The sequence below is a fragment of the Danio rerio genome, chromosome 6 (genome assembly GCF_052040795.2).
Source record: "Danio rerio strain M-AB ecotype USA chromosome 6, GRCz13ab, whole genome shotgun sequence".
In the NCBI taxonomy this organism is placed as follows: Eukaryota; Metazoa; Chordata; class Actinopteri; order Cypriniformes; family Danionidae; genus Danio; species Danio rerio.
The window spans coordinates 26,033,816-26,105,904 of record NC_141026.1 but is presented as its reverse complement, the minus strand read 5'-3'; the positions used below and the strand labels follow the sequence as shown (position 1 = coordinate 26,105,904).

Below are 72,089 nucleotides of genomic sequence, written 5' to 3'. Positions count from 1 at the left end.
ATTTTGTTTTACTTTTAAACTGTTGTCTTTGGTGATTGATAAAATGCAAATCATCTACTGGTATTTTGACACATACAAGCAATACCCATGACTCCTTTTGGTACAAGTCTTATGTCTTTGTGAGAAATTGAACATTATTTAAACATTATTTTCTGTATTGGAATCTATAGCCTCTGCAAATGGTCCTGAGCATTTTCACGAGTTGGAGTGAACTGCAATGAACTATTTAGGCTGTGCAGGTAATAGTGTATTAAATCATGTTTATTTTCTTGGACAAACCAATTATTTAGCTTAAGAGGTCAATGTACTGTATCATCAAGAACCACAGGTAATTTTGTTATATAACAGTTTTGTCTGGTTCTTGAATCTAATTGGCTGATAGCTGTGCAATATTCTGCAAATAACAGCACTCGTCCAGCCTCTTCACCCTTGTGTATTACTCCGCCCACATACAACGAAAAATAGAGGACAATTCACAGTTTGACAAATGTTGCTGCTGTTGGACAATATAATGTACTTTTGAGGCTTTTTTTTAGTTTGTGATAACTCTATCTACCGATTGCAACACAGAAATACTGGGAAATCTCTGTATATATATACATGTTTAAAAAAAAGTCCAAAAACAGTCATTGGCTACGTCAAAAATTGTCTACTACTCAGCAGGTACTGCATTTGAATTCAAATGGGGTTTCAAATGAATCGACTCTTTAAATCCGAACAAATGAATCGTCCAGCGATCATTCTAACGGTCAGTTGACTAGGTGTAGACAGAAACTACACCTAACACAAACACACATTCATACGGGTTGTAGAAAAAGATTGAAGGTAAAAAAATAAGAGTTTAAAAGAGTGTACTGATGCAAAAAACCAAACCCAGCGAACTAAAAATAATCAATTTAACCCTTGTATTGGTTCTTTAGAGTTAAATTTAATTTACACCAGTTCAGTGGTAATCTGGAGGCGTTCCTTTTGCGATGTGAAGGACTCTCTCTGTTGAGCGGGGATTCCCACGTGGTTAGCTGGTGGTCGGCTTTTTGTCCTGTGAGGCTTGGAGTGGGATGGAGTCTATCGTTTCATGTTTTGAAATGGCAAAAGGACTACTCATGTTGACCTCTGGTTTTGCTGCGTACTAGACTCTCGTAAATATAAAATGGCGGGATTCCTTTTCTTTTTCATTAAAGGTGCTGTCTCCCCTACAAATGCAATCCTCAAAACAGTCATATAGCGGTGCATGACTGTCAGCTGACGTGCTCCATAGTGCTAAATAGCGGAGCAAAAGACTTTTTGGGTTTTTGGGTTTTAATATATACATAATATATATATATATATATATATATATATATATATATATATATATATATATATATATATATATATATATATATATATATATATATATATATATATATATATATATATATATATATATACATACATAATTAATAATAATAATATCTAAAGATGTCGATCTTGGTGTAGTTTTTTTCAAACACAATTATTTTTGTCCTAAATGAGCTTAAAAAATTAGAAAATCAATCAAATGATTTCAATATAACGTTAGACGTGTGCATTTCTAAAGTGACACCTGTTATTTAATGTGATCAAACGAAAAAAAAAAATCTAAATAAATAAAATGCATCTGTTACTCTAATCAGAATGTGTAAGTTATACAGTGAAAAAAAGCGGCTAATGAGATTTGATAGCTTGATTCTATTTCTTGATAATAGCTTTTAATTTTAATAAACCTGACTGTTTGCTAATTTATTGGCTGCTAATGTATACTTTTTTTTTTTTTGTAAATAATAATAAAACATATTACTGACCATTAAACTGTTTATTTACAATGAAACTGCTATAATTGAACATATTTAGTAATTTGGGAATTTTTAAAAGATTTTTTAATCCCTTATTATGGTGGGCACATCCCTTATTTTCACATCCCAATGTTGACAGGTATGGTTTGAACTTTGTGGTGGGCAATTTAGGTAAACAAACGGTGTATAATGCTTCCTAAAGCACTCTTTCACATTTGAGACCAATGAGTCCTGGCATTGTCATATTTTACAATACAAAACAATAAAATAATCTTTTAATACAATTGTTGTTTGTTATTAAAATCATCTTTAATGTTCTACTGAAAAAAAGAAACATCATAAACTTGAGAAAGAGCAAATTAGGAGTTTAAAGCTACCGAGTTGTGTTTGTTTTGCCCCTTTCCTAATACCCCTATTCTTTAAATGTCCTCTTTCAGTAGATCAGATTTTACATTCTCAAAATGTCTGATTTTGCAGAATGATAGTTTGTTTCATGTATTCCCCTTTTATGACAAATACAGAACTTACATAAATACTTTATCGTAGATCAATGTACTTTAAATAACCCTTTAATGATTACTTACGAGATGCTTTATGTTAATGTTCACATTTCGTTGGATGCTTTGTTTTGGAAATGGTCTCTTTTTATAACATTGTGCCATCTTATTCTCTGAACTAATATACGCAGGGTTGCATTTGATTTTGTCAGTAAATATACACTGAGCACATGCTGTTTTCTCTTATTGTAGGGATTTTTGTGACTGTTAAGATGTATTTTGGCTTCATTCCATGTTTACAACTTCTGCACTGTAAAAAAAAAAAGAAAATATGTAAAAGAAACAATGACAATAAATAGCTTTTTATGTTGCTTTAACTTATTTTTAAAAATTGATCAGGTTTTAACAACATTTTTTTAAGTTAAACAAAATTTTGCTTAATATTTTTTTGTCAATTTGATTAATGTGGAGACTTTACAGACCTGAAACTTGCCTATAGCACTTATTCATTGTTGCTCTTGGTTGTGTAAATTGCTTCCTTGTCCTCATTTGTAAGTCGCTTTGGATAAAAGCGTCTGCTAAATGACTAAATGTAAATGTAAATGTAATGTAAGACTCAATAATAAAAATTTAAGGCAGCCAGACAATGTGAATTTCCATGAGTTTAATGAAAATGAGTGACACAAAATAAGTACACAGACCAGCTGAACCAGCCTTAGGGTAGTATTGCTTTGTCTTGTCCACTTGAGTTCAACTACTGTGAACCAGACACATTCACTGTGTCTTCATCTTTGGACTTTTTTTTTTAATTTTTTTTATTGGCTGATCCAAGACTGTTTGCAACTGAACTTGTACATGCATCAAGATTTTCTAATACCGCATTATTTGAACACCAGTATGCTGTGAATGACATTTTCACCCTTGCTTTCTTGTTGAGTTTTGCATTTAAAGTGACAGATCTGTGATGTTTCCCAACAGTAATGTTGTCACAGTGTTTCTGTGGTCATTTCTGAAGGTGCAGTTGTGTTGTAAATATGTCAACACTAGCTCTTCAGTCTGCCTTCTTACCTCTTTATGCCTTTATAAATATTTTTTTTATATATAAAGATCATTCATTGTCATCATTTTTTAGTGAATTCCTGTCTGTGCAAAATTCCAGAGCTGGATCCCAAAACATTGGGTTGTATTTTTATTTATGTATTTTTTTCAATTAAACACAGTTTTATTCTCAATCGTTTTGTCTTGTATGTTCTTTCCTGAATCCAGATTTAAATTTGCATTATTTTACTATATACAAACACAAACAATAGCAATTCTATTTTGTATTATATTTATAATGATTGAGTTTATTCAGAAGCAGAGTAAAATACCAAAGTAATCCATTGATATTATTTTATTTTTTCATAACCATTCTAAAAAAAATTTATTTGTGGTTGAACAGAATTTTAGTAAATGGGCAGAAATATTTTAGAAATATAATGCCTTCTGCGAATGGTTTAGAGATTGTCATTTCAATTGTAATGTAACCTATATATATATATATATATATATATATATATATATATATATATATATATATATATATATATATATATATATATCTTTTTTTATTGTTAAGCTACAAAAAAGCTATTTGAAATTAAATGTAAATGATCTAAATTAACCAGATTTAGTTTAAAATGTACATACAACTGAGAGGACAATGCAGAGACTCTGATAAGCAAATCAAGGCAAAGGCAGATTCTGCTTGACTAGTGTATTAAGTATTGAACTCCACTGTGTTATAAATGCCATTTTTTATGTTTCTATCCAATTCAAGAGTTCAGACTTAGCTGATGATTATTATTATATTATTACATTTTTGGACTGTGGGAGGAAACTGGAGAACCCGGGGAAAACCCACGTGAGCACAGGGAGAATGAGCAAACTTTGCACAGAAATGCCATCTGGGTTAGTAAGGACTTTAACCAGAGAAATTCTTGCTGTGAGGCAACAGTACTAATCACTGGGCCACCTTGTCACCCATCTGGAAAGGAGGGGGGGTGGGGAAAGGGATTCTTCAAGATGAAGATATTGAGATAAGAAAACTATGGTCAATTATAGTGAGTTAGGTATCATCTGATTGAAGAATCAATCATGAGTTGATGCGGGAGCAGCTGAGAACATAACATCATAAGAGATCATAAGCACGTGACCCTCTCTAAATTAGTTTATAAATAAACTTCACTAAGTTCTAATTAAAAAAGTCATACAACGTTATAGTTATTACGATTCAAAGTAATGCTTTCTATTTACATTTTTATATTATAAAATGAATTAGGAAATTACCTATGGCAACTTTAATGTAATACAGTTTGGTATATTTATCTTTGGCCCACAGCTATCAATAACATTTGGTTTTTGGCCCTTTACACATAAAAGCTTGGGCACCCCTTTTTTAGAGTTAACTGTTCTTAACCCAAGAAGCAATCACTGAAGCACAACAGCCAATAAAAACTGCTGTGTTTGAGATAATATTTGTTTATGCGACACTGTAATATGGAGGGATGTATGTATATAAACATCAGACTTCACAGGTTTATTTATGAAGGGTATTGCCATGGTATACTGCCATGCATTGCACATATGCAAACATCAGGTGTTATATCAACCCCCAAAAAAATGCTGCCATGAAAGGTTCTGTGTATGTCTAACATACTAAAGTTCTTCACTTTCTGGATTTGCACGTTGATATGATCATAATGTGAATATGAACATGATTAGACACATTGAAATTTCACACATTTAATTTTAGGACGTTTGCCTTCCACACACACTTTTATAGCTTGTTGGTGTGCTCAAAATCACATACTGTGTAGATTTGAATTTAAATATTGTATTTGAATTAGTGTACATCAACGTCATGATCAATGTTTTAAAATTGTAAATATAAGCTATCAGTCTCATTTGTATCACTGCACTTTATTCATAGAGCAGTAAACTGTCTATTACTGATGGCCAATTTATACTTTTATCCGAAGTGCATACAGTGTACTCTCTGCTAAACCCTGACACCACGACAGTCATGAGGCAGAAATCAGGTTTAAAGACCCTGTGAAATCAAAAAGGTTTTTTTAGATGTTATTAACAGAATGTTAGTATATTTATAAGATATTTTACTCCAGTACAATGACAAAATTTGAATTTAAAAGATGTGCACATCCAAAGCTTGCAGTTTGTCCCTTCTGCCAAAATAGATCAACAACGTCATATTTCAGTTTCTCATCAAATCTTCTGACCAATCAAATATGATTGTCCCATCCCCATCAATATGCTTTTAGGTTGATGTGCTTGAGCCTGTCCAAATACCCAGCTGCTACACTTATTTGGCTAAAGAAGTGGCTCAATGGTTAGCACTGTTGCCTCCCAGCAAGAAAGTCCCTGGTTCGAGTCTTGGCTGGCTCCGTTGGCACTTTGTGTGGAGTTTACTGAACATGTTCTCCCCATATTCACGTGGGTTTCCTCTTGGTGCTCTGGTTTCCCCCAGTCAAAAGACCTGTGCTATGGGTTAATTGGACGAAATAAACTGGCTTTAGTGTATGAGTAAATGTGCGGGTATCAGTGTTTCCCAGTACTGGATTGCAGCTGGAAGGCCATCTGCTGCATAAATCTTGGTTAAAGTCAGAATTATTAGCCCTCCTGAATTATTAGCCCCCTATTTATTTTTTCCGTTTTCTGTTTAACAGAGAGCAGATTTTTTCAACACATTTCTAAACATAGTAGTTTTAATAACTCATTTCTGATCACTGATTTTTTTTCTTTGCTGAATTGATGACCACAGTAAATAATATTTTACAAGAAACTTCTATACAACTTAAAGCGACAAATTGAAGGCTTAACTAGGTTAATTAGGTTAACTCGGCAGGTTAGTGTAATTTGGCATATTATTGTATAATGATGGTTTGTTCTGCAGACTATCAGAAAAAAATAGCCTGAAGGGGCTAATAATTTGTCCTTAAAATGGTGTTTAAAAAATTAAAAACTGCTTTTATTCTAGCCAAAATAAAACAAATACAGTAGGACGGAAGAAAAAATATTATCAGACATACTGTGAAGTTTTTTTGCTCTGTTAAACATCATTTGGGAAATATTTAAAAAAGAAAAAAAATGCATAGGGGGGCTAATAATTCTGACTTTAACTGTATGTCGGAATAGTTGGCAGTTCAGACCCCTGTTAAATAAAGTACTAAGCTGTAGGAAAAGGTGCCTTTTCAAAAGAACACTTTTGTATTTTTTAGCTACTTATATATGCATTTAGGTATTCATTTGTATTCATTTCATTTTAAGATACCAATGTAGACCATTTCATTAAAAACGTGAACCTTTTACAAAAGGTACAGCCTCAGATGTTTTCCTAAGTTCAGCAAACTCATTGACATGGTCATGTTAGCATAATAAACGTTCATACAATTTCTTTCTTTAAAACCTTTTAACCCCCCACATGTAACAACACAATAGTAATTTACAGTAAACACTATAGTATTTTTGACCCATATTACAGTAAAGTCATTGAAATACTGTGCTGTGTTAAATCTATATTTGCTGTGGTAATACAACAGCAAAGCATTTTTTTCTACAACTATGGGTATATAATACTACAATTACAGTTTACTGTAGCTAAAAACCAAAGTATACTACAGTATGTATCTCAGTTGATCAGTTCACAATAGTTACTCTGCAAAAAAAAACAAAAGAAAAAACATCATTTTCTTGCTTTTTTGTGTTGTTTTTAGTGCAAATATGTAAAAAAATATATATAAAAATTCTTTAACCGAGAAGCATTTTCTTAGACAAGTAAAAAATGTAAGAAATTTCAAAACTAATTGGGTTTTTCCTTAAAACAAGCTAAATAATCTGCCTTATGGGCAAGTCAAATATCTGTTAATCATTTTAATGAATAAATATTATTTAATTTACACCAATGGCAGATTATTGTGCCTCTTTAAAGGAAAAAGCTCACCTAATTCTCTGAAAAAAAATATATATATTTTACTCGTATTAGCAATATTTGTCTAGAAAAAAAAACTCTTGATTTAAAGAGATAGTTCACTCCAAAACTAAAAATTACTCACACTCAAGTGGTTACAAACCTGTCTGAATTTTTTTTTTTTTTTTTGAACGCAACATAAGTTTGAAAAAAAAAAATGTTTAAATCCATTAACCATTGACCTTCACAGTAGGAAAAACAAATACTATGGAAGTCAATGGTTGTTTCCAACATTAAAATAACGTTAACCTTTGTGTTAAAAAAGAAGAAAGAAATTTAGACAGGTTTGGAATGAGTAAAGGGTGAGTAAATGATAATATAATTTTCAGTTTTGGGTGAACTATCCCCTTAAAAATGCATATGGACTAAAAACAAGACAAAAAAAATCTAAACACTACAACAATATACTGTAACTAAATACTGTGTGGTGAATACTATAATATCTACAGTATAATAAATTATGATTAAAAATCACTATAGTATTTACTATAAATGACCTTATTTTCATGTGAGTCCTAACACCTCCTCCACATGTCCAAGTATCAAGTTTATTTGAACTCATCAATCAGGAGAGGATAATGTGTATTTAATGGCAGTATCATGCTTTCTCCATCAGCCAGGTGTTTGTGGTTGTACAGTTCCGACTTGCTCTAATTTCTTTGCCATTGTTTAATTTGGATCTCCAGGTCAAAGCGCTGTTGTTATGCAATGATCCCAATAAAGCTTCTCTCAAAGCCGCCGCTACACTCAGAAACAGGTCAGACTTAATTTACTGCCCCAAATCGATGTAATCAGTGAGGCTACTTGCATATGATTGATGAACTGGCTTTGTGGTCGTGTCATTTTTGCTGATAAAGTTACCTGTCAGCTTGGCGGAAAAGCTCCAGGCTAAAGCCTGTAATCCTGTATGAGGAAAACAAGGAGCCATTCAGGTTATCATGCTGTTATTTATGTTCACGGTTAATGGGACACTAATACTCTGAATTTCAGGATTGATACTAGTATTGCTCTCTTGAGTTTAGCTTGCCTACTACAGAACCAATTTCTGATATTTATAACAACTTAATTATTCATGTGCTGAGAAACTAAACCAAGTTTTCAGTTATGATATTTTAGAAATCAATATAATATGCTATATTTATATAAAACATTTATTATTGGAAACAGTTGTTCTTATATATGTCATGTTAATAATTTGTCACCTTGGAATTATAAGGTTCTATCTTGGTTCTGAATAATTTTGAGATATTTGCATTCGATATAGCAAACAGTATGTGTGTAACTAGTTTTTTTTTTTTTTAAATAAAAAGTCTTAAAATGTAAAGAACTTATAAAAAAAAAAAAACTATAATGTACTGTAAATCAATTGTCATTTAATAAGAATATGTCAATAACTCATGAGTGTGTATGGATGTTTCCCAGTGATGGGTTGCAGCTGGAACGGCATCGCCGTGTTGTACAGTGTTGTTACAGTGTGTTACAGTGTTGTTACAGTGTTGTTGTGCTGCTTTTTTGATGATAAGTTCTAGGTGAATTAAAATTAAAGTCCCCAAGAAATCAAAACTAATCATGTGATTTTGTTAGCTTCTATTGCTAGTTTTGTGGTGAACAATTTATATGTCCATGTCATTGGGAATAATTGTTTGTCCTTCTAATCTTTAGTTGTAGTGTGAAAATGCACTTACTGTTTGTTTTTAGTAAAATTGTCAGATTACATATATCTTAGCCAATGGCCGTGGCTAACATATTTATTCACGCTGCTCCAGCTGTCAGTTTTGACAACAAACAGAAATGGTGAGCAGGAGGAGTCTGTTAGGTTGTTATAACTCTCTCCAAAAGCTTTTCTGGATCTTTCTGTATGAAATGCCTACTTTAACACATCCATTCAACTCACTGTAGAAAAAACAAGCCACACCCACTGTTGTGTCATTTAATAATCCATTTATCTGGGAACTGCATCAGAATACAAAAAAATAAATAAAATAAATAAATAGTCATAGCTTCCGGTTCATGGAGAATTTAAAAACATTACATTTTGTTAAGATGCTTTATTACTGTATATTTATCAATTACATAAAAGTAGTTTTAATAGCATAATGAATAAAAGTCTATATAAATACTATCACCTCACATTAGCTATATATTATAAAGTTTTATTACAGTAAGCTTTTACTCTGAGAAGTTGCTTACTTGTCCTTCATGCTCTGTGACCGTGCACTCCATCCATTTAGAAACATTAGCAGCATTCCTCACGTGTGGGAAAAGTCGTGGACTCACTTCCACTTAAATCACGACCTCAATCCCATAAAGCTGGAGTTTCCCAGCTGTAGGCACATCTGGAGAGAAAGAACTGCTGCGTCGCCCCATTTACCTGCATACCTGAGTTTAGCAGAATGCGGTTAATGGCAGAAACTCCAGAGGTCACTGAAATGCAGATGAAATGTCAGTCCCATTTACTTATTTACTTATAGGCAACCTAGAACAGAAATATCCCTGTCAAGCTGGTTCTCTCACATATATTTGCAGCACATTTTAGTGTGATAATAAAGATGTAAAAATTTGCTACAAATTTGTTTTTGAACAAAAATGTTCTAGTATTTTTCATCCACTTGCCCCTCCAACCTTGTATAAATGATCTGTAAGGATCTCGTCTTTCATCTACGTCAAGTTGTTACAGCTAATGGCTTGTAATATTCGTGATGTAAAACCTAAGTGAGAAAAAGACTTTGAGTGTTCATTCACTGTGGCGCTGTAGGTAGTGCTGTCACCTCATAGCAAGAAGGTCGCTGGGTCACTGGTTCGAACCTCGGCTCAGTTGGCATTTCTGTGTGGAGTTTGCATGTTTCTTCCCGGTGCTCCGGTTTCCCCCACAGTCCATAGTGTGTGTGTGTGTTTGTTTCCCAGAGATGGGTTGCGGATGGAAGGGCATCCGCTGTGTAAAAATATGCTGGATAAATTGGCGGTTCATTCTGCTGTGGCGACCCCGGATAAATAAAGGGACTAAGCCGACAAGAAAATGAATTAATGAAATCACAATCTTTAAACCATCCCCATCATTCTTCCTTGGGCCAAATCAAAGGTTACCATGGTTACACGTTTATCTGAAAATCTAAATATGCTCAAATGAGCAAAAAAAAAAAAAAGAAAAGAAAAGAAATGAAAAACAAAATTCTTTATTAGATATAAGCTATAAGTCAGTAAAATACAACAGTAAAAACTGGAAAATAGAAGGTTTAGGGTTAGGTATGTGTATATGTGTGTGTGTTCACTTTTATGAACTCAAGATAAATGTCCCATATGAAAGTGTGATCTGCCTAAAAAATCATTTATTAATATATGGATAACACAGTAGCACGGTGGTTAACACTGTCGCGGTGTCATCTTACAGCAAGAAAATTGCTGGTTCAAGTCCCTAGGGCAGTTGGCATTTCTGTGTGGAGTTTGCATGTTCTCCCCGTGTTCACGTGGGTTTCCTCCAAGTGCCTGGTTTCCCCGCAGTCCAAAGACATGCGCTATAGGTAAATTGAATAAACTAAGTTGGCTGTAGTCTATCAATATGAATGGGTGTGTATGGGTGTTTCCCAGTACTGGGTTGCAGCTGGAAGGGCATCCGCTGTGTAAAGAATGCTGGTTGAATGCAAGTTTGAGGTTCATTCCACTATGGCGACCCCAGATGAATAAAGGGACTAAGCCAAAGGAAAAAAAAATGAATGAATTTATACAATTAGAAGTTTTCAATGTCTAAATCAGTTTAAGTTGATTTAAGTGTCACAATGAGAAATTAATTGGTATTATTTTGATATCTGAAAATTGCTATTCTAGTTTAATTAAAATATTTAGCATTTTAAAATGACATTTGACCTCAAAGCATATTGTGTATTCCCGCTCCATCCAAAAAAAAAAAAAAACAGTCTTACTGTGTCCTGATCAGAATAACTGTACAGTTTGAAAGACTCTCTGCCATTCTACTAAAGGATCTCTGCTTTCCAGGATTCATCATTTGAATAATGCAGCACAGCTCTAACTGGAAATCATATGACCATTTTACACTGGTTATCAGTGACTCTTCATTCTGCCTCATTTTTGCCTAGACTCAGCAAAAGAGAACAGAAGGTTATTTTTAGCTGTCAGCTCTCCTGCTCTAGCCTTGACTCATTCCATGAGGGATTTATTTTTTAATATTTGTTGTCTTAGTTTGCATTTGAACTCATGCGTGTCCCCCAGCCGTCCCGTTGCGTGTGCTGATGCTGTCACCTATGACTCACTCTCTCAGCTCTGTTTCTATTTCTGGCTTGGTCAGTGCTCAGATTATATCTGCTGTTTTGTGTAAAGACACAAGGCCTTGATGACCCGACGTCATGCGTCTCCCAGCTGCCGTAGTGAACGTAATGGAATTCTCTGTCCCGCCTACTGGTGGAAGCAGCTTATTTTAGTCGTACGAGAGAAGAAAGCTGCTGGATGCTTTTCAAAATGCTGTTGACAAAACAAAGCCCAATTACACTTACAAACTGCCCTGTATGTTATCTAAAGGTAACTGGATAAAAGATGTCCAACAAAGGGGGCAGGGGGTAGAGAGTCAAGTGTCATTTTTCAGTGTTTTCAATGTTTTATTGTAATTTAGTGTAACTGCTTTATTTATGCAAAGACATACAAGTTATTGTGAGCTTATTTAAATTTACAAAATAAGCAACTAAGGATAAGAATAATGGCAAAGTATAAAAATGGTTTAATGTTTTTTTAAACATGCTAGTTGACTGTAGGAACACAATAAATGTAGAGTTCAGATGCAAAAACTTCGAAAAGTGTTTGAAATTTCTTTTAAAAATGAAAGTTTTTTTTTTATCAGGCTCCTTTCTGTAGGTTCAGTAATTTCAAGGTTATAGCAAAGAATACAATGGTTTAAAGGTCTTTGAAAGGAAATAACTCAACATAAACATAGAAGTCTGAGAAAAATGCTCATTTTCAATGGAAATTTCAGACAGCACTAAAAGGTTTTTGCATCTAAACTCTTATTTTTATTTCAGTATTTTATTTGTTTAGTTTATTCAATAGTGCTAAATACCTTTAAATACAATGTGTCCTTGCTGGATAAATGTATTACTTTAATCACACTTCCTTACTAACTTCTGTCCAAATGTAAAAAATAATAGTAATAATAATAATAAAGTTTACATTTAACAATGTTTTATAGTTGCAAGAGGAATTGTGACTTATGTTAAACCATTTCAAGTGGTGCTCGCTGCAGAGCCATTTGAGGAGAGCTGAGCTCCAGCGAGGGGGAGCTTAAGCTTGAGCTCCACCTATTTTGCACTTCTTCTACGAGTGATGTCACTGGGGGTAGGGTTAGGGGTGGGGTTGGTGTACGCATTAAAACAGCTTACAGGAGGAGGAGCGACAGCTCATGCTCCCCCTCGCTGGAGCTCAGCTCTCCTCAAATGGCTCTGCAGCGAGCACCCTCTCAACCATTTTGGATTTGACAAGCTAATATTATTGTTTTAATGATATGTCTGATTTAATAAAATAGTCTTAATGAATAAAGGTCAACATATTCAAATTTTAAACTTTTTTTTAAGCAAACTGCTGAAATTGTGAAGGGGTCACGGTGACTCAGTGGTTAGCACTATCACCTCATAGCAAGAAGGTCACTGGTTTGAGTTCTGGCTGGGACAGTTGGGATTGTTTACATGGATTTCCTGCGGTAAAGTAAATTGAACAACCTAAATTGTCCGTAGTGTATGAGTGTGTGTGTGAATGAGTGTGTATGGGCATTTCCCAGTACTGGGTTGATGCTGGAAGGGCATCCGCTACATAAAACAAATGCTGGAATAGTTGGCGGTTCATTCCACCGTGGTGACCTCTGAAATAGAAACTATAAGCTGACTGAATGATCAAATATTTAGAGTAAAATTGTATTTTTACAATTTGCAAAAGTTTAAAGTACTGTTGAAATAATGTCGCTATCACATTTGCTATCATCTAATAAATGTAACATGACTACACACTGTAAAAAGTGATTAGTTGCTTTGCTTTAAAAAAAGTGAGTAAACACTTGATTTTACTTAAAAAAAGAAAGTAAACCCATTGACTTAACTTTTATAATTATGCACAATTTGTTTACTAATTATAAGGCAGCAAGTTTACTCTCATTTTAAAATAAAGTCAACTAATCACTTTTTACAGTGTAAATGTAAACAATTACATGCTGATAAACCAAACTCTCAGACAACACACACACACCTCCAAAGACTGAAGTTTGTGGATCTGACATTTTATTTTGAACACTTTCTGAGGATGAACGCGACAATATAAATACAGTGAATAAATTAACATTTTAAAATACAAAGAGAACATTTTGTAAAACTGTTAAACAAGTAACTCATTTCTACTCAAATCAATAAAACATGTATATTCCCTTTTAAATAATTATAATACAGGACAGCATTGATATCATGAGTTATGCTCTTGCAGCGAGGCTGCAAAAAGCCCAACATTTCCCAGCCCATCTGATCTCAGACAGCCAGATCACATTTGCTCGAGTAGATTCCAGCTGCACGTGCTCCAGTCTTAAAACTCCAATCCAGCATGTGTGATTCAGTTTCCTGTCCAGTCTCTTTCCCGGTAAACTCAATCCCTGCAGCACTTTGAACACAGCGCCGAGTCATTCATTCATTTTTCCTGTTCTGAATCACCTGGAAACACAAAATCCACACTTGTTCTGATCATTGGGTTTGCTGGAATACATTTCATCCAGTGCGTTTGGTTAATCCCTCGTTATTATTAGGCTTCATCCAGAGCAGAACTCCAATCTTGTGCGGTAGCTTGTAAAAGCTGTGAAGTAGATTGTTTGCTTCTGTTCATCGTTCGGGGAGATTGATGACTGGCACCCACTGGTCCAAACCCCGACTGTCTCTACAGAATCGATTCAGTTTGCTGAGCGCTGGATCTTTCCATGTGGATGACTGAGGATTCTGGGAGATAGAGAAAAAAACAGAAATGTTGAGATGCGTAGTTGTATGCTGCATGTATTCTAGATTGGTTCAGAACTGCAGGGCACATCAAAATAAAATGGGTGTTACAAGGAAATGGATTTATATGCCATCAGAGTGAGGAGTGGAATTTGCAGGCAGAACGTCAAAATAAATTTACGTCAAAATATTTCAAACAAAAATCAAAAACTGGCGAGACACTGTTTGGAACTATACTCGGGCAAAATTAAGTTAACTTTTCACACTTTAAGTTCTGATTCTCGTGAACATCTTCAGTCAACCATAAAAATATGATTCAATTTCAAATTAACAAAAAAAATTAAATAAAAAATTCAGAATTGCCTGAGAAACCATCTCATGTGAGCATTAAATGTTTTTGCGATATATATTTGTATATACTCCCTGGGAGCAGTTGGTGGTATTTTAGGGCTGCACGATTACTCAAAATTAAATAAAGATCGCAATTCTGCAAAATCCTGCAATTCTCATGCACATCTTGTCAGGAAACATGGCTCTGTAATCAGTAGTAAAGCTCTTAAGAGGGCATCCTGTAACCACTTTTATCAATTCAGTGACTAATAATAATAATGTAGAAAACTCTGTTCCATCTGAAAGCAGGTGCTGGAGAGTTACTGCTCATTACAGAGCCAGCTTTACTGACAAGATGAGCATGACACTCGCCTGCGATTAATCATGCAGTCAGTGGCGGATTTAGGCATGGGCAGCATCTTGCATGGAGACCCCTACCCCCCATGCTATTCACTTTTGACTGCGACACACCAACCCCCCCCAGCCCCCGCCGCTCAATTTTCACAGTCGTCGGTAAAACTACAGCATAAACATGACGAGGGCAGCACGATTGTCATTTGCCAACAGCGCCAATTAGGCTTGTGACAGTACTGCATGCAGCCCTAGTACATTTTCAATTCAAAGTGTACCGCAAACAGCTCTGTTCAACTAACTAAGATGCTTTCTTTACTACTTTATTTTTCGTAGTGAGTTTATTTTGTTATTGCAAAGGAAAACAACCAGACTAATGTATTATAATTGCTGCACTCAGTGTGAGTGGAAGGCATACGCTAAAAATATACTGATGCTCAGGTATTTCAAAATTTCGACCCCAATATAGAACAGAAAGTAAATCAAATAACTTCCATACTTGATAATGAGAATCCCTAAACCCTAAAAAAGGTTTTGCCATTAATTCTTCAGACTAAATTAAATTATTTAATCATTAATTTCTTTTTAATGCAGATGATCTCCCAACAAAATCATCCATCCTCTTATATATTTTAACAATCCAAATGATGCTATTTAAGGAATTTGGAACATTTTTTAAAACAAATTATTGCCCCCTAAAAATCCTGCAGCCCTAATTCCTCAGTCCACAGAAGCGAGTGCTTTTAACAGCTGCTGGTTAAACGGACAAGCACTTGTTTTCAAAGGGCCTCTCTCTAATTTGTTAAAGATGGTCACTTCACAGAGCTTTTCTTCCAGGAAACTGTGTTTGCAGAAATGCCCCAGTGTTGCACAGGAAGTTCTGCGAATACTAAAGACCGCCACAGAAGTTCAGCACTGCTATTATATCACTCTGAAGACCTGCCAGTTAACTGCAGCCCCAGACCGGCAGGAATTCCACATCACAGACGCTCTAATGGATCATTGAACTTTCAACTACTTCAGTCGTGCCGCCCTCAAAGAGCTTAACTAAACCTTCCTGGCAGTTAATTATGAATATGCATGAACAACTCTGCAGCTGTGATCGATCTGTGCTTTTGAGCTCACAGCTCGCGTGCAAGGGGAAATGAAATGACACATACGGTGACTAATACACAGTGGAGGTCCATCGACTCTCCTCCCGGTTTCATGCCCTCCAGGATCTCTGCCAGACGTCTCATGTTGTTCACTCGCAAGATATTGATGTCGTTCTCACAACAGAAGGCTTGAATCAGGGTAAAATGGATCTGGAGGGCCACATCTTTTACATCCTCCTCATCTGTGGCCAGCAGACACAAGACCACGTTGTCTGGGTCCCTGCAAAAATGTCAATGAAAGTACATTTGAAAAAATGTGCAAACAAATTTAATAAAACAGATGACTGACAAATATGGTCACACTTTATATAAGGTTTCATTAGTTCTTAAATTGATTGACATTAACTAATAATGAACAATACTTTTACAGCATTTATTAATCATTGTTTAACATTTAATAATGCATTATTCAAATCCAAATGAACATTAGTTAATGCATTGTGAGCTAACAATGATGCACTTTTTTTCTCCATTACATAAAAAAAAAGATTACCAATACTGAAATAAATGAACTGTTCACTGTTTGTTCATGTTGCTAAATACATTGACACTGTCAAAAGAGCATCAAAAATCAGCAACTTATATAAAAGCAAGCCCAGTTTAACAGAGATGACTGGTTGTCACCTGCAACTTTCAGACCCTTCATGCTAGATGTTCAAAATTACACTCTGTTGCAGTTTGGCCATTTTGACTTCAGAAGATTGAATTCATTGCTAAAGCCTCTGGCAGTTAAGTATTTGAACACACACAAATGAAATAACGTTAACTTTGTCGTGCTGTCTTAGTAAAACACCTTACAGTGTGCTACTAGCGTACCAGCGATGGCCAATTTAAAATAAATGTATGATTTTAATCTAGATGAACAACATATCCTAACATATCTTACATTTTAAAGAGAGGAATGGCCCAGCTATGGTTAGTAAAGGATCTGTCATGACTACTTACACATTAAGCGACTTCGCTGCTTCATAAACTCCCACAGTGATGCAACCCTGAGGTAATGCAGCTGTCAGGACCTCTTCCAGTGCCTTTTCAACAGAGTCCATTCTGCAAAACCATTAAAACACAGTAGAGTTAGCGTTACAAGCGATAACTCGTACAAAACAAAAAGGCCACCTGTCCAAAAGCGTTCTGCATAAACGCGATTTGCAAAATATGAATCAAATTTAATCATCAATATCACAAGCATTGTCGGTTGATAAAACTTCCGCACAACATTTATGCAAGTAACAGGACACTCATGCAAGGACAGATTGAGCAGATCATCAACATGACGTCTGCATTAGCTTTTGGAAAACGATTTCTGATTTTCACGAGCTTTTAACGACACAAACGGACAACACGCGCGTGACTGTCGCTTCGAGCTTTTATGCAAAACCAGTGCATTTAATATAAAAACATACCTTTCCGTTGCGTTATCTCCACACGGTTCTTCAAAAGTCATATTGCACGTTAGAGACAGATATCCTTACAGTATGTGTCGCGCACGGTTCTCTGTAATCCTGTGTGATCCAGACACAAGAATATGCGGTAGAGTCTGAGTCAAGCGATAAAGTGTGAGGCTCGCATCATGAGACGGTAGAGTACTCGCTTGAGTCTCATTTACATACTCCTTTCTGATTGGTCAGATCACATGAACGCGCATGTATGAACACGGCAACAGTGACTGTATTTACATATCTAAATATGGTTACTTTTAAAACGTCTTAGTGTAAATAATTTTTCTATATATGTACATGCAACGCACAGTAATTCTCAGGCAGCCGCTCATTAATATACTTAAATGATTCTAAAAATAAATGAATATATAAATATGTTGTCTGGGCCACGATTTAGAATTTTCTTCATGATAAAAAACGTACAAGAGGTTAAAGTGACATCTGGTGGCGAAGTTAGTGAAGTCCACGGATTCTTGTAGTCAGTAATCACTGCACATTTTTATTAGTTATATGCAAAAACTAATATTATTATCTAAAAAAAAAGATACAGTTTTACATTGTTTTTAAAAATATATATTTTTAGTGTAAGTTAATAATTGTTTATATAATTGCATGATTTAGTCAACAATGATAAAGCTCTCGCTCTTCATGGCTCAGTCCTATGAAATAATAGTAAACTAACTAAAATATTTATTTTAATTGGATGTTGTGTATTAATGTTGAAATGAGCATAGGCCAACCTACAATTAATAATTTGTTATTTGTATTTTTCGTGTTAAAATTAACTATGGAACCTTATTAGGTATTACGCTAAGCACAACCTAAACCAAAAATATAAACTGTTAGCCTTGGATGTTTTTTATTTTGTTATCATAATAAAATAAGATAAATTACACGCAAGGTTAATAGTTTCAAGATAATTGCTTTTTTATTATGCAAAAAGTGAAAATATATAATGGGGTATGTACATCAAACATTATAGAAAAATACTATATAATTTACAAATTTCAGCTGTTTTTAAAGCCTTTTTTGTAGAAGAGTTAGAAATAGTTCAAAGTCATTCCGTAATTTTTAACATATATATATACACATACATATATATTGTCAAGGATGGGTTGCGGCTGGAAGGGCATCCGCTGTGTAAAAACGTGCGGGATAAGTTGGCGGTTCATTCTGCTGTGGCGACCCCGGATTAATAAAAGGACTAAGCCGAAAAGAAAATGAATGAAAATTAATTAGGTTTTTGGCTTGTAAATTTACATTTTGTTTAAAAAATTGTGTTAATAAGATAAACAGATAAAGGAAATATATTTCATTTTATGTAAAGGTTCAGTTTTGTAATCAACAAAACATTTTCCCAATGTAAGGAAAAGTCTTTATCAACGTTCTTAATTACAAAAAGGGAAAAATCTTTCCAAAGCAAATTTAATGAACTGTAGAGCCAAAATAAGAACTAGGGGCTCCAATAGTATCTGGATGCAGCCTTTATGATGCAAGCTGAGACTGCATATCTCAGTGATGCCATGTCAGACATTAAATGGAGTTAGTGACGGAAAAACTTTTATCGATATATTTTTTTGTATTTAACTAAGAGAGTATTGACTGGGTCCATATCAGGACACAATCTGAATAACGATGTAAGGCACAGGTATTACAAGATGGTGGTGATTTATGAGAACATTTCTGATAGACGTTTATTCATTCATTCATTCATTTTCTTGTCAGCTTAGTGACTTTATTAATCCGAGGTCGCCACAGCGGAATGAAACACCAACTTATCCAGCACATTTTTACGCAGCAGATGCCCTTTCAGCCCAACCCATCTCTGGTAAACTTCCACACGCACATTCACACACTCATACACTACGGACAATTTTTTACCCAATTAACCTGTACCGCATGTCTTTGGACTCCGGAGGAAACCCACGCGAAGGCAGGGGAACATGCAAACTCCACACAGAAACGCCAACTGAGCCGAGGATCGAACCAGCGACTCAGCGACCTTCTTGCTGTGAGGCAACAGCACTACCTACTGTGCCACTGTGTCGCCTGACAGAAGTTTGTGGATAATAGAAACAATGGGACCCTGTGTAATGTACAATTCACAAAAACAAAACTGTGTGTTTATATGGAAATATGCATTTAAAACACAGTTAGCCTATGTCAGCATTTTAACAGTTGGCAGTAAATATTGCCGTAAATTGAGTTAGCACATCTATATATTAATGAGCTGGTAAAAATATACAGCTGAGTTTAATTTAATTTAATAAATATCACTTTTATACAATGCATTGACATTTAAAAAGAACATTGTATGTGATAAATAATATTAACTGTGTTGAAATGTTACACAGTTCCCTTCCTAATTTTTTTTTTCCTTTTGTCACACTATTTTATTTCTTCTTTTTTAAAATTGATTAAACAGGAGAGTACATAATTATAGCTACATACAACATTAAACAAGGGAATTAACAGCAAAAATTACTCACGGACATTAAGTATTTGTTTAGCAGTTGGGATGTCTTAAGAGCTTTGGGATTACTCTGTGTAGAAGTCATGGAATCATAAAAAATAAAAGAACACTTTTTTCTGCAGTTAGGATTTTCCTAATGTTCATTCATTCATTTTCTTTTCAGCCTAGTCCCTTTATTGATCTGGGGTCGCCACAGTGGAATGAACTGCCAACTTATCGTATTATTACATTTTTATCCATGATAGCAAGGCAAGGCCCTTAATTGTAAGCTCTGGAAGAGAACCAGATATATGGTTATACTTCTTTGTGGTTTTAAAAAGGTGAAGTAATTTTAGGGAGATACAATTAACATTTTTTGTTTTGTTTTTTTGTATTCATTTTTAAACCTAAAGTGTTTTTTTTTATTAACCTTCATATAACAAACAGGCATTTTCAACTTCCATTGGTAAACATATATAACATCATATCCAAGCAGCATATAATAAACCAAATAGTACAAAATCATAATAACAATAACATAAATAAACCTTAAATATCATAAAAGAAAATACATTACATTCAGGGGGTCAGTCCATATAAGCTGACAAAAGTTTAGAGAGCTTTGAGTCACATTTTGTTTTACCTGTTTTATGGATTTATACAGTATAACATGTTGAAATCATTCTTAAATGCTGAGAAACAAGGAGAAACTTTAACAAATATACATTTATGAATATAAAATGTTGCTACAATCAACATATTATTACACAGAAAATCAATTTCTTTGTTTTTCATAAAAAAAAAAAAACATTTTTGTTATCAACCACTCATACAGTCTGTCCCAAAAGGATTTGACAACAGAACAACTATAAAAAAAGATGTTCCTGAGATTCAATATCTTTCAAGCAGAAAATACAAGCATTACTGTCTAAATAAATCTTATTCTAAGAAATTCATTACATGGATAATTGTCATTAATTGTTTTGACATGTACTTCTTTCATTTTAGGCAACAAGGGAAATGACAGGTATGTTTTTCTAACTTCAATAAGGTCCGCTTTAGAAAATATTTCAGATAAAACTTTTCTTTTAACAGGAAGAGGAAAACATTTGTTTGTCAGTAGTGATCTCAAGATCTTGTTGTTGCATTTAATATCCAGAAATAAATAATTATCAATAAACAAATCAACCAGTGTAGGTATTACAAAAAAGTATTGCACTATACCTTTAACTAAATTCCTCAAAGCAACAGGAATAGCTTTGACAACCAAAGAATCCTCTATTTGAACAATAAAATTTAATTTTAACTTAAAATGATCATAACTTGACATATTACTGTCATCATCCATTTAATGAATTACATTCCAAACTCCTTTGTCAAACCAGTCATTAAAAAAATTAAGATTTCCTTTTATGTAAAATACACCTGTTGTTCCAACTGATAATGTGGAGTGTTTCCCTTCCTAACATGGCATTCACCGACTTCCATGAGCAATACTGCGCTCCTCCAGTGCGTCTCCGAGCAGCTTCAGCGTCTGTGCACAATGGTTCCGCACGACGTGGCAACTTCAAAAGCTGCGTCCCAAATCGCATACTTATGCACTATTTTACGCCATTTTGTAGTATAAATAGTGTAAGTAGTGTGTTCACATTGAAAACTCTCAAAATAATAAGTGCACTTTAATTACCCGGATGATGCACTCATTCAGCCGCTAAAATGAAGTGTGGTATGATGGACACTTCACGCACTCAACGACCGCAGGTTTGCTTACGTAGCGGAAGGGGCGGAGCGATCGGACGCACATGTTGAATAACTTTATTTATTTTGGATAGTGAAAGCAAAATTCTCCTACGAGAGTGATTATAGCGCCTCCGCATGGTAAATGCGGCAATACTCACGGCAGGTATTACTTGATAATTCAGTCGTTTATTTCACTGATTTGGCAACAGTCAAACGTCATCAGGGAAACGGGTTGAATTTCCGCTTAGTAAAAAAACATTAGTGTGCCATTTGGGACAACACTACATACATATACTATCCTGTTGAGTGTGTAAGTGCATAAGTACATAGTGCATGAGTGCATAGTGTATAGTGTGCCATTTGGGACGCAGCTAAATACTCCGAATATGGGAGTGAGCACAGAAAGCCAGGGGCGCCTGTCAAACAGCTGTATGCAAACACACTGTAAGTCTTTGCCTTGATTTATTTTACTTCTACCGTTATTTTTTAATAAGAAAATACGTTTTTAAAACGTATAAACGCCTTAGTCATTTTACACAAAAAGTACGGCATCAGAGATGTGTTTAGAGTAAATATAATAAAAAACCGATTGCCAGCTGTTGACAACATCTGTTTAAAGTAGCCACACATATGTCCATCAAATATTGTGACTGACCTTTTAAATCAAGCCATTTAGGAGGCCACTGAAAAATTTGAGAGACTTTGAGACTGGAGTCAGTTTGTTTGTTGTGCTCTAAAATGATGTGGCATGTGCACTTTGAAACTATGACAGCAATCTCACCGAAGCGCGCGCACACACACTGAACGTGGCTGTGTTTATGGAAACGTCTCAAATTGAAGCTGTGAGTTAATTGAAATTATACTGTGAGGAAGTATTTCTTTGATTTAGTCAAATATATTTAATGTAAATAATAATAAATGCTTTATTTTGCTTTATAAGTTGCCAGTTATTAATTAAAAAAACATCATGTATGTACAAACCTTCTCTGTACAGTAATACATTGTAGTAAAGTTGGTTTTATATTCGCACATTTGTTCAGTGACAGCTTCCTATTTCTTTTACCATGGTACTTTGAATATTTGGACTAAATTGACATGATGTAAGTGTGACTCCAAAACAACATTAGCACTTTTTAAATGACTGTGAGCAATGTTGTATTTTTGATAGTCATTGGCTGCTGATATGATTTCACTATTTAGAGTTTGCATTGAATACTTTTCTGAAATGATATTATTAAGGAGAAAGTACGAATGTGTGAATAAAACACTTTACCTCAATGTAACTATATAATATAGCAATAACTGCAGTTTTTATGTTTCCAAGCCTTAGTTGTGTTAGTAGTGTAGGTAAATGGTCACTGTAAATGTTTTAATGCCATGTGCTAACATTTAAATGAATCATTTGATACAGTGCACTTATTGCATACATACACACTTTTTAATAGTCATATTTTATTTATTTATTTTATTCAATATATGTTTTGCAATGCAACGTAAGCTTATTAAGTAGCCCTACAAACAAACAGTAGGTACATTATATAAGTATAATCAAGCGAGATCAGTTTTTCATACACCCTTTAAAAACAAAAAATCTATAAGATTCACTTTGTTGCATTCATAGTTTTATAATCTTGCACTGATATCTGTAGTTACATCGTAAGCCATCATTAAAACAGTAACAGAACTGAAACCAAAGGTTGGTTTAGATTTACTGCTCCCTGATAAAGAGCTTCTGGATCTGTGCTGACTGATTGCAATTGATTTGTGTATACAGCTGAAAAGAATATGCCCTGTTATCTCTAACAACTGACTGTGTGTGTGTGCGTGTGCGTGTGTGTGCGTGTGTGTGTGTGTGTGTGTGTGTGTGTGTGTGTGTGTGTGTGTGTGTGTGTGTGCGCGTGCGTGTGTGTGCAGTTTTTTTTTAGGTTTATCCAGTTCTGTGTCTCATGATGGAGCCCAGAAGGGAAGGCTGGCGCATGCCAGGCTATCAGTACCAATCTAGTGACAGAGATGACCACTACAGATCCTCACATCAATCACAGTATTACTACCCACCAACAGAGTCGAGAGGGAGAGAAAGACAGTGGCAGCAGGTGGATCCTCGTTATGGAAGCTACATGACCAGTCCTCCTCCTAAACCAGAGTATATTCCTGGATATAGCAGCGCTTATGCATCCAACCAACCCTCACACTTCAGACCACACTCCAGGTAAATCAGCAAAAAAAAAAAAAAAAATATTAAAATGATTTAAATTCTATAATAATACTGTAATTATAACATTGTAAGTATCATCAATAATATAATAATATTTCAATATTATAGTCAGTGTTTATCTTATGTTTTTTATGGTCAATGTAAAAGTAAATAATTTTCTTCCTGTTTACAAAGAATACATTTTAATATGAAGACTAAAAGTGAATAAAGTCAGTTAATTCTTCGGAGAATGTTCAGTTTACAAACAGACAGCCTCTGTGAGCAAAATAATCCAAGGATGGGCTCACAGGTATTTTTAAAGACAATGTTATAATGTTTTAGATAAGAATTTCTCTACAAATGGCTGTCATAGCCCAATTATTATAATGCATTTGATCTTTACCTATAAGCAAATCCTTAATAAATTTATAATATCAATATATAATTGTAAATCTTCAATATCATCATCAACACAGTGTATAAAGTTTCCATCACATCAGCCAAATGCATGTATATGAGGAGTCAATTTGCATTAAAAAGTTATATTTGTTTTTAGAAAGTATTTCTGAATTATATTCATTACCCAGTTAATCGTTTTATTGGTGTATTTCTATTTCATAAAATAATAATTCAAGATAAGGTTTACAGAAACAAAATGAACACAGAAGTATTCATAATTTGCTGGTGGAGTAAGAAAAAAAAATAGAATAGTGATGGATTTTTGTTTTTATATATATGGTTTAATTTGGATATTTAGTAAACACAGCTATGTTGTGTTTGTAAAAAAAAGATGTATGATTGTAAAAGGCATGCATACAAACTATAAACAAAATAAAATAAAAACATTGTGGCAAAAGATTTGTGATAAAATAGTATAAAAAGTAATATTAATTAAGGAATAAGAACATTTTTTGTAGGTTTGCTTCCCAGTTGATTAATTATCTTTAGTACATTTATCTTGTTTTATGATATTTTTAACCCACATTTAAAAATTATCACATGATAAAGACAAATTTTTAGTATCTAATTAGTCTTAAAATATGCATCACGAGTTTAGGAAGGTTTTATTTATTTATTTATTTTTATTTATTCAGCAAGGAAAGGAAAGAAAGGTGTATTTTTTTTTGGAATATTTATCTAAATACAATATAAGCATATTTAACTGTTTGCTCATCAGAAAATCCTCAAATCTTTCACAAGATATAAGACAATAGAAAACAGTTATTTTAAACGGTATTCATATTTTACAATGTATCATTTGTCAATAAATCACAGTGCAAAAGACCTAACTGCTAACTGCTAATGCATTCAGGCAGGAATATGACTACTCCACTTCCAGCTACTGGCCCTACAGGGAAGACTATGGCTATTATGATTATCACGGTTATCACAGAACACAATACAGCTCTCCAGGTACATGATATTCAGTCTGAGCCTGCAGTTTTTAATTATCACAAAAACTCAATCTCAAGTCTCATTTTGGTTTTATAGATGGCGGCGGCTGGAGCCAGACAGATGGCTGGAGGACAGAGGGTCATCAGGGCCGAGGACTGACGCAGGAGTCTGCAAGAGCTTCATACTCTGATCAGCAGGGGTCTGTCAATGACTTGTTCTCATACGCTAATACTGTCAATCTAATGATTTAGTGTTTATTTTAAATTAAGGGTCCTTGCCTTTCTTTAACAGCTATAGCTTTAAAACAGACAGTCAGCATGACCGTGGTGTATCAGAGAGACACAGAGAAAGCATGGACAACGGAAATAGAACTGGAGAGGTATGTTTTCAGAAATTACTTTTCATACATTGTAATAAAGTTTACACTTTATTCTATGCATTGGTGTTCAATGGTGTAGGGGGATTGATTAAAATTGATTGATTGATTGATTGATTGATTGAAAAGACTCATATTTTAAAAGTCACCTATGGTGAAAATCAACTTTTGAAAGCTGTTTGGACAGAATTATGTGTAGGTATAGTGTGTCCACAGTCAAATTGAAGTAATATAAACACAATAAGTCTCTTTTTTTAATTTCCTGATGTTAAAATAGGATCCAAATACAATACAATACAATACTGCAATACTGAGGCCCACTTCAACGTGATGTATGAGTGCGGTTTCCCTGTCCACCAAATTGATTGACTGCCATGTATTAACATGTGTCCATAGTAACGCGTAAAAGTATATCCACAAGACAGGCAAGCACAAAGCAACTGGGATTAAAAGATCTGTTCAGCTCTCTGTGATCATCTGCATCTCAAGAATGAGTTTTACAAGTTTAAAAGTTTTTAAAATAAAAAGAAAAAATGTAATAAGGAAAATTGCTGGGTAATTCATTACCACAGCCGCACATCAGTAAAATTAAAAAAGAACAAGCTTTATAACTAGATAGTGTACGACTCATCGTTGCAGAAAGGCTTGAATTAAGAAAGTTCTTAATGTAGTAAGGGAGATCTGCTTCATTCTTGTCTGTCACTGTGCTGTTTATCTATGCGAAACACAGCAGATGAAGGTTACACCCATCGGAGCGATCTTTATGCCTCTGACATGCACATACTCTAAAAACTGTGGAAGGGGAGAATCAGCTTTTTTGCATAACAGCTTCAATTCTGAAGCAATTTCCCATAGATGGCTTGCTTCTGGAAGTGTCAGGGTTCGGGAAGGATGAGGGAGCGAGGACTCAAGTGCAAACAATAATTGGGTTTTATTAATAATAAAGTACAAATAAAACAAAAAGGCAAAACAAAACTACCCCGAGGGGGAAGACATTAACAAAACACACAAACTTAGCTGGACTGACAAGACAAGGCAAGGCAAGGCAAGGCAAGGCAAGGCAAGGCAAGGCAAGGCAAGACAAGACTGGAGCAGGAACACGGGGAGTGTAGACAACGAACTGGCAAAGGACTGAAAACATGAGGGGGATTATAAAGCAAAAAGTAAATTGACACACAGGTGAACACAATTAACTAATAATGGGTTAACAAGGAGGGTGGGACTAGACAATAGACGGGAGAGCGCATGACACAGAGAGACAATACAAGCCATGCGCTCACATAACACAACACTGAAGCACACGACAAAAACACGTGACCACAATGTAAACACCGAGCCACGTGCTTTGACAAAAGACGCAAGACACGAGCACACGATGAATGAAAACACTCACCGTGCGCTCACACATGCAGCATGCATGCTTCATCCCAGCGCCGACCAAAACCGAAACCAACAAGACTGAGACGCTGGGAATGAAACACCATGCTGCTGACAGACGAAACACAAACACGAGAACAAGAGTGCACGCGTCTGAGGGATGCAGAGCGCGCGCGGCCGCGTCAAGCAGGAGCGCGCACACTCTGCGTACACCCACGACGGCGCGCGCGCACATAGAGACAGAAACAGGACCAGACACGGGTAGTGTCAGAGATCTGCCACCAAAACAAGAATTTACAAGACCAAAGTGGCAGAACCTTGACAGGAAGGTCATCCGCTGCGTAAAAACTTGCTGGATAAGTTGGCGGTTCATTCCGCTGTGGCAGCGGATTAATAAAGGGAATAAGCCGACAAGAAAGTAAATGAATGAATGATTCTGAAGCAACAAAAGGCTCATATTAAATATTGAAAAAGGGGTAAAATAGGTGCCTTTATAATAATTTATTAAATAATTGTAATTGTTTTAGTGTCATTCATTCATTCATTCATTTTCTTGTCTGCTTAGTCCCTTTATTAATCCGGGGTCGCCACAGCGGAATAAACCACTAACTTATCCAGCACATTTTTATGCAGTGGATGCCCTTTCAGTCGCAACCCATCTCTGGGAAATGTTTTACTATCATAACACATACAATTTTATATAATTTTTTTAAAGTATCAAAAAATCATGTAAAAATTTTTTTCTCAATTTTAATGATAATTTTAATGAGTATTTGTGTGATCATTTGATGCTAAAAACTTTATTAATGATGCTGAATATTCAGCTTCGCAACACACTGACACATTACATATTTTACTATTTTTAAATTGTAATTATAATTCACAGTATTTTTACAGTTGCTGAATTATTGATGAAGTAAATATAGTTATAGAGACATAAAGATCATAAACTTTAAAAAAGTATTGTATTTAAGTTAGGATTAAGTTAGCATTGTGTTCTAGGGGTAAATAAGGTACAAAGATGTCTCTTTAAAGCCCACATGAACCGAAGACTGTGACCACATTTTTTTATGGAATATTAAATGAAAATAGGTGGATGTGACTTGTTTTTTTCTAGTGCAAGCTGATTGGATGTAGTAAACTGGGCATTTAATTCAAGAAAGATTGGGAAAAGGGTTTGAGGAGAGTTATTACTGATTCCTCCTCACCATTTCTGTTTGTTGTCAAAACTGACAGTTAGGGGTGTGTGGATAAATATGTTAAGCAAGTCCAATTGCTCAATAGATCTTAGATCTGAGAATTTTACTGAAAACATAAGATTTTAATTTTAAATTACAATTGCAAACATTTTTTTTTTATCTTAATGACATACACAGATGAATTGTTGACCACAAAACTAGCAGTGTGAGCTGACAAAACTATATGACTAGTTTTAATTTCATTTTTACATTAAAGGTACTGCCCCATTCTGTCACTTTCCTATGGCTTCTTCCCTGCTTTATTAGGGGTTGCCATAGTGTAATGAGCCACCAATTACTCATATGGTTACTGGCAGATTCTCTTTCTACTATAATTCAGTCTTTCCAAGTACAATACTTGGAAACTTTTGAGCCATATAAAAACAGAGAGTATTTTCCTGTTAGCTCATCATATTGCCAGTTTTGTGGTGAATAATTCATCTGTGCATGTCATTAAGAAAAAAATGAAATCTGAAAGTGCACTTCCTGTTTGATTTCAGTTAAATTATCAGATTACGTGATTTTGAGGTAATGGGTGTGGCTAACATACTTAATCATGTTGGTTTAACTGTGAATTTTGACAACAAATAGAAATTGTGAACAGGAGTCTATTAGGTTGTAATAACTCTTCTAAAACCCCTTTCCTGATCTTTATGAATGAAATGCCTATTTTACTACATCCATTCATCCCGCAGTAGAAAAAGCCACTGTCATTTATTATTCCATTAGAAACTACGTCACAATTCAAAAAAAAAAATTATCACAGCTTCCGGTTCATTGGCACTTAAAGCTTTTTTTTCATTTTCAGGTGTATGATAATAGTGCTCTTGCCAACTCTAAAGCATCGGGTCTGTCTTCAAGCAGCTATGAGCTCAGTCAGTATATGAATGGAGCTGAACAGAGTGAGCTAGAGCTCATTTCTCACACAGGTTTGTCAGAACCACAGTTCAGACACAGTACCTATCTAATCTTACTAACGCGTAACTATTTTTTGATTGGTCATTGGATTCAGAATTTCTGTGGTTGGTCATCTGATTTAGGTGTTGTGCCCGTTGAGGTCGCTCCACTCAAGTTCAGCATCCCTCATGTGGCAGTGAGTTTTGGGCCGGCAGGTCAGCTTGTGTGGGTCAGTCCAGCCCTGGCCTCTGAGGGTGAGCCTGCTCAAGTGGAACTCCACAGCCTGGAGGTTAGAAAAACATGATACAGACTTAAGTTTTAAGGCATAGTATGAGATGTTGGGTTGGATTACAGTTTTTTACAGATGCTAGTACACATTTCTCAATACTTTGGTCACTTTTGCAGGACTCTTCACACAACTGAAGTCCATGTGGGCTAAACTGAGGATCAATTATTATTGTTTTGGCACAAAGTGCATTCAATGGCTACATATCTCAAATTTCATAAATTCTTTTTTCACTCAGACACAACTGCCAAAAATCTTTGTACGTACAGGACATTTTGCACATGCTTACATACTGTTTTTAAAACTGTTAAACTTATGTTCAAAATAATAACAATGCAAAACTGAAAAAGACAGCAAAATTCGACAGCAAAATTTTATTGAAAAAATTCAAATTATGTAACACATTATAATAAATAATAACTACACACTATGAAACATTTAATAAGCATTAGCATCTGGTGAATTCATTATTTGTTGAGCATTAACTCTACATTAATAAGCATTAATAAGCAGTTTATAACTGCAGTCACAAATGCTGTATTCTTGACTTATAACCACATTTATAATGTGCTTAATAATAGTACTTTCATACTTTGCAATTGGTTGCTTTTTAATTACTAAATGAAGTATTGCATTATTTACAAACCATTTGTATTTAAGAATAGTTGGAGGTTTTTAAGATAATTCAGAATGAGTTAGTAAATGATTAATTAACTATTGAAATCAACATTTATGTATCTTATTATTCAGGCGTATAATAATGGTTACTATGCATGTTAACAAATGCTTTATTAACAGAACTTTGTGCAGTTTGGAAACCTAATCTAAAGTGAGGATTATTCATGCTTTATAAACCCCTTGACAATTAAAGGCTTGGCATCATATGAACAATACATTGTTGCAATCTTGTCTAAAAAGTATTGCCGAATAACTGGAGTGTCAATATACAACATCAAATTGGATAAAACAACAACAATATAATAATTTAACAATATAATATTGTGCAATGTTTAAACTGTAGTCATTTGATTTTAGATAAGGCTGCAAAGATTTACTTTTTGTTTGATACAGTTTCATTTGTGTATCTTCAAATAATTAGAAATCAATGTTGTTTAAAGTTGTTTATTTTCTTTTTTCCTGTTTAGAATTTAACTGAGCCTTTAATTGTTATTTATAAGGGATTTTAAAGCATAAATAGTCCCCACTTTAGATTAGGTCACAAAACTGGATGAAGTTGAGTTAATACAGCATTTCTTAACATACAAATTAACCATTACTATATGCCTGAATAATAAGTTATAAATGTATAAATTATTTATAAATTTATAAATAAATTATAAAGTTAGTTTTAATAGTTTATTAATCATTAACTAACTTATTTTGAATGATCTTAAAAAACAACCAACTATGCTTAAATAAATGGTTTGTAAATAATGCTATATTTAATTTAGTAATGAAAAATTCATCATTATCAAGATATCAAAGTACAATTATTTATTATCACATTATACATTTGGTTATAAGTCAAGAATACATCATTTGTAGCTGCAGTTTTAAACTGCTTACTAACATTTATAATTGTAAAGTTAATTAATGTTACTCAAATCTAAAAATGCAGTTTAACCAGACAGATTAGCATTACTACTATATCTGTATCAGTGGATGGTGTGTATACAAATTCTTGTATTTTGTAATTAAATAAAATAAATAAAAATAAATAATTGGCATAAAACATTGACAAATTCTGCATCATGTCTGATTCATTTCAGTCACATATATTGCGGTTATAAACAATATATATTGCAATTATAAACAGAGATGTGTACTTGTTTTACACAAGAAAACACTGTGTAATGCTACATGTTAATGCTCTTTTTAGGTCATTGTTTTGTGGGTGACAAAGTGTGTTTGTTAGCTGTCAACCTTTGCTAGTGTTCTGGAGCAATGAGTTTATTTGAGAACTGAATAAAATGTTTTGGTAGTTGTAGTGTATTTTTAATGTGAAATGAACTGTTTTGCCAAGTTGAAAGTCGATTAGGAGAATTGTGTGAAGAGTTTTGCAAAACTTACCTAAATAATGAGAAATGTGTCCTAGCATCTGTAAAAAACTGAAAATAAGAAGGCTTAAAATCCTAAACTTTGGAGTCTCTCTGATTTTTTTTAGGTTCAATAATTTAACTTTTAATGATAATTAAAATGTTCTAAATGTGATTAGTCCAGTTGCTGTTTACAGTTTTATTCCAACTGCTTACACATTTTCAAAACAGTGTCACCTTTTTTTCAAAACTCTACACACAATTCTCAAAACTGAAGCATTTGCATCAAATGGCAGACACTTTTTTCATTTTAGTAAATGTTTGGATAAACCATGTAAATACTGTTGTTTTAAATCTAAATCTCTTTGCTCTTTCATTGGCTTATATCTACATTTCAATAAAATGTTCAACAGTGACAGAACTGCTGAGAGGAGTAACCAGTATATAAACTAGTATATAAACTAAAAATATTTATTAGGCCAAACATTACTAGTGTATACAGTAGCATACAACAAAACCATAAACATACTGGATGTAAAAAAAAAAAAAAAAAAAAAACATATGTAAAGTGAAAGTATTCTCCAGAAGACAGTAAAGAACACAATTGTGTGTGGGGGTTTTGGGGGTGGAGAGCATCAATTGCCTGGAAAGGTGTCATGCTGGCATATAGATTTTGAAAAAGTGGATATGGGGTAGATGCAAAACTACAAGGTTTACATAGGTACATAGGTGGCGAACCAGGCTTTTTTTTTTTTTGCACCAGAACAGCCTTTGACCCATTTATAGGCATATACTACAGTAAAGCAGTGATTGTTTAGTGATCTTTTAAGAAATAAGTGTTTCCACATTTAAGCAGTGAGTGTGTGTGTGATCTGGTGAATAAGTGTAACATTTTCATTAGTTGTGTTTGGAAAAAGAAGTCACTTCATGTAAGATTTTTGTGGTTTTGGTAGAGTTGTGTGTAGTGTTTTTAAAAAAGTGTCTAATGCGATTGAAGCTCAGGACTGAGAAATAGCTTCTGGTTCTGGAGATTTGCTGTGCAGTTTTGCAGTTTGAGTAAGAAGTTTTAGAAATTGTGTAATAAGAAAAGAAGAGCTTAACAAAAAAACTGTGTTTAAGCAGTTGGAAAAAACTGTAAAAAAAAAAAAAAACCCATAAATGTCATACTGCTTCTGAAGTTTTTTTTTTTTTAATTTTAGGTAATTCTCTGTGACACACATGCACAACACGATATGAGAGACTTTCCTGGACCTCTGGCAAGGTATGAAGGTTCAAAATATTATTGTTATTGAAAAAATAAATCAGTAAATAAACTTAGATTCATTTATATGTATTTTATTTAATTAATCATTAACTCCTATAGTGTGCAACAAAGCGTATAAAGTTTCTGTTAGCATGTAATTTGTTAAAAAAAAATTCCCACAATTAATTTACTCATAATCCCATATTTAAATCCCTTAGATGTGTGAGTTTGTGTGTGTTTGTGTGTGTGTTAGAGAGCTACAAGTCATAAAATAAACATGCAGTACTAGCTACAATGCCAACCACACCATTGGAAACCATGGAAACTCACACTGGTTTCTCACACGTTATATTTGACCAAAGTAATATAACAGCAAACAAAAGATTTTTGTTCTGCAAAGATGCTTCTGTTTGTGTTTAAAGTCCATATGAACTGTAAGCTGCGACCACTTTTTTTCCAAATTGTGATTCAGTTATACAGAAATGGATTATTGAATTAAAAAACAGTGGCCATGGCTTGTTTTTTTTCTACTGCGAGCTGAATGGATGCTGTTAAGTAGGCATTTTATTAAGAAAGATTGGAAAATAGTTTTAGAAGAGTTATTACAACCTAACAGACACCGGCTAATCATCATTTCTGTTTGTTGTCAAAACTGACAGTTAAAGGGGAGTGGATAAGTATGTTAACCACACCCAATTCCTAAACATATCTAATCTGACAATTTAAGTAAATAAATAAATAAATAAAAAAACAGGAAGAGGATTTTCAGATTTCACATAAAAAATACAAAGGCAAACATTTTTAATTCTTAATGACATGCAAAGATTATGTGAGCTAACAAAATCATATGGCTATTGATTTCATTTGAACTTGAAGCTCAGTTTATGGAGTTTTTAACTTTTTTTTATTTTCAGAAGAAAACATTTCATAGTTAGGTTTATTTTCTTGCTAAATAATCCTGCTACATATTCTTATATTTAAATTAATTTGTCCCTGGCTGTCTGTATTTGGTTATAGGGTGTGTTTGTTACTCTGTGTGTAGTAAAAACAGAATCTACTTGACCAAACTGCAGCTGCGTTTTTCTTCTCTTTTGTATAGGGAGGATTTGCATAAAGTGGATGCCATTAACTTTGCCATTCAAATGTCAGAGATGTGTCTAAAGGACGAGAAATTAGAAGACCACACATCTGCTGCCCTCTTGTGGCATTTCCTAATACTGCTGTGCAGACAGAATGGAGTAAGTTTTTTTTTTTTTTTTTTTAACTCATTATTACCCTGATCTAAAGATCATATAACCAGTATTACAATTACTAAAACCCCTTCAAAATAATTCTGCATATTAGAATTACTTACTGACATGTGTTTCACCCTTTACACTGTTAATATGAGTATGTGTTGATATTTGTATAGAGAATTCTGGGTTCAGATGTTGCAGAACTGCTAATGAGGGAGTCCAGTTCTCTGGGGGTGTGGGGGAACACTGCTGAACCTGCAAATGGAAAAAGTCTCATTGATCTGAGTGAAACACCTACAGTAGAAAAAGAGACCCTCAACTTTTCTGACCTCCTTACTGGATTTCCACCAACTGACAAAGAGGCTGAAGAGCAAAACCTTCAAAAATACACCAAACTATTGCTGTCTGGGAGGAAAAAGGTTAATGTTTTGGAATTAAATAATATAATATAATATAATATAATATAATATAATATAATATAATATAATATAATATAATATAATATAATATTATAGAATATAATATAATATTATAGAATATAATATAAGGGGCGAGGCAGTGGCGCAGTAGGTAGTGCTGTCGCCTCACAGCAAGAAGGTTGCTGGGTCGCTGGTTCAAACCTCGGCTCAGTTGGCGTTTCTGTGTGGAGTTTACATGTTCCCCCGCGTTCGCGTTTGTATCCTCCGGGTGCTCCGGTTTCCCCCACAGTCCAAAGGCATGCGGTACAGGTGAACTGGGTTGGCTAAATCGTCCGTAGTGTATCAGTGTGTGTGTGCATGTGTGTGTGTGGATGTTTCCCAGAGATGAGTTGCGGCTGGAAGGGCATCCGCTGCGTAACTTGCTGGATAAGTTGGCGGTTTACTCCGCTGTGGCAACCCCAGATTAATAAAGGGACTAAGCCGACAAGAAAACTATTAGTTGGTTTAAATATTTCCCAAATTATGTTTAACAGAGCAAGGAAATTTTCACAGTATGTCTGATATTTTTTTCTTCTGGAGAAAACAATAAAAGCATTTTTTAAAAACCATTTTAAGGTAAAAAATATTAGCCCCTTTAAGCTATATATTTTTTCGATAGTCTACAGAACAAGCTGTCATTATACAATAACTTGCCTAATTACCCTAACCTGCATAGTTAATCTAATTAACCTAGTTAAGCCTTTAAATGTCCCTTTAAGCTGTATTGAAGTGTCTTGAAAAATATCTATTCAAATATTATTTATTGTCATCATGGCAAAGATAAAAAATCAGTTATTAGAAATAAGTTATTAAAACTATTATGATTAGAAATGTGTTAAAAAACTTCAAAATTGGGAAAAAAACAGGGAGCTATTAATTTAGAGGGGCTAATAATTCTGAAATATACTGAAAATATACTTATTATAACTGTAAATATTTATAATATATAATAGGTGAGAGCAATTCCATGCAATTGTCAACCATGCCTTAAAAACTTACATCTGTCACATCCATAACGGAGCTTTTTCCTCATAATTGCAAAAAAAATAAAATGACTGTTTTTTTTCTTTAATAGTGAACCAACTCTTATCTTTTTGATCAGCATTATTTCTTATTGGGTTGTGTAGTTTAATTCACAGAATTTCAATAAAGAATGTTAAAGTATGTCAGAAAAAAAAAAAAAGGTTTGCAGGTTGATATTTTTCTGATCACATAACTCTGTAATTAGTTCTTTTGAAAAATAAAGACAGATGTTTCAATAAATTGTTGACATATACTTTCTCTTTGTATTTATGTTTTATGTTTTTACTGAAAATGTCACATCCATAACGCTGGAATTGCTTGTATATTATAGAAAAAATTATACAATATATACTTATAATATTTTAATTTATTAAATGTAATATATAATATAATTATAATACATAATTTTCTTTCTTTCTTTAATTGTTTATTGTCTTCTTTTTCTGTGAAATGATCTTATTTTCTATTATCTTGACATGTATTCTCTTACTAAAATATAATCTCGGGTTTTGACAATAGATTTCTGCTTATTATATTATTCATTTATTCATTAATTTTCTGTTCGATTTTATTAATCAGAGGTCGCCACAGCGGGATGAACCACCAACTTATCCAGCATACAATCACCTTATATTACATTATATTATATTATATTATATTATATTATATTATATTATATTATATTATATTATATTATATTATATTATATTATATTATGTTATATTATATTATATTATATTGCGTTATATTATATTGCGTTATATTATATTATATTATATTATATTGTATTATATTATATTATATTATATTATATTATATTATATTATATTATATTATATTATATTATATTATATTATATTGCGTTATATTATATTGCGTTATATTATATTATATTATATTATATTATATTATATTATATTATATTATATTATATTATATTATATTATATTATATTATATTATATTATATAGAGAATAACATTGAACAAAAAGCTTGTCACTTAACTTTAAATGTCTCGTCTATTCACCCAATGCTTCCCTTTCTGCAGGAGGCGCTGGAGTCGGCCATGCAGAGTGGTCTGTGGGGTCATGCCTTATTTTTGGCCAGCAAAATGGACAGCAGGTCTTACAACACAGTGTTGAGCAGGTCAGTAGCGCTGTAAAACAGATATTATACAGCTCTTGCTAGAGACCCATGAATTTCCACAGTAAACACTATAATAACTGCCGTGTCAGTTATGTTTCATCTGAATCTTCTGCTCATGTCATATAACAACATGTACAGTATGTGTCTATAAAAGCCATTTTGCTTTGATTGTTTATGCAGGTATTTTTATCGCAGTAACAAATTTTACACTCTGTAAACACCCTGGTATGAGGTCCGATCAAATATACAGTGAGTGAAGACAGTTGTGGAGCCACGGATATTTTGAGATTATATTTATACATCCTGACAGTTGTGAGTTCTGCTCCTGATATCATTTTCATTCATGAAATAGAAATTGGTAAATGCCTGGAGAGGATTACTGGGTATTGCATCCATTCGGTTAATGGAAGTGACTTGTTAGGCTTTTTTTATTAGGCTTGGTTTTGAGTTGATAAGGTAATAGGTTTGTTTGTGTGTTATGAATTTACTCACTGATAGAGCTGTTTACATGTAAATCTTGTATGTGTGCTATGCGTGTATACTGTTAGGCCAAGCTAAATATAGATCCAGGTCATGACATATTGAATGTTTATGTTTTGACAGATTTACAGGCAGTCTGACTCCCAGTGACCCTCTGCAAACTCTATTCCAGCTGCTCTCTGGACGGATTCCAGCTGTATCCATGGTAATACACAACATCTCCTGCTCACTTTCTAATTATCTTCTGACCTGTTTATTTTATTTTATTTTATTTTCGGCTTAGTCCCTTTGTTAATCTAGGGTTGCCACAGCGAATGAACCACTAACTTCATTCATTTCTTCATTTCTTTTAGTTTAGTCCTTTATTAATCTGGGGTCGCCACAGCGGAATGAACCACCAACTTATCCAGCATATGTTCTACGCAGTGGCAATCCTTTTAGCTGCAACCCATCACTGGGATAAATCCATACACACTCATTCACACACATACACTATAGACAATTTAGCTTACCCAATTCACCTGTACCGCATGTCTTTGTACTTGTGGGGAAAACTGGAGCACCCGGAGGAAACCCACACAAACATGGGGAGAACATGCAAACTCTGCATGAAGATTAAAACTTATAGGATAAATATATTTATTTTCATTTTAGTTGACAATAATACCTTTGACTAGATGCAAGCTTTAACAAAGGTTTGTGCATTCGAAATAAGCAGCTCAACTCTCAGAACATAGTAAACATAGTAAGTGTATTTATGCACACACACACACACTTTATAATCTAATTTATAATAATCTATCAATTTTACTACATAGAACTCCATATAATAGCCAGAAACTTTTTTGCACAGGCCTATCTAAAGGGTTAATGGTGCCAACTTATAATCAACAATAAAAATGACACAATTCCACAACTCCAAAGTCTTCATTTTGTTTTTCTTTTCACACAGGGTTATATAGTTTTGGATTTTCCTCCCTTAATAGTAAAAACTTTTATTTATAAACTGCATGATGTGTTTACCTGTGTTGTCTTCGACTAATATTAATATTTGTTTGAGGATCAAACGTGATGTCCATCGGAGGGCGGGTTGACATGCTTGAGGAAGATCCGGACTCCCTGCCACCCTCCGGGGGTTGTCAGTATGGTTATGGATCTGGAATCAGACATGTTAGCCATGTTATCCCGGGCTGCTTTGGCCGTGGGGCTGGAGATGGCTTGTCCCCCAGAACCGCGGACGGACTGCTTAGATGGGTGCTATCTGGGGGAGAAGAAAAATACGAAGCCTTCTAGACCACCCCGTCCCCTTCTTCCTGGAGGTACACGGAGAGCTTACGCAGGCATGTAGGGCTCCTTTTTCTGCCCGGTCCTCGTGCGCTCCCGCTCTCACCTCCCTCTATGATGCAGCGGCCAGGGGATATAAGGCGATTCCCCAGGTGGAGCGTGCTAGCCGCTCCACTCGTGGAGATTCGCCCAAACTCCCTTCCAAGGCGTGCAGGTTATCTGAGTCTCTCATGGCCAGAGCTTACACTGCTGCAGGTCAGACCCCCTCCACTCTGCACGCTACAGTCACCTATCAACGCTACCAAGCTGAGAAACTGGCCGAGATGCTGAAGGGAGGTTCTCCCCCGGGCTTGCTGCATGAGCTCTGCACAGCAACCAATTATGCTCTCATGACCACCAAATCGGCTGCTCATGCCCTGGGGAAGACGATGGCCATATGAGTGGTCCAGAAACGCCACCTTTGGCTGAGCTTGGCTGATATGAGTGACGTTGACAAAGCTCGCTTTCTTAATGCTCTCATATCCCAGACCGGCCTGTTCGGCGACACCGTTTGGGAGTTTACCCAGGAATTCTCCATGGTGAAAGAGCAGTCCAAGGTGATGGGTGAAGTCATCTATCAGCGAGCTCGGAAAACTGCTCCTCCCGCTGCCCCTTCCGCTGTGGCAGCTCCTCGCTGAGGGCATCCATCCGTGGCTTGAACATCTGCTCCGCTTCCGCTGCCCGCTCTACCGGCCACGCCGGCAATGCCGAGCCTCCCGTGGGATTGCGATGCCACCACCCCAGGGCTCCATTAAGTACAGTAAACGGACCCCGAAGCGTTCCTGGGACGGGCCATTCGGAGAAGAGGGGACCTGCTCTTTCCTCGGTGGGGGGCCGAGGATTATTAAATCAGTCCACAACGACTCTAAACTCATCGCTGCCGGCCTCCGGGTCAGCGGCAACCAAATTTCCAAAAGAGCAGTTTCCTCTTTCTCTTAATGCGCAAACCCGAGCACTGCCAGTCTGGGACGCTCCGCCTTCCAGCTCGCAGCGCCGCGACCCCTCGCCTCAGGCCCTCAGAGTGCAGCAGACCAGACTCCTTTCTCTCACTCTGACCTCACCGCGGGATCCATGGAGGAAGGTAAGAGAAATTCTCTTATTTTCAGCTCTTCCTCGGAACGCACTGCTTCCCGGAATGAGCACTCCCATCCCGAGCTGCCCCTCCGCTGGCACGTCAGCGATCGCTCCAATATTGCCAACAGCGCGCACTCTGCTGGCTTGGTTAGAGCCTCTCAGTGCGTGGCGGTAGCTCATACGGACGGTCAGACTCGGCTATGCGATTCAGTTCGCTACTGCCCTCCCAAGTTCACGGGTGTCCTTTTCATGAGGGTTATCCTCGAGAGCGCCCCTGTCTTGCGAGAGGAGATTGCTGTCCTCCTGGAGAAGGAAGCAATTGAGCAGGTCCCTCCAGCCGAGATGAGGTCCGAGTTTTATAGCCCGTATTTCATCGTGCCCTAAAAGAGCGGGGGGTTAAGCCCAATCCTAAATCTGTACAGACTGAACTGTCATTTATACAAAGTGCCTTTAAGAATGCTCACGCAGAAACGCTTGATTTGGAGCGTCCGTCCACAGGATTGGTTTGCAGCCATAGCCCTGAAGGACACATATTTACCGCCCTTTTCTCCGGTTTGCATTCGAAGGACAAGCATGGCAATACAAAATCCTCCCCTTCAGGCTCTCTCTGTCTCCGCAGGTTTTCAACGAGCTCGCGATGAGTGCCCTAGCGCCTCTGTGCCTTGCGGGCATCTGCATAGTCAACTATCTTGACGACTGGCTCATTCTAGCCTTGTTTCGCGATCAGCTGTTTATGCACAAAGTGCTTCGGCACCTCGACCAGTTGGGGTTTCAGGTCAACCGAGAGAAGAGCAAACTTTGCCCTGTGCAGAGGATCTCTTATCTCGGGCTGGAGCTGGATTTGGTCGATATGGTTGCGTGCCTCTCCGAGGAGCGCGCCAGGCTGATGCTTTCCTGTGTAAACGAGCTTCACAGGAAGATAGTGGTCCCACTAAAATGTTTTCAGAGGCTCCTGGGGCATATGGCAGCCGCGATCACGCCGCTCGGTTTGCTTCATATGAGACCACTTCTGTGTTGGCTTTGTGATCGAGTCCCCAGGCGGGCATGGCGTGCGGGTACCCACAGGGTGCGCATCACTCCACTGTGTCTCCGCACCCTCAGCCCCTGGATGGATCTGGCTTTTCTACGAGCCAGAGTGCCCCTAGGGCAAGTATCCAGGCATGTTGTCATAACAACAGATGCCTCCAGCATGGGCTGGGGGGCCGTGTACAACGAGCATGCATCTGCGGGTTCGTGGTCCAGACCCCGCCTGCATTGGCATTTCAACTGCCTGGAGCTGTTGGCAGTGTATCTGGCTCTCCACCGCTTTTTACCGGTGCTGGAGCAGAAACACATGCTGGTCAGGACGGACAACATGGCGACGGTGGTTTATATCAACTGTATGGGGGGTATACGCTCTCGCCGCATGTCTCAGCTCGCTCGCCGTCTACTCCTTTGGAGTCACACACTGCTGAAATCGCTGCATGCCATCCACATTCCGGGCGAGCTTAACTGTGCAGCCCATGTGCTCTCACGGCAGCTAGTGTCTCAAGGAGAGTGGAGACTCCACCCCTATTTGGTCCAGCTGATATGGGCGCGCTTCGGAGAAGCCCAGACCGATCTGTTTGCTTCCACCGAGAACGCACATTGCCAGCTGTTTTATTTCCTGACTAAGGCCCCCCTCGGCACGGATGCACTGGCTCACAGCTGGCCATCGGGCATGCGCAAATATGCGTTTCCTCCAGTGAGCCTAATCACATAAACTTTGTGCAAAGACAGGGAGGACGAGGAGCAGTTCTTGTTTGTTGCGCCCCTCTGGCCCAAACGGACCTGGGTTTCAGAGCTCACACTCCTCGTGGTGGCCCCTCCTAGGCACATTTCCCTAAGGGAGGACCTCCTCTCTCAGGGACGGGGCACCATCTGGCACCCACGCCCAGATCTCTGGAACCTCCACGTGTGGTCCATAGAATGCGTGCGGAAGACTTTGGTGACTTACCGTCCGCGGTACTTAACACTATCACTCAGGCTAGAGCACCCTCTACGAGCCATGCCTACGCCCTGAAGTGGAGTCTATTTTCTGAGTGGTGTGCTTCCCCCGAACTTGCCAGATTAGCATTGTGTTATCCTTCCTTCAGGATAAGCTGGAGCGTAGGCTGTCACCCTCCACACTGAAGGTTTACGTGGCTGCGATCTCCGCTCACCATGATTCGGTAGATGGCAACATGCTCGGGAAGCATGATCTAATCATCCGATTCCTCAGAGGCACGCAGCGGTTAAATCTGCCCCCCCCCCCCCATGCCCTCTTGGGATCTCTCTCTAGTCCTAGCGGGTCTGCAGAGAGATCCGTTCGAGCCACTCGAGTCAGTATCTCTCAAAATTCTGTCATTAAAGGGTCACGAAACACCAAAACACATTTTTTGAGCTGTTGACAGTCGTATATGTGTCCCACACTGCTAAAAACCCTATTAGGACACCTATATTTCACTAAAAAGTGTAAATTGGTTGTTTTTGCGTTATTTCAAGCAAATTCGTACTTCCTGTTTGAAACTAATTTTTGAAGCTGCGTCACGGTCATGACATAATTGCGTGTATTCCAGCGTGCAGACTGGGCGTCTGTGCCAGAGTGAGTCTTATTACGTCTTACAGTGTGTTGCATTAATGCATGAGTAAGGCTTGGTTCAAACCAATCAGCGCGCTCTATTGTGCAACTTCATTAATATTCATTAGTGTTACCGTGTTTACACCACAGAGACGCCACGTTGTGTTGGCAAAACAAGCGTGAAGTGTTGCTTTTATAGTTTGCTGCCATTAAGTTTCGTTTTCATTTTCTCTCTGTGAGAGCTCATCTGGATCACGTGTGGATTAACAGTGTACGCGACGCTCGACAACAATAACTTAAGTGTCTAAGGAGGAACATTGTTTACCTGAGAGCTGTTCTCATCTGCAAACGCTGAAATCCGGATTCGCTTGTAGTCTTCTCTTCATAAAGACGCTGCTCTAGTTGCTGGTGATTGTCCTGTCTCTACAGATTTGGTAAGTGAGCGACCAGTGCTCTTTGTTTATTCAGTTTGTTCGTATCGAACTAAGTAGAGGTGTGAAAACACCCTGCTGAAACGAGGGGGTTTCATGGCCCTCTAAAGACAGCTCTGCTGATAGCATTGGCGTCATTCAAGAGAGTTGGGGATCTGGAGGCATTTCGGTCAGCGAATCGTGCCTTGAATTCAGGCCCGGTTACTCTAACGTTCTCCTGAGACCCCGACCTGGCTATGTGCCCAAGGTTCCTACCACCCCATTTAGAGATCAGGTGGTGAACCTGCAAGCGGTGCCTTCGGAGGAGGCAGGCTCAACCCACTCACTGCTTTGTCCCGTTCGCGCCTTGCGCCTACATGGAACAAACGCAAAATGTAAGATCACGTGAACAGCTTTTTATCTGTTACGGTGGTCGGCAGAAGGGAAGTGCGGTATTAAAACAGAGGTTGGCCCACTGGTTAGTTGATGCCATCGCCCTCGCTTATCTATGCCAGGGCCAGCTGGCGAGCCCTCCTAACGTGAGAGAGCACTCTACAAGAGGTGTCACTTCCTCATGGGCGTTATCATGCGGCGTCTCTCTCACAGATATCTGCAGAGCTGCGGGTTGGGCGACACCTAACACATTCGCGAGGTTCTGTAATCTTCAAGTGGAGCCAGTTTCCTCCCGGTTATTGCGGGGACTGACGCTTTCCCAACGTACTGTCGTATTTCAAAAAATCCATAGTCTATATTAGCTAGGTAAAAGCAAACTTACGACCCCCGATTAAACTTTAAACATTTATTTTCATGTAATGGTAATATGTTGGGCCTAGGGGACGTTGGAAGGTTGCGCTCTTGGTAATGTCAGTGCGCTCACGCTTTGGCTTGGCAAACTACACATCAGGAGCGCAACGGGCTTTGGTTGCTGTGGCGCTTTCCATACAGTCTCCCAAAGTCTGTTTATACAGACACACGTAGGAGTTCCCTTATGAAGAAGAACGTCCTGGTTAAGTACGTTACCCACGTTCCCCGAATAGGGAACGGAGACGTGTGTCTCCACAGCCACAACACCTGAGTCTCCAGCTGGGAGCTGAGCGATCGGCTCTTCAGCAGGCAAAATTCTGACGAGCTAACTCACAGAGCCGACTGATATAGCCCTAATTGGCTCATCAGTTTCAGCTGTGGAGCTAGACTCCGCCAATTCAATTGCCATTTCACTGGCCCGTTTTCATATCTTCAGAAGTGATTGGTCATCTAAAGCACTCCCAAAGTCTGTTTATACAGACACACGTCTCAGTTCCCTATTCAGGGAATGTGGGTTACGTACGTAACCTGGAGGTTTTTACACTGTGATAACAGTGTGAAGTGTAATCCAGAGCTTCTGTCATATTTGATTTCCAAATATTTCTTTTATCATCTTTTTTGACCTAAATATTTCTGTATTTCTTTGCAGTCCTGGAGTAGTGAGAAGTGGGGAGACTGGCGACCACACCTGGCTGTTATGCTGTCCAATGAGACAACAGACCCTGTCATACATCACAGGTCCATCATCGCCATGGGCGATACACTAGGTGATGTCCAATCCAGTGTTATGTCACATTTATATCTTAAATTAAATAATTAATGAAGAGTTTTTTACTCTAATGTTTTCATCTCAGCCTCCAGGGATATGCTGTTTGCTTCACACATTTGCTACCTCACGGCTCAATGTCCTTTTGGCTGGTACAGAAATAGATCAGAACGTCTGGTTCTTTTGGGTAGTAAGCAAAGGTGAGGGTACAGTGTGAAGGCTGCAATGTCTGAATGGCTAAGTTCCCAAACTCAGATTGCTTTCCCTTTTAATCCTTTGATTGCAGTGTAATGTTTTCCAAGTTCTGTCACAACTCTGCCATTCGCTGTACTGAACTGTTTGAGTACTGCCAGCGGCTTGGAAATGCTGAGTTCGTCATTCCTGCTTTTCAGGTAACATTTCAGGAATCTGAAAAGAGTCATTTATATGTGTTAAAAAAACGAAATAAATGAATAATAAATAAATAAAAAATAAATAAATAAATAATAACTAATAACTACAAATGATGTCACCATTTTTATTATTTTGTATTTTATTCCATTTACTTTTTATTTTACATAAATAATTAATATAAAAACTACAAAAGACAACAATTCCAAATGTACAAAAAAATTATTTTATTTTTTAATTATTATTAGTATTTTTTTATTCATGACTGTTAAGGACAAAAAAGATTAAAGAAAACAAAAAATGTCACACATACGGAGAACAAAAATGATCTGATGCATATTAAAAGACTCACTGATCGCAGTGCTAACCAATCCTTTAAGTTGTTTCTTAATTATGTGGTAGTCATACACATCATACTTTACTTTTAGCATGAAAAATACTGCCAAAAATATAATAATAATAATAATAATAATAATAATAATAATAATAAATAAATGTTCATGCATGTCTACTGATTCCCGCTCTTTTCTGAGAAATGTTTTACACAGCTTTTACATTTCAGTTGGTCACTGGTGGTTAAAAGAGTTCTGAAAAATCATACTCAAGTAAAAGTACCATAACTTGCCTAAAATGTAGTGCAAGTAGAGTAAAAATATCTGTTATATAAATATTAGCCAGTGTCTAAGGACAGCGTTATTTTGATGTCCAATAACGAGGTCAAATGGTGTTGATATTTTGTAAATTTTAGGTTGTGTTGGAAAGTGACCACAATCCAACATCGAGCCAACATCTTAAACCAGCGTCATATTAACATCAAATACTGACATTCATTCCTCCAAAATCCAACATTTTTCGGGTTTTCACCTTTATTTTTGATAGGACAGTTGAGAGAATTGACAGGAAAGCATGGGGAGCAGAGAGAGGGGAAGGATCGGCATAGGACCGCGAGTCAGAATCGAATCCGGGTCGCTGCGAGCACCAGAGTGCATGTGTCGACACACTAACCACTACACTACTGACGCCGACCAAAATCCAACATTTAATAGACGTCATAGTGGTAACGTCCGAACAACGTCAATCTGTAACATCATTAGATGTTGATATTTGATTGGTTTTAGGTTGGACGTTGGACATTGAGACTAGCCTGACATTGGGTTCTAATGTAAACCTGATTTTCATTTCTAAACATAGTGCAACGTACCCATAAAGTTAGGTTACAACATCAATCTGATGACATGTTGACGTCTTGTACCTGCTGGGTGTTTAAGGTCATTCTGGTCATCATCCAGTTAACATCCGTCATCTTCTTGTCAGTGACATGCATCTAAACAGTCTCTGGGTCAATGCTTGTAAAGATTTCGGACATCGCTTTTAATTCTTTCAAACAGTTTGCTGCAATTATAAATCGCCCATGTCTTGAGGTAGTTCATTGTGAGGCAAATTACCTTAGCTGCATCCCAAATCACATACTTATGCACTATTCTACGCCATTTTGTAGTATAAATAGTGTAAGTAGTGTTTACACTGAAAACTCTAAAAATAATAAGTGCACTTTAATTACCCGGATGATGCACTCATTCACCAGTAAAGTGTAGTGTATAATGATGGACACTTCATGCACTCAACGACCGCAGGTTTACTCACATAGCGGAAGGGGCACAGCTATCGGGCGCACATGTTGGATAACTTTATTTATTTTGGATGGTGAATGCAAAATTCTCCTACGAGAGTGATTATAGCGCCTCCCGATTGAGAATGCGGTTATACTCACGGCAGGTGTTATTTGATAATTTGGTCGTTTATTTCACTGATTTGGCAACCGTCAAACGTCATCAGTTAAACAGTTTGAGTTTCCACTTAGTACAAAAACATTAGTGTGCCATTTGGGATGACACTACATACATATACTATCTTGTTGAGTTGAGTGTGTAAGTGCATAAGTACATAGTGCATGAGTGCATAGTGTATAGTGTGCCATTTGGGACGCAGCTCTTCTATGTGCAATTTGATTGGACAGGAATCACAGGACTGATTTTTCTAATCCCCATAAAAAAAATAATAATAAAAAAAAAATAACAATAAGTTAAGTTTTGACTGCAGGTTGAAGGAAAGTAGTGGAGTAAAAATACAGATACAGCACTAAAATGCACTCGAATGAGAGTAAAAGTACACATTCTTAAAACTACTTAGTAAAGAACAATTCGGAGAAAAACTACTCAATTACGGCATCTCAGCTCAATTCACCTGTATTTGTATAGCGCTTTTACAATGTAGATTGTGTCAAAGCAGCTTCACATAAAATATCATAGTACATTGGAACAGTGTAGTTTAGTTTTTAGTGTTTAATTTCAGTTCAGTTTAGCTTCAGTGTGGTTTAATAATCACTACTGAGAGTCCAAAAACTGAAGAGCAAATCCATCGATGCGTAGCTCTACCATTCCCAAACCATGCAAGCTAATGGCGACAGAGGCGAGAAAAAAACGAATTGGCGAAAGTAAAGAAAAAAACCTAGAGTGGAACCAGACTCAGTAACCTAAGTATTTGTAATTAGTTACTTTACACCACTGTTGGTCACACATAAGAATGTATAAAGATGTTTTAGTGTAAATGTTTAAAAATGTTTTAGTGTAAATATGCCAAAATAATAATTAAGGATAGCTTTTATTCCATAATGTTCTCAAAGGTTTTGACCATACAGTTAATTTGTTTTTGAAAAGTAATCAGAATAATGAATTCTGATTCTGGGAATGGATTATGAGTATATTCATGGATTTTTTTTTCCATTCAAGAATTAAAATAATTAAACAACAACAACAACAATCTAAATGCAGTATTTTCTTAATTAGTGGAAAAGAACAGATTTACTAATGAAAAATGGGTGTTGCATATCAGGATGGTGTCACATTGTCTCTTTGGTGTAAATATGCAATTGCCATAGACAGTAGGCATAAAAATAACAGTAGGTTATAGTATGTGAGTTGTGTGTCTAAATTGACATTAATCATGAAACGGTAGATTTTCTTTTTTTCAGATACACATATAAAGGTCACTTTATTATTCCATCAGGGCTTAAGAAAGGATTGTGTGTTAAATCACATGTTTGGATTGCATTCCTGCTATACAGAACAAGGATACTCCTGGTTTTTATATTGACCTCAATATACCAATAAAAAGCATATGCATTATTCATTTTTAAACACTATTTTTTCTAAAATATATAATCTCGCTTGCAATGGTCTAGATCAGATATGCCCAAACCAGGGCCCATGGCTCAGAATTAAAAAAACAAATTAAATGTTTCAATTAAATGAATTTGAGCTTTTTAAATGCACATACTGTCTACCGATAGATAGAGCACAATGCAGAGATGTCATTGAGCAAATGGAGACAAAAGCTGATTCTGCTTGACTAGTGTATTCAGCATTGAACTCCACTGTGCTATTAAAAAAATTTTTATTTTATTTTTGTTGTTATAAGAAAACATTAAAAGTACAGTTTTCTTTGTAAAAAAAAAAAAAAAAAAAAAATATATATATATATATATATATATATATATATATATATATATATATATATATATATATATATATATATATATATATACTGCATTAGTTTATCCGATTTAAAGTAATATTTTCTATTTATTTTTAAATATTCTGAAATAAATTAGCTACAGCAACTATAATGTAATATAGTTTTGTATCTTTACCCTTGGTCCATGGCTCTCATTGCTAATTGGTTTTTGGCCCTACAAATGAGTCTGGGCACCCCTGGTCTAGATAATATGTTCAACAAGATATTTTGAATCACTTAATATAATAGCATTTGGTGCACTATTTTTTTTTTTTTTTATAGATGTTTAACACACCTGGAGTGATCTGTTATGCTGTATGAATGTTCAGAAACATTGAAAATTCTTATAAATATAACATCCATGTATATAAAATCAATTTTGGGAATTGAATATGATGCAGACTCCAAATGATGGACAATACTTTCCAATGGCATGCAAGCTTCTTGATTTTCAAACATTGTTTATAATTTTCTATAACTGTTCCACATTGTTACAGTGCTCAGCATATAAAAGTACACCCCCCACAAATCTATCTTTTAAAATTGATATTTTTAATAGAAAGCTATACAATATTATGTCTGCCCATATACATTAGATTAGTCAGTACTGAAGCCAAATCTGGAGCTTATCTAACAAAATAACTTGCGATAATGGTCTAAAAACTAGTACACCCCAATGCATATGTTGTAAAAAAATATTACATCCACATTTAAAAATGAGAAAAAATCAAAAGCAAAAAAAAATTTAAATTAAGTAGAAATTTTGTAGGTTGTAACTTTTTTTTTTATTTTGCTTTAATTTCTAAATATTTTTTATGACAATATTGTTTTACTAAATATTTAATAATGCTGTTTTGTTTAAATGCACCAAAATATATTACCTATATCCACCGAGAAATTAGTAAAAATTTTCAAAATAGGGTGTACTCAATTATGCTGAGCACTGTATGTTGTTGAGTCTGTACTTATGTCTGTTATCTATTGCATATTTATTCATCTGTTGTTTTCCATGTAGGTGTATAAATTCCTGTATGCATGCCGGCTGCTGGACTGTGGGCTCGTTTCTCAGGCCTTCCACTACTGTGAAGTGGTGGGGAAAGCTCTGCTTAGAATAGACCAACCCCATGTGGTGCTATTGGGAGAGCTTATAAAAGTAACGCCCCTCTGTGCATGCTACACTGACACTGATCCTGCAGTTTTGTTCTGTTTGTGCATGCATTGCTCATGTAATGCCACTTCCAGCATGTTCAGTCTGTCTGTTTTGTTTGCTACAACAGTTGGTGGATAGACTGAAGTTCTCCGAAGCACAGCTCAATGACACGTGTGACGGTCAGCTTTTCCTGGACCCCGATTGGTTGGTGCAGATCCGCTGCAAACACCAGACCCTGCTGGTAATAAGTTTGCGCAGCATATATATGTTAGCTGTTAGTCCAATTTAAGATTAGCAGGACTGTTTATAGGAAGAATGAATGCCATCCATATGTAACTCTATGTACAGTCCACACTATCAATTTACTTTTGCATACCCCAAAGTGCTCAATCATCATAAGGTCCTGTTTAGATCTTGGGTGTCGGGTGAAACGGTCAGAAGTGATCAGCAAAGACAGATTTACACCTCAGTTTAACGTGTCTCTAGTGACCACTTGTTACTGGAGTTAAAGAGAGCATGAATATGTGTATGTTTATAACTTTGTACATATATATTTTTACAAAACATTTTTTATGTTAAAGTTGTTTATCTTTTACTTTTATTTGTTTCTATCAATACAGTTATTATGACATATATTCTAATGGTTACAGTATAAATCCCACTAGGTGATCAGAATCCCATGCAGAGGGATCTTGTATCAGCCTGAAGGGGTTTATTTTGCAATGGCTAACTGTGTGCACACTTTCCAGATTATTACAGAGCAACTTTCTAAAGATCTGAATAAAACATATTGCTTTGGGTTGAAGCATTTTCTTAGCTTACTTAATGCAAAGCTTTCACAAAGATGTCAATTTCAAACGAGAAACAGGTTAGTCTAATAACTTATGACCCAGATAAAGTTGATTTTATTATTTTTTTTGCTATTACTGAATATTACATTTAAATTTTGAGTTTGAATGATTAGGAAATAACAGTTATCGAGATAAAATAATTATTGCATCATATCACATCCCCTTTTTAGCAGACTGTAATTGTTCCTTCGCAAATTTTACATGGAAATTTGTAAAAATATGGAACATTACATTTTTGTGCTTGAATTATTGAATTGTATTAGAATTATTTGCATTTTTAAAGGTGTGAAAGATAGCTTGAGCTGTTGTTTCGTAACTTACTATAAATGTTTTATAATTGTTTGAAACTGCCCCTTTTATGCTTTGATCCTAAAGGCTGATTTATACTTCTGTGTCAAGCGCACGCGTATGCTATGCTAATACACACCTCTCAAAAAATGTAACTGCACATCGCAACAACACGTAGCGCAAGCTCTGTGATTGGTTGGCTCGGTAGCGCTGATAAGTTTGGGCGGAGGTGAGAGCCGCATGAGCCAGATGCAGCGAGTGTTACAAGCGTGGAGTCCTGTGAAGGAGCTCTGGATGTTTTATGTTTACTTTATGATTAAAGTTGTTGCACGTCCACTGATTCCAGCCTCAAAATAAGCAAGTTTAAGCCACTTGTATATAAAAGCAGCATTCAGAAAAAATAAAACACCAGCAAAGAAACTCGACACAGGGGAACTTAAACATCAACTACCAGCTAGCATTTCTGAAGTGTTTTTGTAGAGAAAATCCACAGCTATGCACATTGCATGCGCAGTGGGTCACGCTGATCACTTGATGCAGCAGTATAAACCAGGTTTTAATGTGGCATTTTGGTGACTGTCAATTTAAAATCAAATGAGATTGTGCTCTTTTTAAAAGAGTGCAGAGCTACAAATGCCTATGTGTCAGCATAATGGCAAATTCAAAAACAAAACTAACGTCCTTTGCTAATAAAAGAGAAATCATCACTAATGGATGGGGCTTTCCCCCTCTGATGACGCATACAAAAACGAGAATTCCTGTCAAAGGGTTTATGCAGATATTTTTTATCAAGTGTGACTGAAAAAAAATATATATATTACATGTTTACCATTAGAAGCTGCTTATATTCACAGACTGCTATGGACAAATGTGTTTAAACCCCATATAAAAGTAATTTTGGCATAATAGGGCCCCTTTTAGGTTGCTTGCTGTTTACCTTGTTTATTTTTATGTTTCCCTTTCTGCTGTGGTGTTGAGAATTGTAAAATGTCATGATCTCTACAATGCATATCTGGAATCGCAGTTATTTAAGGAAAAAAAAAGGTTTCATACATAAACTTTTCTAAAAAGTTTTTGGTCATAAGGCTCACTCACAATTGTTTTAAATAACTGTGATTACAGTCTTGGCCAAAATAACTGCAAATATGATTTCCATTATTCGGGGAAATATCCTTGTATCGTCCTTGATCTGTTATAATGAGGTTTCATGATCAATAACATGTCTGTTTGCCTAGGGAGAGAACTACTGCAGTGAGACGTACCAGTCCCCAGCTGAGGAGACTTCATGGACTCAGGACAGCAACAAGTATTCAGGTTACTAACATATGCCAGATCTTTTTTGAGCTGTGCTACTTCCCTAGGAGCCCCTTCTGTGCGTGTCACTAAAAATGTTCAAAGTCTGTCAGTGTTGCCTGTAACTTCATTTGTTGAGTTGTCATCAGCATGCAGTAAAATGCATTTCTTTTCTCTCTTGACTTGTCTGTAGATTTTACAGAAGGCCAGGCAGAGGCTATTAACAACCCTAGCACTGAAACTGAATCCTCAAACCCACCCTATTCTGCAATACCACATACTGATGCTCAGTTTGAGGGAACTTACTCTTTAATGAGCCACTCATACTCTTCTGAAGAACAGGCTCCTAGAACTATTGCCCCAGTGCCACTGTACCCGAGCCAGCAGCCCATGACACTACCTCCAGTCACCCCTACTGAAATGTTTGGACCTCCATCTGTTTCAGTGGAGCAAAGCTATGCTAATGATAGCAGCACTTACCATGATGACTTGCACAATGCTATGTCCAGTTCAAGTCCAAGAAACTACACTGATACAGGTTAAGTTGACTATCGATGAAATTTCTTATTTTAATCTACAATACCATTTATTTGTTTGTTTATTTATGAACTATTAGGCAGGACTGATTCAATAATTTGATTAAATCTATAGTATGTGTGACATTAAACGTTTATTCAAATTAAATGCTGTTTGTTTGCAATGTGTGAACTTTGATAAAAATAAGAATCGACACTGAAAAATCCTATCAAAATGGTTTCTGAAGGATCTTGTGACATTATTACATTAAAGATGTAGTAATAACCATTATAACAAATTTCCTTCATTATTATTATTTTTTATAACTGTTTATTAGTTGTAATATCACTAATAGGACATGTATTTATTTTTTAAGGTGGTGACTTTTCTGCTGAGGCACTGGTGAGAAAAACAAATAGATCTATTTCAGTTCCTTTTTAGTTTAAGCCTGAGAGTCCCGGAAGTTGTTTTTGCATGTAGAATTGAAATGAGTATATATTTAAACTGAAATTCATTTAAATTACAATTGCTAGTATGTAATTGTCAAATGTCTTATTCTCACAGATTGCTAGTGAAAATGATGCCACAGTTGGAAAGGTTAATCAGTTAGGGACATTTCCAAGCGAGGACAACAAGACCAAAACACAATCTGCAAAGGTATGTTATGTTATGTTATGTTATGTTATGTTATGTTATGTTATGTTATGTTATGTTATGTTATGTTATGTTATGTTATGTTATGTTATGTTATATTATATTATATTATATTATGTTATATTATATTGTTTCATGAACAGGCCTCAAAGCCCGGATGGTTCAGTGGCTGGTTCAAATCTAAGCCTAAAGAGGAACCAAAAGAAGACATCCCAGACCCTGATTCTCCCACAGAGGTATATAACACTTCCTGTGACGTGATTTTTGGGAGGTGTTTAGATTTTAATGTTCTACATTTGGAACATCATTCATTATGACCTTTTTAAAATACATCTCTACACTTATTTTATACAGCAATCAACTATTTAGTAGACACGTTCATGCAACTTTCAAATAAGGAGAACAACAGAAGCAATCAGATCAACAAATCATAAACAGTTTGTGAGTGATATGATAATCAACAGTTAATCTAAAACAATTCACAATGTGTTTTTGGAATTAATAAATCAGAAAATAGGTAGTATTCATGGGCCAAGAGTTAATGAAAATTTTATTTATTTTTTCTAAGGAAAGTCACTTTAAGCAACACTATCTATTCTACCGGGAACTCTATCTTTGGCTGTTTAATGAAAATGGCCAAAGGCTCAGCTGCTGGTGTTAAGTTAGGATCTTTTAAGTCTCTGTAGGATTTAAAAATAATGTGTCATTTACTTCTAACAATGTGGTCTAATAACTCTGGTTCCTATAAGGTTCCTGTGTGTCTAGTTATGGTTGATACTCCTATAGCTGAAGTTTGAAGAATGCAATAAGCTAAAGGTGATGGTCCTTTACGTAACAAGAAATGTCTGTCAGGCAGTTACTGACATGGTTGCTGGTGCGAGTCCCGGCTGGGTCAGTTGGCATTTCTGTGTGGAGTTTGCATGTTCTCTCTGTGTTTGCGTGGGTTTCCTTCAGGTGTTCTGGTTTCCCTCACAGTCCAAAGATGTGCTATAGGTCAGTGGTTCTCAAATTGTGGTACACGTACCACTAGTGGGACGTGGGCTTCTTTCTAATGGTACGTGGAGGAATACTGAATGATGAAAGAAAAGAAATTGATACACTTTCCACCATTTGATTTGAATAATTACATACATGTGAAATCATTCACATGTTCCCTAAAGCGTGTGATTACATTGGTATGCTTAGAATGTTTACTGTATTTCATCGCGTTATCAGACGCTAAAATTCAACCCACTTTGGCGCAGAGCCAGAGTAGAAGGTATGCGGCCGTTGCACTTGCAGAGCAAAAACACGCTAGAGAAGCGCTTTTGCAGACCAGTGCTGTTGTGTTGGCATTTCACTTACTGCAAACTCAGGAATCTCCCCACGCTGCATCATTGGTAAAATAATTTAAATGTGTGTTCGTAGTTGTAAAATAATGTGTGTTTTTGATATATAAAGTTATTTGTTTTGTAAAGCAGCGTAGCTTTCGATTAATTTGTTACCTCAGATTCAGGCTAATTTATCTGCATGTGATTTAGATGTCGTGAGACACAGAACATAGTCTTAAGCAATTTTGCCATGCTTAAAGCTTGAAGCTAGAATATAGCCTAATTAAAGATAGTCTGTCTGTGGGGTTATTACAAACTCCGCCGTCCACTTAAGATGAGAATCACAGAAATTCTGCACATACGAATGGATACATTACATTTGAATTGGTCAGGTAGTGTATTTATTCACATAATCACTCACTTTTTTGACTGTAAAAAACGCACAGTAAGTTAATGTTTAGATTTCAAAGACATACAAATATGTCATGTTTACATGCAACACATATTTCAAAATTTATCAAAAATGGTTTATATATAAATATGATGACATATAGCCTATATTTATTACCTCCAAGCAGCATTTCCCGATTTTGATGACTACTATTTGTTATTACTACAGCAGTTTTTACTTTAGGAACAGTGGCCTACCATTTGTAATTAACTTAAACAGCTCATTTTAAATGTTAACTTATTATTTATTTATTTTGAGCCTATGAGCACAGTGGTAATGTTCAGACTATTCATAATGTTAAAAGTGGGTGACAATAATACATTTTCTTAATTCATCTGCTTTATCATTATGGTGGTACGTGGAGAGACATTTTTTTTTCCTGAGGTGGTACTTCTTGAAAAAAGTTTGAGAACCACTGCTATAGGTGAATTGGATAAACTAAATTGGCTGTAGACTGTATGTGTGTGAATGAGTGTGTATGGGTGTTTCCCAGTACTTGGTTGTGGCTTGAAGTTCATCTGTTGTGTAAACTATATGCTGGAATAATAGGCAGGTCATTTCACTGTGGCGACCTCTGAAATAGAGACCTAGATGAAGGAAAACAAATGAATGAATAAATTATTACTCTATAGCGCTGATAGAAAAGCCAGGTCTCTTAACGAAAGATCCTAGTGATGACATTTAGATGGATGTATGTTTGTAAGATACATAAGAGACGTATGTAGATGTGTGTGCATGTGTGTGTGTGTGTGTGTGTTGGGGCCTAAACACACTATGCTATCCGAATCATGCCCAGGCCCGTTTCCCGGATCGTTTGAGATGTGTGAGTGCTCTGAATCGGGCTCAGGCACGGTTCACTTGGCCTTTGGCATGGTATGCTTGTGTGTGAGTGCAAAGCGAGCCTAAGCCAGAAACTGAAAGCAAGACTTGACTTTTAAGGAATTGTTTTATATGGATTTATTAATCATTCTTATCGTTCAATGAACACAAATTGTTGTAGTTTATTAAAGACGCAAACCCCTCACTGCACGACAGCTACACCTTTAGCAAACCTCCTAACTCCTGCAGCACGAGGACTTTATAATTGTTTATGAGCGTCAAAAGTGGCTGATCTGTTCAGCAAAATATTTGACTGTGTGTCACCGCATCCTAAATGATTAAAACAATATAACTAAAGAAATCCCCTCTGTGCTGAGCGAGAGCGCTTTCTGAACAGCGCAGCATCGATGACGCAAGCGTGCCCAGGCCCAAATGTAATGTGAGTGCAGGTCGTCAGGGGAGACAGGAAGGGGGACAAGCGTGCTTTGGCCCGGTTCAAGGCAACTGTACATAGTGTGAGTACGCCCTTAGTTGAAGTTAGGAGTTAAGAAGTGGAGTAGCTAGTTATGAACAGTGAAACATAAGGTCCAATTTACTAAACAGCTGTTTAAAGGGATAGTTCACCCAAAAATGAAAACGAGCCCCACTAATGGTTGCATACCTTTGAGTTTTCTTTTCTGTCGAACACAAAAGAAGATATTTGAAAAACCCTGTAACCATTGACTTCCATAGATAAAACAGATAAGTCAGTGGTCACAGGTTTCCAACATTTTTTAAACAACTTTTTTTGAGTAAAACAGGATTGTGACAAGTGAAGTATGGGTGAATGATGACAGAATTTCAGTTTTGGGTGAACTGTCCCTTTAGGGGACATTCAGTTAATAACATGATGTTTGCCTGTTTTTTGTTAGGAGTCAACAGCCAACTTTCCTTTCCCTCCTCCTCCTCCCCGGTCCATCCCAAAGACTGAACAGCCCCAATTCAATCCCTTTTCTAAGAGGGCTGGTGAGTGAACATGCCTCTGCCTGGTTTTTGTATCACTAATTGAGTTTTTTATAGACACTGATTTATGGAACAAAATTAATGCCTAAAGTCTTGAATTAAAAAGCTTGTTGAATATCACAAACTGAAAAAAATAGTACACCGTATTAACAAGTTCTTGCATTTTAATGACTTGAATTCCAGGGTTTGTATTTTTAGGTCCTGAAATTTAACATATCTGTTTATTTAAGCTTTGAATATTTCAACGAAAAATATTTCAAACACGTTTTCATACTTAAAAATTCAATAATTCATATTCAATTTTCAGATTTCACTTACGAAATATTCAATACCCTTTAAAAATACGATGTATAATATTCAAAAGGTAATTTTCAGTTCATTTTATTTCAGTTCTAATATTCGCTTCCATAAATTCAGTGGATCAAATTCGACTGTTAAAATTCAACATTACATCCGGGAACTGCTGGAAAAGCAATAGATTGCAGATTGAAGATCGCCAGCTGCTCTAGCTTTCACCAGCAGGTGGAGATGGAATAATGTAAGATTTTTAACCCAGTAAACAGGCGAGAAAAAGGCTATTAAAGGCACAAAAGTAGCATTTAATATTAATATCAATGCTTTGGACATTATAAATGATAAAAAGTATGAGTAAAATGAGTAAATGAGGTTTTAGTCATCTATATTTGCCCTTATGTAACGGAAGCCAGCTGGTGATCGCGTAAATCTCAGTTCTCGGATCCAGTGACAGACGTTGTTCTGCAATCTTATCGGAGCTTGTCTCCCATGCCGGCTCGCTCCCTGCTCGGACCGGTGCAGTTACTTGCACATAAACTGTCTTTTGATGAATATGATGTTACACATTTTCTATCTTTATTGACTCTTTCTTCCATAGACGCGAAGTATTATATTGAAAGAATATAAACTTAAGAGAAACAGGAGAGGAAATATTATAATAATACAAAATAGATAAACATTGACAGGGCTAAGAACAATTACGAACAAAGATATTCAAAAGCAGAGAGATTTTATGAGAATGTCACACAAAACAGTTTACTTAGAACTGTTAAACAGTGTTCAGGTATGATTTAAGGTTGGTTATGGATGGGGCGTCTGATTTAAAATAATTTAACAAAACGTACGAATGCATTAAAGGTGCGTCTTCAGTTATTAAACGCAGCTATGTCAGGATTGGGATAGGTTATATAATTGCATTATTTAAATTATGATTGTTAATATTAATATTTTATGACATGTATTTGGGCTATTGCGCTTAAATAAGTCATCCTTCTAAATTAATATTTCTATTTATCCTTTTTAGCTATCACTTTGATATCGTCTTTCTCTTCTTTTTTCTATTTTTTGTGGTTCTGCCACGGTTAAACGTTTGCAAAATGTCTTAGTTTGTCCAGAATATTGCTTTTCCTCTAAAATAGAGACGAAGCAGAAGGAAAATGAATGAATTGATGAATGAATGAAATGATTGACGTTTTTTTGCATGTGCGGTGTGGCTTGCACACGACAAAGTCGAACGAGTGGCCGCGAGCTCCGGTGGCCGGTCAGAGAGCCGCATATCAAACTTAAGAGATGCTGGATGGCTGCCAGTATATGATAGAAATTCTTCCAAAGTTTCAGATGATATCTGGGCTTGTGCATAATAATGTAAAATAAAAGTGAAAGTCATGACATTTGGCCAAGCATAAGAATAATAGCCTACAAGAGTGTTTCGATTATTATCATGACATGTCATGCTTGGGATTATATGAATAACACCTCGCTGTTTACCATTTCTGAAAGTGGAGCTGACGTCGGCGCGAAATTGCTTGTATAATTGTAAAAAGAGTGATGAATATTAATGGATTTCTTATATCTGTCATTTCTGATAATATAATTGATTTAACTAGTGTGAGAGTATCCAACACTCATTTAGCAAAAATGCATCCAGAATCCTAAACCAATAACTTTGTCAAGCAAAAATTATGATTTTATAGGCTACTGATTTTTTTTTAAAACAAGAAAAAAGAAACTTAGCTACCCTAGCAATTGTTTATTTAAATATGATCATCTCAAAATATAAAATAAAAACATAATTGTTTGACTTTGTGAAATCATAAAACAGACTTGCCGAAAAGAGTTATTAGAATAAATGAGCAAATACATTCTCTCCAGTAGATGGCGATTACAGCTCAGTAATGATTCCATAATGATGAACAGAGCTGCTTTACAGGAACCCCTCAACCACGCATGTCAAACCATGCATTCTAAACATTAATCTTATGAAACTAGCTCAAGTGACAACTATATTAAATTTAAACCAGTTTAAATAAGTTTATATGTTTAATAACTGCAAAAAAGATCAACATTGCTAATCATAAAATACAAACGGTTGCTGAAAAGTTATAAATATTGGTTTTCTCATTTAATACTGAAAACAAATTAAAGTCAGTTATAACTGCCTATTATCAAACCACAGGCGACTCATTTTATTACTTATCATTGGCTGCGACATTGCCACATTTGCGTTAATACATTTTTCTCGCCTATAGGCTACATAACAATAAAACAATATTCTGGACAAACTAAGACATTTTGCAAACGTTTAACCGTGGCAGAACCCCAATAATTAGAAAAAAAGAAGAGAAAGACAGGCAGAGTGATAAAAAGGATAAATAGAAATATTAATTTAGAATCACGGATGACTTATTTAAGCGCAATAGCCCAAATACATGTCATAAAATATTAATATTAACAATCATAATTTAAATAATGGAATTATATAACCTATCCCAATCCTGACATAGCTGCGTTTAAATAATAACTGAAGACGTCACTTTAATGCATTCGCACGTTTTGTTAAATTATTTTAAATCAGACGCCCCATCCACAACCAACCTTAAATCATACCTGAACACTGTTTAACAGTTCTAAGTAAACTGTTTTGTGTGACATTCTCATAAAATCTCTCTGCTTTTGAATATCTTTGTTCGTAATTGTTCTTAGCCCTGTCAATGTTTATCTATTTTGTATTATTATAATATTTCCTCTCCTGTTTCTCTTAAGTTTATATTCTTTCAATATAATACTTCGCGTCTATGGAAGAAAGAGTCAATAAAGATAGAAAATGTGTAACATCATATTCATCAAAAGACAGTTTATGTGCAAGTAACTGCACCGGTCCGAGCAGGGAGCGAGCCGGCATGGGAGACAAGCTCCGATAAGATTGCAGAACAACGTCTGTCACTGGATCCGAGAACTGAGATTTACGCGATCACCAGCTGGCTTCCGTTACATAAGGGCAAATATAGATGACTAAAACCTCATTTACTCATTTTACTCATACTTTTTATCATTTATAATGTCCAAAGCATTGATATTAATATTAAATGCTACTTTTGTGCCTTTAATAGCCTTTTTCTCGCCTGTTTACTGGGTTAAAAATCTTACATTATTCCATCTCCACCTGCTGGTGAAAGCTAGAGCAGCTGGCGATCTTTAATCTGCAATCTATTGCTTTTCCTGCAGTTCCCGGATGTAATGTTGAATTTTTAACAGTCGAATTTGATCCACTGAATTTATGGAAGCGAATATTTGAACTGAAATAAAATGAACTGAAAATTACCATTTGAATATTATACATCGTATTTTAAAGGGTATTGAATATTTCGTAAGTGAAATCTGAAAATTGAATATGAATTATTGAATTTTTAAGTATGAAAACGTGTTTGAAATATTTTTCGTTGAAATATTCAAAGCTTAAATAAACAGATATGTTAAATTTCAGGACCTAAAAATACAAACCCTGGAATTCAAGTCATTAAAATGCAAGAACTTGTTAATACGGTGTACTATTTTTTTCAGTCTGTGATATTCAACAAGCTTTTTAATTCAAGACTTTAGGCATTGATTTTGTTCCATACTGATTGAACAAGAGCTAACAAAATCAAACTGTATCACTGTGGTTGTTATTTTGTTTGACAGTTGAGCCTGAGAATTAGTAGAATTAGTAGTATTAATATTAATTGTTAACAATAAAAAAATAATAATAATGTCGCTCAAAATAAGATTTTTTTTTAGGTTGCAAATACCAAATAATTAGGGAAAAGCAAAGAGTAGCAGTTGCATACCTGCAAATAAATTCAATTCTTAATTTGCCTTGTGGATTATTCAGTATTTAGGTCAAATAAAATTAGCTGGAAAAACTAAACTATATGCAGTAACTATATTTTTGAATATTATGTCTGGAAATCATTTTTGCAAAGATTTTAAAACCTAATCAAGAGCTTGAACAAGTCTGATAGATTCAGAGGAGTTTTGTATTTCTTTTTCAGGACAAATTCAGAATCAACAACAGACCCTGTCACAGGTAGAAACCATATGGAATGCGCTCCCACACACACACACACACACACACACACACACACACACACACACGCACACACACACGCACACACGCACACACACACACACACACACACACACACACACACACACACACACACATATACACACACACACAAATACACAGAACCAAAGCTTGGGATCAGTAAGATTGTTTAATGTTTTAAAATCAGCTTATTTTGCTCACAAAGACTATATTTATTGCATTAAAAATATAAAACTGTGAAATGTTAGTGCATTATAAAGAAACTATTATAACAACAGCAACAACAGTAATAATAATAAAATGAACCTAAAAAATATTTTATTCATATACTCATTACTTGAATTGAGGGGGATACGGGTATTTATGGTAATTTATGACTTTTAAACAACAATGATTGACCAATCAGAGCTCAGTATTGTAATATAGTGCCACGCACAAGCTCAATACAGTCATTGTGTCATTTCGAGCGATATTCAAAATGTCTACGAGAGCAGTTCAGATACAACTTTTGCGTTGTTTCAAAAGAAGAGAACAGATGGGACTATATTTATTGTTTACTATTATTTATGAATGCTGAACCTGCTATGCATAACTGCATTTCAGAAGAGTTTAGGCGACTTGACGCAAGTGTAACTTTTACAGGGCTTGCTAACATTTGCTTTAGGGACTCAAGTTTCGCCATCAATATCTAAGTTACAGCAGATTCTAGGTTCCCTGTTTCTAAAAATAACTGTTATTTTTATCCCTAAAATCAGAATGCAAATGATTTGATGCATTTTTAGAATCACTGCTGTCCAAATATTTTTCCATACCATGTTTTGTTTATGAATGAATCTTAAGCTTTGATATGAGACAATAGCCCCTTACACACATACAGACCTTTCTGGAAAATTAATAACACTAAACCCACCAACTGGCGGTTTTAGTTTCAAATCTCATGACATTTTTTTATTATTAATTCCATTACTTTTGTGCGACCTCCTACGCCATGTTAAACAGTTAATTCATTAATAAACAGTAAATTTATCATATTTATCTAACTTTTTGCCATCTTTGTTGTGTCAGGTGGAATTTTGTTGATTTAATCTGATTGAAAGATGTTATTCCTGATATCATTTCAGTTTATATAAAAAAACCTCATGTAAGTAGGCCACATAAGGTAAACAAAGTGTTGTAAATAAAAACATAAATTCACATTTAATCAATCAAACAGTTGCTGGTTGTCAAAGACTTAAATTATCAATTAAAAACTGTCCCTTTTAATTTCATTAATTTCCTGACAATCACATGCTTAAGACATGCTTAATGGTTGGTGGTTAACTAAAAAAGCATTTTCTTAAATTAAAATGTATTTAGACCTGTTTTGTTATCATTGTGTGTAGCTGTAGGGCACCACCCATCACCTTGTTTTATTTTGGCTTGAATAAAGGCAGTTTTTCATTGAAAAAAAAAAAAACATTAAAAGGTTAATATTATTAGCCCCCTTAAGCTATATTTGTTTTCGATTGTCTACAGAGCAAACCATCGTTGTGCAATGACTTGCCTAACTTTTTTTTTTTATTAACCCAGTTAAGTCTATTAATGTCACTTTTAGCTGAATACTAGTATGCTGAAATAATATGTAGTAAAATATTATGTACTGTCATCATGGCAAAGAGAAAATAAATCATTTATTAGAAATTATTAGCTATTATATTTAGAAATGTGTTGGAAAATCTTCTCTGTTAAACAGAAATTGAGGGAAAAATATACAGGGGGCTAATAATTTAAGAGGGTTAATAATACTGACTTATTAATGAATTATTAATTAATGTTTTCATATTTACTTTACATAAATAACTTTAAGATTATTTTTTTATTTCCACAGGGTCCCTAAATGAAGTTTCCTAAAGGAGGAATAATCATGAACTTTAGGTTTACTTAGAGGAGGTCAGAGGGGCGTCTGTATTTTCATATACATTCATGTCTATGGTTACAGAAATGCCTTGAGGGCATGCAGTTCTTGACATAAAGATGGCCACACTTCTTTAAGTAAAGACATTGAACAGCTGAAGCACAGCTCTCTCTCTGCTGACTATAGATATTTACCCCCAGGCCCTGTGAGCTGAGGAGGATACGGGAATTGGTGCTGAGCAAAGGTGCTGTGGCTTGTGGAAACATGAACTTAAAATGTTGCTGCTGGCAGTGCCAGTAAATGGTTTGATATACAACACTTTGACAACCTGTCCTACTTCCCTATATGAACAAATTGTAGTGACTTTTTTTAAATTCAAATTCAAATGTTTGGGATAGAAAGTCAGAGAGCAATCAAAACTTGGTAAATTTTGTCATTTGTAAATTGTACAGTTGGTCTATTTAGGCCACAGGCTTGATTTATTCCAGAGGAAGAGATATTAATTTCATTACCTATACCCAAAAATTGTATACAAAATAATTGTAAAAAGTTTCTAATAAAAATAAGTTGTATTTATACACGTCAAAGTATTTGTTTATGACTAAATACAATCAGTCATCAAAATCACAACTAAAAATATGGAAACATGAGCCCAACAACACTTGTTGAAAAGTAGGACAGTGGAATTTGACAAGATGAATGCCATCTTCTTTTACCATGAGTGTGCAGACCGGGCAGCAGATGTTATCAGAAGCGTGGCACTCTGAGTATTAGGTTTAATGTTCTCAAGTACGATTCAAAATTTAATCTCTAAAACAACAATCTCCCCTGTTTCAAACAAAGGCATGAATCCTAAATAAGACTACATTTTGACATTCTCCTTCACTGAAACACCATAACAACATAGTGTTCTCGTGTCGGTTATTTTAGCTGCATGAAATGTAACAGTATTATTATTAGTTTGATCCATTATATAACATGTACAAACAGCACCAACCCTTAAGTCTCAAGATACAAATGCACATATTCACCTGCTGCATGCATTCAAAGTCAGGGAAAGTTAAAGGTAATAACATATGGCGAATAACAACAAATTTTCTTCATTGAAATAAGTAGCACTGTGTAAATCATACTGTACTGCTAAAAGAAATCACAATATTTCTGAGATATTCTGCATTGTCCAACAAGCCTTGGTCGACATTGTCCTTTAAACATTTTACATATAGGTCACCAACATGTTAACAACATTTCGTATTTTTCATTTATTTATGGTTTTCTTTTGTTCAGAATATACACAGATTTATTCACAACCAAGGTGGTCCCTACAAGTTTCTGCACGTTTACACCACAAAAATAAATAAAATAAATAAAAAAATGCCAAGGTCCTATCAGGTCCTATCTAAACTAAATTAAATGTAACTTTGTTATTAAGGCGTAAGAAAGAAAGCTACGGTCCTAACAAATGGCTTTGAATACCTAGCTGAATGTTACTATGTTGTTAAGGCTTAATTGTGAAAGAAAGAGAACAACCTAGGCTTACTTACTCTCCTCCAGTTACCTAAGTGCAAAATGGGTTTTAGGCAATGCAAGTCTCAGTGTCTGCATGGCTCTGCATGTGTTCTTTGAGAAGGAATTCCTGGTGGAAAGATTTACTGCACTGTCCACATACGAAGATCATGCCTTCAGTATGCTTCTTCTGATGCTTCTTGAGTGCTGTGATGTGGCTGAATGACAGATCACAGTCCTGGCACGGATAGGACTGCTCTGCTTTATGAATACGCTGATGCCGCACCAGTCGGGATGCCATGGCGAATGCCACTCCACATTCTGAGCACTTGTGTGGTCGGACTCCACTGTGGACTGTGAGATGCTCTGCGAGGTTGGAGGACTTGGTGAAAGATTTGGAGCAAACAGTGCAGGTGTAGGGACGTACGCCGCTGTGAATCTTCCTGTGCTCTGTCATACGACTGGCTAATGCAAACGCCTTCCCGCAGTCTGGACAAATGAACGGCCTCTCGCCCAAATGTGTGCGCTCATGACGGTGAAGGGACAATGGTTTGTTAAAAGTTTTCCCACAGTGCTTGCAGAGAAACGGCTTGTTGTTGGTGTGCATGTTGCGCTCGTGTTTTCGCAAGTCAGAAGATCTCACAAAGTCCTTGCCGCATTCCTCACAGATATACGGTTTCTCTCCGGTGTGCGTTCGGATGTGTTTGCGGAAATCAGAAGACCAAATGTAGCTTTTTTCACAAAAAGGGCACTGGTACGGCCTTTCGCCCGTGTGCAGCCGCTTGTGCTGTTGAAGAGTCCCCTGGTGCGAGTAAGCTTTCCCACACAGGTCACAAACATGCGGTTTGAGTCCTTGGTGTGTATCGATGTGGCTGAGCAGGTTGCTGGACTTTTTGAAAGCCCAGTTGCAGTAGGTGCACTTGTATGGCCGATTTTCGGTGTCTCCCTCCATCCCTCGTTTCTTCATGGTGGCGAACATTAATTGACTTTTTAAAAGCTGATTCTCTGGAGATTTGGGTGTGTCATCTGTGTTTCCCTCTACATCGCATTCATCCTCCTCAGCCTCAGTCTCTGGCTGAATTCCTGCCAGGCCACATGCTTTAGTGATGTCTACCTCCTCTTTTACCTTCACATGGGGGATGCTGGTTGGTTCTGAGTCCTTGTGGTTCAGTTGGGAACTGGGGTCAGATCCAGACCCAGTCTCTATTTCTTTTTCATCCAGTTCTCTGTCTGTTCCACAGCATTGTTCAGAATATTTTGCAGGAATATAGAATTGAGTGCTTGAAATTTGAGATCCCAACTCTTGTACTGTTATCTCTTCTACACAACTAGTTGAAGCATTAATGTTCTTCTCAATAGGTAGAACCGGATTTATTTTATTGTTGGGGTCAGAAATCTTGTTCTCCGCAGGCAGATAATGCCTCTTCCTGATAAGAATCTTCCTAATACTTCGTTTTGATATGTACGCATTGTCTGTAAAAGCTTCTGTATTCCACAGGTTATTCATTTTGGCCATGTTTGATGATTGCAGATTAGTGCATTGATCTTAATTATCAGATGTCTGTGGATTTTTTTTTTTTTTGCAATGCCTGGAAAAAGAGAGAAACTAGCTTAGTTGACAGCTTTATATACAAAATCCAAACAACACACACTTGATCTCAATTTTAGAAAACAAGATAAATGTATAGACATAATTTAAACATCAGACTTCAACATGTAATCATTTAAAATATACAAAAGATAATATAATATAACATAACATAACATAATAAAGCTACTATTCTCTACAGATACAACCAATTCTAAGAAGCTCTTGTCTGCCTTACATTAAGCTGCTTAGCTATAAAGATGTCCAACATAAATTATGCCATGGGAGACCGTCCAGTAGACCTTGTTGATTTTAACCACTGGCTCTTGAGCCAGCAAAGAACAAGACTTTATTCTTAGCCGTCAGATCACACAGAGTGTGCACCCAAAAAATGTTGAACCATCTCATATATGCAAACAGTCTCTTACCTTGGCAGCACCAAGAACACCAATGATGATTTCAAAGACCGCAATTAATCCACTTCCTTTTCATGGTGGATTTTACACAGACGTTTAAGATACCATAGGAGGAGCCAGAAGGCAGTTATACTTACGTCCCACTGGGGGTGTGTGACAGTCTCCTTGCAGTGGTCAGCGGTTTAGCAAAACCATTTGCTGCTAGGAAAGATCCACTGATTGACCCCTTCACCCATTCCAGGCATAAGACACATGGGCTATTTTCCCGGGGGACGCCTCACATACATACTTGGGTGCAATAACACCCCACCAGGATCATGTTCACACAGTGTAATACAGTGTATTGATTTATCTTTTTGCTATTATGCTAGTTTAATGGGCTGTTGCAATCATTACATATTTCATCAACCTATATTTTACAAGTACAAGAGTAGGTCTCATAGCAGTGTCGATACATTTTCACTTCAGCGTGTGAAAACCATTTTTTCTCATCATCAAAAGACTTCTGCTGTTTTTAACTGACCAAAGAGATGTGTTCGTCTTTTACATGCTTTAGTTAATTTAATTAGCGTCTAAATATGTCTACTAATTCACTTATTGAGTGAGAGAATTAGGAACAGGAATAACCTGCTGATACCAGACATAACTTACAACCTGATCCCTGTCGCATATAGATACAAAAAGTGTCAGAGGAAATACGAGAGGAAGAGAACATGCTGTAGATCAGCTAGAAGACACCTGTTTGCTTCTGAAGGTTCACTCTGACACTGAGGCCTGCTGTTTTATTGAACAACACTTGGTGAAGTTTTCTTTTGGATCAAATTTAAAGAAAGGGTGTCAGCCATATTGATAGCATTTGTGTGTGTGTGCATGTATGTGTATTGTGGGCAGTATTGGAAAGAGTACTAAAAAAATGTAAGTGTAAGTGGAGTAAAAGTATCTGTTGTAAATATTAATCCAAGTATAAGTAGGAAGTAGCCCTTTTAAAAGGAAACAATAGTGAGTATTACACTGTAAAAAGTTGATGCATTTCCATGCAGTTTGTGCAGGGATGTGTAAACGTAACATTCTGTAGCGCATTCACTGATCTTCCTATATTCGCTCTTTCCTTCCAACCTTCCTTCCATTGTTTGTTTGTTCTGTCCTTTCTTCATTCATTAATTAGTTTTTTTGTTCCTTGCTTCATTTGTTCCTTCATTCATTCCTCCCTGCGTTCGTTTTTCTGTTCGTTCATTCTTTCTTTCATTCTGTCCTTTGTTCAGCACTTTCTCGAATCCCTCCATTCATTTGCTCCTTCCTTCATTAGTTCAGCCCTTCCTTCATCCTTTCTTCATTCGTTTATTCCTTCCCTCCTTCCGTACTTACGTACTAAGTTTGTTCAGTCCTTCCTTGAATCCCTCCTTCATTCATTTGTTCCTTCCTTCCTTCATTTCTCCCTTCCTTCGTTCCTCCATTCCTGCATTCGTTTCTCTGTTCATTCCTCCATTTGTTCCACAGTTTGTTCCTTCCTTCCTTCTTTCCCTCTACCTTACTTTGTTTACTCTTTCCTCAAATCCCTCCTTCATTCATTTGGTCCTTCCTTCCTTCATTAGTTCGGTCCTTCCTTTGTTCTTTTCTTCGTTCGTTCATTCTCTCCTTCCTTCATTACTTAGTTTGTTCAGTCCTTCCTTGAATCCCTCCTTCATTCTTTGGGTCCTTCCTTCCTTCATTAGTTCGGCCCTTCCTTAATTTCTTCCTTCCTTCATTCCTCTCTTCCTTCATTCCTACCTTCCTGCATTCATTCCTCTGATCATTTCTCAGTTCGTTCCCCCGTTCTTTCCTCCGTTTATTCGTTCGTTCCTTCCTTCCTTCTTTCTTTCCTTCCTTCCATCCTCACTTTGTTCAGTCCTTCCTCGAATCCCTCCTTCATTTATTTGGTCCTTTCTTCTTTCATTAGTTTGGCCCTTTCTTCGTTCCTTCCTTTGTTCCTCCCTTCCTTCATTTCTCCCTTCCTTTATTCGTTCTTTCGTTCATTTGATTCTTCCTTTCCTTAGTTACTTTATTTAGTCCTACCTTGAATCCCTCTTTCATTCATTTGGTCCTTCCTTCCTTTGTTCCTCCCTTCCTTTATTCCTTCCTCCGTTTGTTTGTTTGTTTGTTCGTTCCTTCTTTCCTTCCTTCCTTTTTTCAGTCCTTCCTTGAATCCTTCCTTCAATCATTTAGTCCTCCTTCCTTCCTTCATTAGTTCAGCCCTTCCTTCATTCCTTTCTTCCTTCATTTCTCCATTCCTTCACCTGTTGTTTATTCATTCTTTCCTTCCTTTCTTGCTTAGTTTGTTGAGTCCTTCCTTGAATCCCTCCTTCATCCATTTGATCTTTCCTTCCTTCATTAGTTCTGCCCTTTCTTTGTTCAGTCCTTCCTTCCATTCCTTGTTCGGTCCTCATTTCATTCGACCCTTCCTTCCAGTCTTCATTCGTTCCATCTACTGATTGATTAAGGCTGTTTGGTGATTTCAGTCATCATACAGTCGACAACCTTCATTTTCTTATCAGTCACATGCAGTCTATAAAAAAGTTTCTGGGTCAATGCGTGTAAAGATTTTGAACATCATCTTGGAACAAAAGGTTTGCTGCATTTATAAAGCACCAGGTTGTTCAGTATGATGCAGTTTACTTTATATGTGCGATTTGATTGGAAAGGAATCACAGGACTGATTTGTGACTAATCACCATTTAAAGAAATAAAGTAGTGACTGCAGGTTGAAGAAAAATTGTGGAATAAAGTACCGATACTGCATTAAAAATATACTCAAGGGAAAGGAAAAGTACACATTTTTAAAACTACTTTGTAAATTACAATTTCTTAGATAAACTACTTAATTACAGTAATTTGAGTATTTGTGATTTGTTTTGTGAAGTATTGTAATATTAGTCATTTTTATCGTTGTATGAACATTTTTGATCCCCATGATGAAAACAGCTCATAAATAATATAGAATGAAAATGTCGAAAATGTAAAATTATTTCTGTGAGAATTGGATTTAGGGGTAGGTTTGAAGTAAGATGACAGAATACACTGTCTATATTGTACAAAAATCATGACATCTATGAGAAGTCCCCAGAAGTCCCCATAAAACTTGAAAAGGCGAGTACTACTAAATTGTTTTACTAGTTGGTCAAGTTAATGAGAATCTTTACATTTATTCATCATAAGATTGTTTGATTTTATATACTAAGGTATGTTAAAGTGTATTTACTTCATTAATTTCACAGGGACGGTTTGGATTGATATTGTGTTAATTTCTAATTCATAACTGAATCTTATATAAACCATTTTGAGGGATGTAAACAAAAACAGTGGTCCCAACGTATTTCCTGTTTTACATTTTTTTATTTCCATAGCTTCTGAGATTCCAAAAAGTGCCACATATTGATAAATAATGTTATGATAGCTGTTTTAACTTAAGTAATGATTGAATTGCCTCATGTTACAGTTATGAAATAGCCTGATAACAACCAGGAAAAGTTTATGGGACAATGACATTACACATTGAAGTGGTATATAAGCTAGCAAATATCCCGAATAAAAGGATTTACTGCAATGTATGCAAAACTGCCCAGCACATTAATATTGGCCAGACAGTAACTGATCTTACAATGACATAAAACACTTTTAAATGCACTTGTTGCACAGTCGTTATCGCATTAATATAATTCTTGAACTACTTGCTTACTTGCTTTTTCAGCAGCCCATTAAAATCCTGAGGCCTCAACAACAGCTGCAATGTTGTCACCCATGCTGAGTCGAGCGGATGTGCAAGGTTGAAATAGTTGTTCTTTATCAGCAAGAGAAGACGGCTGATCGAAAATATATTTGCAGATCCACAACCCCCATAAAATTAATAAATAAAATTAACAATTAGAGCAAGAGCAATTTCAGCCTTTTTTTGCATTTGACTCTCATTAAAGGCACATTAAAATGTCATTCTGTTTTAAATTGTAGAAATAGCAATATGCCAGGCTTGCACATTTTCATTACATAATTTTGTGTCTGTTATTTTATACTTAATGAAAATATCATGTTTTTTAAAAAAGTGTTGATGGTGATGCCACACATTTCAGAGCTTTTATGAGTTTAGCATATGTTTAAAGTCCTGAAGGGCTCAAAGAGCTGTAGAAATGTTACTTGCAAGCAGGGAAACAAACCAAAAATAAATAAATAAACAAATAAAATGACCAAGGTGGATCAGATGACCTTTCACACAACTTTAAAAGAAAACCAGTGTTCACATGACATTTAGAAAGACGCTTGGAAAGGAGCTTAGTGCTTAATGAACAGACATTTTGTAGACTTATGATCCCCCTGTCTCATATTTCTCTAGCTGCGTCCCAAATCACATACTTATGCACTATTCTACACCATTTTGTAATATAAATAGTATAAGTAGTGTTCACACTGAAAACTCTAAAAATAATAAGTGTACTTTACTTACCCGGATGATGCACTCATTCAGCCGCTAAAATGACGCCACTACATACATATACTATTCTGTTGAGTGTGTAAGTGCATAAGTACATTGTGCATGAGTGCATAGTGTATAGTGTGCCATTTGGGACACAGCTTCTGTCATGTGTCTGGACTTTTATTTTGAAATGCATTGTGTGCCTCCTTTGTTCTTTGTTTCTGTTTGGCATGTTCTTTTTGCTAACATCTTTGTTTCCATAATAATCCTTGTTAATTTCCATAGCCACACTTTTGACCACCATTTCCCTCCTTAGTCATAATAGCAGCTTTGTCTGGTGTTTTTATAGGGATAGTTCAACCTTAAATAAAACTTCTGTCAATAATTTCTTTCTGAGCTTTAGACCTTTGTTTGTTTTCAGCATACAAATTAAGACACCGTGGCTTAGTGGCACTGTCGCCTTACAGCACGAAGGTCACTGGTTTGAGTCCAGGCTGGTGATTTTGCTGACATTTTAAGATAATAAGGCTGAACAGCAAGAAATGCCATCAGTCTAGAGACATTTCTTAGAACTTTTCTGCTGCAATTGAAATATCACAATAATCAACCCTGAAAAAGCCAAAGCAGCACAAACACTACCAGATAACTGTGTTTGCGATAAGGAAGAACTGGGAAAAACACTAAACACGTGTGCATTTCTTCTTTCTTTTTACTGAACTATTTTGCATTAGGGTGGCACAGTGGGTAGCACAATTGCCTCACACCAAGAGGGTCGCTGGTTCGAGCTTCGGCTGGGTTAGTTTCTGTGTGGAGTTTACATATTCTCCCTGTGTTCGCGTGGGTTTCTTCTGGGTGCTCCGGTTTTCCCCACAGTCCAAAGACATGGTATAGATGAATTGGGTAGTCTAAATTGTCCGTAGTGTATGTGTGTGAATAAGTGTGTATGGGTGTTTACCAGTGATGTGTTGCAGCTGAAAGGGCATCCGCTGTGTAAAACATATGCTGAATAAGTTGGCAGTTCATTCCGCTGTGGTGACTCCAAATTAATAAAAGGACTAAGCCGAAAAGAAAATGAATGAATGTATTTTGCAGTAACAAAAAGATGAGACTCATTATAAACATATTTCCTGCCAAAAAACTCAGGGTTACACAAAGACTGGCCAACACAAAATACATACATTCCTGATGAGCCCAATCTCACATTTAAAACACAACAATTACTATGGTAGAAATATTGCACTACAACTTACAAAAGAGAGAGATCGATTTTTAGTTTTCTGTGTGCTCCTGTTTCCCCCACAGTTCATAGAAATGCGCTGTAGGTGAGCTAAATAAACTAAATTGACCATAGTATGTGTGTGTGAATGAGTGTTTATGGATGTTTCCCAGGTGCATCTGAGGTAACATGTCAACATAAAATGTCAATGCATAAAAGGCACATCACTCTGGTTAATGTGCT

The 72,089-nt window shown here is 36.0% G+C and overlaps 4 protein-coding genes across 15 annotated transcripts in view; 2 read left to right on the top strand and 2 right to left on the bottom strand.

The window, feature by feature from the left end:
• The window catches only part of gng12b (guanine nucleotide binding protein (G protein), gamma 12b), a 164,380-nt gene extending 164,027 nt beyond the window's left edge, over positions 1-353 (top strand). For all 3 annotated transcript variants that reach the window (XM_087257203.1, XM_087257204.1, XM_087257205.1), the window contains one exon: positions 1-353. This exon is cut by the window's left edge and continues 1,001 nt beyond it. The gene's annotated coding sequence lies outside the window, so the exon portion shown is untranslated.
• A 13,231-nt stretch (positions 354-13,584) lies between these two features.
• gadd45ab (growth arrest and DNA-damage-inducible, alpha, b) lies at positions 13,585-17,696 on the bottom strand. Its single transcript, NM_001002216.1, is given in 4 exon segments — positions 13,585-14,305; positions 16,144-16,357; positions 17,083-17,184; positions 17,541-17,696. Coding segments are annotated over 4 exon segments (471 nt in total). The 5' UTR covers positions 17,582-17,696; the 3' UTR covers positions 13,585-14,191.
• A 4,467-nt stretch (positions 17,697-22,163) lies between these two features.
• Positions 22,164-63,257, top strand: sec16b (SEC16 homolog B, endoplasmic reticulum export factor). Of its 8 annotated transcripts, none has more exons than XR_015493633.1 (25): positions 22,164-22,212; positions 23,683-23,977; positions 25,275-25,375; positions 25,454-25,556; positions 25,649-25,736; positions 29,157-29,277; positions 29,389-29,534; positions 32,767-32,828; positions 33,910-34,048; positions 34,222-34,464; positions 36,575-36,672; positions 37,276-37,357; positions 43,991-44,108; positions 44,196-44,307; positions 44,394-44,499; positions 49,086-49,223; positions 49,348-49,461; positions 51,595-51,673; positions 51,846-52,190; positions 52,545-52,570; positions 52,733-52,825; positions 52,966-53,058; positions 56,314-56,407; positions 60,730-61,457; positions 61,999-63,257. XR_015493633.1 is itself a non-coding variant. In XM_087257184.1 (25 exons), exons 2-25 carry the CDS (start codon positions 23,715-23,717, stop codon positions 62,659-62,661), a joined length of 2,808 nt encoding a protein of 935 aa, XP_087113310.1. In that variant the 5' UTR covers positions 22,164-22,212; positions 23,683-23,714; the 3' UTR covers positions 62,662-63,257. The 8 variants fall into 8 exon arrangements, 6 of the variants coding, with proteins under 6 accessions (XP_087113310.1, XP_087113311.1, XP_087113312.1 ...); XR_015493634.1 differs by having other exon boundaries at positions 22,164-22,610; XM_087257184.1 differs by having other exon boundaries at positions 60,730-60,764; positions 62,653-63,257.
• Positions 63,258-63,440: 183 nt separating this feature from the next.
• znf648 (zinc finger protein 648) lies at positions 63,441-66,709 on the bottom strand. 3 transcript variants are annotated; one of them, XM_087257196.1, is made up of 2 exons: positions 66,327-66,709; positions 63,441-65,774 (listed from the first exon to the last, which is right to left on the bottom strand). In XM_087257196.1, the coding sequence occupies exon 2, from the start codon at positions 65,699-65,701 to the stop codon at positions 64,256-64,258; it is 1,446 nt and encodes a 481-aa protein (XP_087113322.1). In that variant the 5' UTR covers positions 65,702-65,774; positions 66,327-66,709; the 3' UTR covers positions 63,441-64,255. The 3 variants fall into 3 exon arrangements, with proteins under 3 accessions (XP_087113322.1, XP_087113321.1, XP_087113320.1); XM_087257195.1 differs by lacking the exon at positions 66,327-66,709 and adding an exon at positions 66,012-66,292; XM_087257194.1 differs by lacking the exon at positions 66,327-66,709 and adding an exon at positions 66,202-66,292.
• Positions 66,710-72,089: the final 5,380 nt, after the last annotated feature.

Excerpts from the sequence above, each read along its gene's own strand:
- sec16b (XM_087257184.1), top strand. The coding sequence starts at position 23,715 with ATGATGGAGCCCAGAAGGGAAGGCTGGCGCATGCCAGGCTATCAGTAC. Across the intron at positions 37,358-43,990 it reads GGATTCCAGCTGTATCCATG|TCCTGGAGTAGTGAGAAGTG; the intron begins GTAATACACAAC and ends ATTTCTTTGCAG. Across the intron at positions 49,462-51,594 it reads GCAAACACCAGACCCTGCTG|GGAGAGAACTACTGCAGTGA; the intron begins GTAATAAGTTTG and ends CTGTTTGCCTAG.
- znf648 (XM_087257196.1), bottom strand. The coding sequence starts at position 65,701 with ATGGCCAAAATGAATAACCTGTGGAATACAGAAGCTTTTACAGACAAT.